Raw genomic sequence first — 65287 nt, forward strand, 5'->3', positions numbered from 1 at the left:
ATCCCAACACTGGAGGTGGAGAAAAGTGGGTCCTTGGGGCTCACTGGCCAGCCAGCCTAGCTCACTGGACAAGTTCTAGGCCAATGAGAAACTTTCCAAACAAAAAAAAAATAACACAGTTATGGTGGACTGCACTGCAGGAACACTGATCTTCATACACACACACACACACACACACAGAGAGAGAGAGAGAGAGAGAGAGAGAGAGAGAGAGAGAGAGAGAGAGAGAGAGAGAGAGCGCTATGTCTGGGCCCTGCCCTATGCTGTATTCCCCATGGCAATTTGGCCTCTTAGCTTAAGTACACAGTACATTAGGTTAGTTGGCAGAAAAGACCTCTCAGTCCTTATGATCTGGATTTGGCATCCCCAAAGCCATCCCAAAAGCCATGTCGTTAGCTACTTATCTTCCTCCTCCCCTTCAAGCTCCCCTCCCCCTTTCTGCCATTGCATTACACTAATAAGTCCCAAGGAGATGTTGCTGTGCCCGGAGCTGCCCTTCCCATTGGCAGACTAGAAACCCTTAGAGCCTCTGGCACACTTGGCTCTGCTAAGTACGGCCCTGACTTGGAGTTTCCATGGTGATAGCACCTGTAGTCCCAGCTTTGGCTTGTTGCCAGAGCAGATAACAATCAGACCCCATTCGGCTGCACCTGCAACTGGAGGGGACAGAGATGATAAGTGGGAGGGAACTCTCTTATTCTTCTCTCCACCGGTCAGCCAGGAGTCCCTCAGGGGTCCACCCCACATGCCTAGACAACTTGCTGTGACCTTCTAGGACTGCCTTCCACCTGCTGTGGGACCCTAAACCAATCCTAACCACTCTGAGCCTTTGTAAACCGAACATGGTACCAAGTTGGTTATGAAGGATTCAAATGCCTGTACCTGGGATATGGCTGGTCTGGTGTTGTCATAGTGATGAAGAAGTTGCCATGCATGATGATGCATGGCATCCTCCACTTCTACCCACCTGTTCTACCCAGCTGAATTATAATATAGACGTGTAGGGCTACGAAATGAGCTGAATCAGTGACGTTTGTGCCATGTAAACACAGGACCTGAGTTCAAGCCCAGATCCCATGTAAAAAGAGGTGGCCACTGTGGCATGTTGCTGTGATCCCAATTCAAGGAAGGTGGAGACAGGTAGATCCCTGCTGCTAACCGACAGGACAGCCTAGCTTACTTAGTGAGTTCTAGGCCAGTGAGAGACACTGCCTCAAAACAAACATGGCCAAGGACACAGACAACTCAGCAGGTTACCTGATCCCTGAGACTCAGGTGGCAAAAATAATTCCCAAAAGTTGTCCTATGACCTCCAGACCTGTGGCATGGCATTGACGTATACACACACATACACCACATATATACCCCCCCCACATACACACCACACACACACATACACTACACACACACATACACCCCCTCACATACACACCACACACACATATACACTACACACACACATATACACTTCACACACACATACCCCCCCACATACATACCACACACACACATACACTACACACACACATACACCCCCTCGCATACACACCACACACACACATACACTACACACACACATACACCCCCTCGCATACACACCACACATACACTACACACACACATACACCCCCTCGCATACACACCACACATACACTACACACACACACACACACATACACCCCCCTCACACACACTATACACACACAGAGTTTCATGAACCTAAAGACCTGAATGAACCCTGTCTGTTCCTCTGGCCACATCTGAGCCCCAGAGCTCTCTAGCTAGACCTAGTGTCCCCTACTCTGACCACTCTGTCTCCAGATGAGCAGAGTGAGGTCTGCGGGTCTCACATTGCCTGTCAGCCTCTAACGTAGTAGGGCACAAAAGCACTGAGTCCCTTGACTTGTTTATGTGACCTCAGCCCCATGTCTCCCTAGGACTTTGGACTGAGAACTTAATCTCATGTGACAGGTGCCTGGGGCTGTTTTGCCTGGTGATTTACTGAGACGAAGTGGGTCCTCTGTCAGACCCGGAGCAGGCCCACACAGTACCAGGTTCTGGAGATAGCTAGATCTGGGTAGGGACAGCCATTTAGAGTCCTAACTCCCATCAGTTCTGAGCTGCTTTTTCTTTAGATGTGTCTGTATTCTGATGCAATAGATTTAACAAGAGTTACTGTTTACAGGAAAGGAGACTCCTGGAGATGGCACTGAGGGTCCTGTGCTTACTAAACACTGTACTGCTGAGCCACACCCCAGCCCCTCACTAGGGGATTCTAGGCAGGGACTCTACCACTGAGCCACACACCAGCCCCTCACTGGAGGATTCTAGGCAGGGGCTCTACCACGGAGCCACACCCCAGCCCCTCACTGGGGGATTATAGGCAGGGGCTCTACCACTGAGTCACACCCCAGCCCCTCACTGGGAGATTCTGGGCAGAGGCTCTACCACTGAGCCACACCCCAGCCCCTCACTGGGGGATTCTAGGCAGGGGCTCTACCACTGAGCCACACTCCAGCCCCTCACTGGGGGACTCTAGGCAGGTGATCTACCACTGAGCTACATCCGCCCCTCATTCACACATTCACACACACACACAAACACCCCAAGTGTTGCTATTGTCTCCATTTTTGACTGCACTGCTTAGCTACGTTAGATACACCACACTTTTGTGAACCGATCACCACCATCCATGTCTTAAATGTTCCCATCCTTCCATACTGAAACTTTGCCCCATTCAACATGAACTCTCCATTTCTTTCCTTAGCCTGGTTCCCAGCACTCCGCTCTGTGTTCTAGGTCCTTCTCAAAGATGGAATATTCTGGCACTCATTTTTTTTTTCTTTTTTCTTTTCTTTTCTTTTTTCTTTCTGTTTGAGTCAGATCCCTGGCTGTCCTGTGGCTCACTGTATAAATGTAGGAAGCTGCTGTTAGCGGTGGTATAATTCGCCATTCCAAGATGGCGCGGACATCATGTCCTTCCCACTAGTAAACAATTAACTGCGCAGGTACAAAGGCAGAAAGTGCACCAAAGTCACTGCCCATCCCGGGGCGTAATATGGGGTGATGAGTGAACAGCCAATTAGAAGTGAATACGTCACTCTAGGGTGTATTTAAGCTGTGCCTCTTCCTGTCTTTGGCCCTTCCGCGTTTTCCACTTCTGCTGTTACAAGTAAAGCCTCATTTGTAGTAATACCTGAATTCTGCCTCTCGTGTTTCTCTTCCACGGGTGAAAAGGGGACACGGGAGGCGCACGGAACATATAAATATTCTCATCTAACCTTGAATCATAGAGATCTGCCTGCCTCCGCCTCCGCCTCCGCCTCAGCCTCCGCCAAGTGCTAAGATGAAAGACATGCATCACCATGCCTGGCCTTCCACCCTGTTAGAGACAGGATCTCCTTTGCCACTGCATATGCCAAGCTAGCTGGTCCACAGGTTTCCAGGGATTCTCCTGTCTCTGCCTCTCTACCACAGGGGCTCTGATTACAGATGCATGCATGCTACTACACTCAGCTCTATGTGGGCTGTGGGAATTTGAACTTGGGTCCTCATGTCTACAAACCGAGCACTTTACTGATGGGGCCATTTCTTCTACGTGTAGCTTTTTTGAAAGTTTTTTTTTTCCTTTTTTTTTTTTAATTAAAAAAATAAATTTTCTCTTTATTTTTATGTGTATGGGTGTTTTGTCTGCACCATGTGTATTCAGTATTCTCTGAAGCCAGGAGAAGGTTCTCACCTTTCTAATGCTGCCACCTTCTAACACAGGGCCTCGTGTTGTGGTGACCCACACACACACCATAAAATTATGTTGTTGCTACTTCATAACTGTAATTTTGCTGTGGTTATGAATCATAATGTACACATCTAGTATGCAGGATATCTGATATGCAGCCCCTGTGAAAAGGTCATTCAACCCTCCACATATTAAGAACCACTGCCTTAGAACTTGCAGATGGTTCCAAGCTGCCCTGTCGATGCTGGGAATTGAACCTCGGTCCTTTGCAAGAGCAGCAATTGCTCTTAACCTATGAGCCCCCTCTGTAGTCCCCAGCATGGAGCCTTTTGGCAACAGCAGGAAATTAAATCAGCTCTTGATCATAGGCTACATCGCGAGAGGCCACCCTACAAAGCCAACTTGCCCTAGGATTCCATGAAAATATGGGAACTTGCCCAAAGTCACATAGTAGGTCCTCACAGGGGCTGGAAAGGTAGAGTGTGAAGAGCCTTCTCTTCCATAATCTTTTCCCAGTTCAGCAGTGGGGATTGGAGGCAAGAGTCACTGATAGAGCCCATGCTTTGATAGAGCAAAGAACCACCCCACCCAGGTCACCTCTGCCAGGTCACCAGTCAGCTGCCAAGGTAGGGTCACCGTCCGCTGCATTCTTTTCTACCCAGACCATAACCTTTCCTGGAAAGAAGGGAATTCCTGGTCTGGGTGATGGCTTGCTGGGTAGAACACTTGCCGTGCAAGCATAAGGACCTGGGTAGAGATTCTTAGAACCCACAGATAGCCAGCTGTGGAAGAGCACATCTCAGCACTTCTCCCGTGTTCGGGGAGGCAGACACAGGGGAATCCCTGAAAACCCACAGGCCAGCTAGAATATGCAGAACATCAGCAAATAGTAGAAGACCTTGTCTCCCCAAAAAAAGTAGAAGGCAAAGAGTGACACCTGAGGCTGTCCTCTGACCTCCACACATGTGCCATGGTACATGTACCACAGACACACAGTACACAGCACACACACACAGCACACAGCACACACCACAACATACATACGGATAGAAAAGAGATATTTCAAATGAAACTCTCTCACTACCACCAAGTACGGCCATGCCAGCCAGGTTGTCAGAGGAGGGACATGTCACCCAGATGGCTTATTAAGCTGCAATCTAAGTGCCAGGCCCCATACAATAAGCATTCCTCCCATAGCCCTTGGGATAGGAATCTTACTATCAGCAACCCCGTTCCACACCAAAAGAAACTAGCTTCTCTGGAGAGGACATGGCTTGCCAAAGCTACTGCTATAGTCCCAAGTGTGTTACTTTTACCCCAAAGGCTAGTGTGTTACAGCCCTAGTTATCAAGTTGGCATTACTGGGAGGTAGTGGAAATTTCTAGAAGGAAGGGTGACTGCTGCGAGGTCTCAGATCATTGAAGATTTTGAAGCCCAGCATGCTGTATGCACATAATTCAAGTACTCAGAAGACTGGAGCAGAGGAGCTCAAGTTTGAGGCCAGCTTGGGCTACAGGGTGAGTTTAAGACTATCTTGGACTACATAGCATGACTATGTCTAAATAGGAAGGAAGGAAGGAAGGAAGGAAGGAAGGAAGGAAGGAAGGAAGGAAGGAAGGAAGGAAGACAGGAAAACAGGAAGGAAGACAGGAAGACAGGAAGGAAGGAAGGAAGGAAGGAAGGAAGGAAGGAAGGGCTGTTGAGACTTTGGCCCTGCCTCTTCCTTTTTCCGTTCACTTTCTGCTTCCTATGAAGTGAGCAGTGTGCCCCACCCAGCCTCCCACAGTGACATTCTGCTTCCCCATAGGTTCAAAAACAACAACATCTATTCGCTATGGGCCATGTCTACAACTGTGGCCAAGATAAACCATTCCTCGTAGTAAGCTGGTTATCTTGGCTTCTTTCTTACAGCAACAGAGGGCTGGCTGGCACAGCCACATGGCTCCACGTACTCCGTTACTGTAAAACAGCATGGCCAGACACTGCCACCTAGCACAAGACCGACCATCCAGCAAATCCCCCACGGGAAGCTGTGATATGGACAAAGAATGTGATTTGAAGAAAACCCAAATATGTCTCACTAATCTAAAGAAGTTAAGATGCAGGGGGATTTTCTTTCTCATATGTCTGGTTGAAAAGCAGAGATCCACATGAGGAAAAAAGGTCTTTGTAAACTCTCCAAATTTTGTTCTAAACCCAGGGCTATAAATTGTCCATTAACGGCAACACCAATCAGCCAGACATGGGTACCAAGAGAGCCAGAAGACTTTATCACCTTCCCATAGTTATGCCATCTTTGAAGCCTGAACTACTTGCTCCTCTGTCTCCATACTATAAGATTTATTACTCGTTCACAAAATGCCATTGTGGAGAGAGTCCCAAGCCACTGCTTTCAGAGAATTACTTTTCTGAGAGACTAGCCCTTCTTCTACGTAAAGTACCCTATAAGGGTTTTAATTATTTTTGTGTAGCCCTGACCAACGTGCCTCAGAATATCTGAGGAAGAGGGATTTATGTTGACTCACAGTTTCAAAAGGTTTCATCCATGACAGCCGCTAGAGTGTGGTGGGACAATCCAGCCCATGTCTTGATCGACAGGAAAGACAGAAAAGGAAATACTGCTTCTGCAGAGGACCTGAGTTCAGTTCCCAGCACCCAATGTCAGGCAGCTCACAACTGCCTGTGACCCCTATTCCAGGGGATCTGGTGTTCTCTTCTGGCCTCTTTAGACACTACACTCAACACACACACACATATGCACATACACACATACACGCACACAATTTTAAAAATATAAAAATACAGGTAACTGCAGGAGTCTCTATGACCACCAGGGCTAGCAGGATAACTGTCTATGGGAAGCAGGAAGGTGGCTCACTCCAACACAGCTCAGTAGTGGGTGCTGGTTTGGTTCAAGCTTCGGGAGTCTAACCTCAAGTAGTTTATTTTAGGCATAATTAAGAATGACACAATTTCCTTTAATCCCAGCACTTGGGAGGCAGAGGCAGGCGAATTTCTGAGCTGGAAGCCAGCCTGGTCTACAGCGTGAGTTCCAGGACAGCCAGGGCTACACAGAGAAACCCTGTCTCAAAAAACAAACAAACAAAGAATAGCACAATTTGGTGAAATTTTTCCTGGTGATAATTAACTCAATTAAGGTAAGTCAAGATTTTACATGACTACATCGAAACTCTTTGTAAAGTACACGTGACACTTTCTTATATAGTTGGGTTTTATAGACTGACTGAGAAAAACTGACAATAGGGTCTGGAGGAGGGTCTGTATGTCCTCTGCTACCCAGATAGCTCAGAGGTCACCAGACTATGAATCACATTCCCTCCTTGCCTTCTGGGCAGGTAACAGATAACATCCCTTCCTTTGCAGGAAAAACCCTGAGTGTTTGACATTCCTGGTTCTCCTGGTCTGTGAGCACAGAGACCTTTCTGCCACTATAGGGAAGAAGACAATCTGTTCTTTTCATCAGTATCCCTCAATCTTTTCTCAACATCACTCTCCCAAGGAACTTTCTAGATTTTTAAAATTTTAACTACCCAAATAGATTAAATACACAGGAATGAGTCTAGTGTGGTGTTGTTCATCTGTAATTCCAGTATTCAGTGAGGCAGGAGAACTGTGGATTCAAGGCTATTGCACTAACTTTTCCTGAGAGACATCAACAAACATAATAGTGTGCCCAGAGCAGACTAAGAGGACTCCACCCTAGTCTAGCCTGGTGAACTAGGGAGTCATTTAGGGGACTCATATGAGCATGGGTGACTCAAAGGTGGTTGTGTCATCAAAAGCCCACCAGCATTGGTGACAACCCATGAAAGTAGATTCTCTTCCTTCTTTCCTCCTCAACTTCCCTCTGTCTCCTTCTGCTCTTCCTCGTCATATTAACCAGGGTTCTATAAAGGAACAGAATTGGTAGGGTGGATGGATAGACAGAGAAAGAGAGAGAGGGGGAAATGATAGATGATGGATAGATAGTAGATAGATAATAGAAAGAGAAATAAATGATGGATGATAGATAGATAGATAGATAGATAGATAGATAGATAGATAGATAGATAGATAGATAGATAGACAGACAGACAGACAGATTTGTTAGAGTTGCTTACAGGCTGTGGTCTGAGTAGTCCAACAATGCCTATCTCCTGATGGAAAGGTCAGGATCTGGTAGTTGTTCAGTCCAAGAGACTGGATGTCCAATCTGGTGCTGGAGTCCTGGGGAAGTCTTCAGAGCTGCTGAACTTTAATCTGCATTGGGATCCCGAAGAAGTAGATTCTTACACCAGTAAAGAAATGTAGCAGCAAGATAGGTGGACTTGCCAGCAGGAGTGAGAACAAGCAGGCAAAAGGCAAAAGCTTTCTTTTTCTGTGTCCTTTATGTGGGGATGCCACCAAAAAGCATGGCCCAGATTCAGGATGGGTCTTCCTACCTCAAATGATCTATCTAATCAAGAAAATCCTTCACGGGTGTGCTTAGCAACTTGGGTTTGCATTGATTCCAGTCAAGTTATCAGCCATAACACTTGCTGTCCTCTTTCTCTCCCCCCCCCCTTATTCTTACATCCTTCCTCCTCTTCTTCTTCTTCCTCCTCCTCCTCCCCCTCCTTCTTTTTTTTCTCCAGCAACAGTGCAGATTGCTTGGGACAGCTTGTGAGGACATCCTTGACAAACCAGGTTGAATTTGTGACTATTAGTCACTAGTCAGGACTGGTGGTACACACCTATAATCCCAGAACCTGAGGGGCTGGGGCGGAGGATTACAAATTCAACCTGGGAACTTCAGTGTAAGACTTTGTTTCAAGTAAACAAGCAAACAAACAAAAAGACTGGAACTATTCAAAGTGCTAGGGATTGAACTAGCATGATAGGCAGGGGCTCTACCACTGAGCCACACCCCAGCCCCTCACTGGGGGATTCTAGGCAGGGGCTCTACCACTGAGCCACACCCCAGCCCCTCACTGGGGGATTCTAGGCAGGGGCTCTAACACTGAGCCACACCCCAGACCCTCACTGGGGGATTCTAGGCAGGGGCTCTAACACTGAGCCACACCCCAGACCCTCACTGGGGGATTCTAGGCAGGGGCTCTACCACTGAGCCACACCCCAGACCCTCACTGGGGGATTCTAGGCAGGGGCTCTAACACTGAGTCACACCCCAACCCCTCACTGGGGGATTCTAGGCAGGGACTCTACCACTGAGCCACACCCCAGTCCCTCACTGGGGGATTCTAGGCAAGGTTCTACCATTGAACCATGCTCTAGTGCCCCTGCATCCTCTTACTTCAACCTCCCATGTTGCTGGGATGAGGGACCCATATCATCAGTCCCTGCTACAGAGTAGAGTCCAACTCCTGGAGAGCAGCCCCTCCTTCCTCTACCCCAAGACTTCCTCTTGACTATGGGCTTGGCTGGCAGGGAGTGAAGCCTCATTGAGAGTGGACAGAGCCTCTTCCATCCTCACCGTATGGGACCAAGCTGATCCTCTTTGGCCAAGAGAAGAAGGCTCACATCAGAAGTTAGCAGATTCCTTAATTAGAGCCAGACGGTTCCCAGCTGTACCCCTCCACCCCCAACCTGGGTGGCCTCCCCCTAGAAGAGGAGCCGACATTGTTGTGTTTATGCTTATGAGGCAGATCTGCTGGAAGAGAGCATGCTAAATGAGATTACATCTTATACATGTTTAATGTACTGTTCCCGCCATTTAAAATGCAGCTCTATTAAAAATAGCAGGGAGGGGGCAACTGACTCACGGAGCTGGGTGTGGGGAGAATAGATCAGCAGTGAAATGAATAATATATTAACAGAAGAATGCTGTTGCCTTTCATATTAATCGTATAAATCACAGGATTCTTGAGCTGTCAGCAGAAGTTAAGGAGGAGGAGAAAACCGACTTCTGATTTCACAGCTGGGGAAAGACGGAGGCCGGTGAAGTACGGGCGCCAGATGCATGGTGATCACACTGGTTACAAGATGGGTGTTCTGGGCATGATAATGAGGCTGCCAAGGGCCTGGGACTTCCCCCAGGGCAGTGCTGTTACTGCAGGAGGGCAGCAGCTCAGCCCCTGCCTGTATCCCTCACTAATGCTAACTGCTTACTGTGAGCGTAAGAAAGATGAATGGAACGCGGTCCCTGCTGCAGGCCAAGGAGACAGACGTTAACACAGATGGTTCCAGCAATGTGCAAGCAGGCAGAACAGAGGCCTTCCCAAGAAACGCAGGTGGGCATCCCCAAATGTCAAGTGTCCTCTATCCCCGCTGAGTAATCTTTTTTTTTTTTTTTTTTTTTTTTTTTTTTTTTTTTTATCATATTGTGTTTCATGGCTTTTGAGATGGAGAAAAAGGTGTGGTTGATTTTTTTTTTTTTTTTTTTTTTTTTTTGTAACCCCAGCACTTGGGTGAAGAGGCTAGAGGACCAGGATTTCAAGGCCATCCTCAGCTACACAGTGGGTTTGGGATCGCCCAACGCTATTTGAGACCCTGTCTCAAAAAGAAGTCCCCCCTCAATATGGGACTGGAGAGGTGTATCAGCAGTTAAGAGCACTGGCTGATCTTCCAAAAGACCAGGGTTCAATTCCTAGCACCCACCCACATGGCAGCTCACAACTGTCTGTAACTCCAGTTCCAGGGGATCTGGAACCTTCACCCAGATATAAATGTAGGTAAAATAACAATACACATAAAATAAGAATAAACACACAGAGAAACCCTGTCTCAAAAAAAATTCTTTAAAAAGCATGTGCACGTGAGTACACACACACACACACACACACACACACACACACACGAAGCAATATAAAAGGTCTGGAAAGTTGTCTCCATGGTTAAGAGCTCATCCAGAAGCCTCATGTTACCCAAGTTTGGTTCCCAGCATCCATAATGGATGGCTCATAACTGCCAGTAACTCTAGCTCCAAGGGACCTGACCCCATGGCTGGTCATTCATCCCCAGGCATCTTCCCGTGTCTGCCTCCCCATCGCAGGGATTGCAAGCATGTACCACCACACACAGACTTTCTATGTGGTTTCTAGGAATCAAATTTGGCAGTATAGGAAGTGAGGTAATCTTTCCTCTGTGTTTACCCACAATCCCCTCCATCATGGTCAGGTCTGGGTATGGATGAGGCTGGGCATGTCCAAAGGTGAATGGGCTCTGGTAATGGGTGAGGCTGAGTCTGCTGTTTTATACAGCAGCCATTTTACCCACTGAACCATCTCTTTAGTGCAAGGTCTTCAATGATGGGTATCTACTTGAGTCAAGTCTCAAGTTCAAGCCCACTTCCCAGATAGACCTACCGATGGGGGATTATCAGTGACACTTTTTAAATTGCATTTATATGTGTGTGTGTGTGTGTGTGTGTGTGTGTGTGTGTGTGTGTGTGTACTGGTGTGCACATGCCATGTCAGAGTTCAACTCATAGAAGCTGGCTCTCTCTCCCTTTACCATGTGGGTCCCAAGTATGGAAGCAGGCTTAATAGCAGGCACCTCTACCCACTGCACCATCTTGTCAGCCCATTAGTCACATTTATAAATGAATATTTGAGCTCTGATCGAATCTACCTCTTTATTATCCATCTCATCAGCCTACGGCCATTCAAGGAAACAGGCACACTCTCAACAGGGCTCAGAGGAAGCAGAGAAGCCTCAGTGCAGGCAAGGTCACACCGCTAATAAACACCTGGGCTGCCTCTAAGATGCAAACTGGCCTGGCAGTATAGGAAGTGATGTAATTTTTCCTCTGTGTTTACCCACAATCCCCTTCTCCATGGTCAGGTCTGGATATGGATGAGGCTGGGCATGTGCAAAGGTGAATGGGCTCTGGTAATGGGTGAGGCTGAGTCTGCTGTTTTGCCTACCCAAATCCAGGGCACACAGATCAATAGACAAGAAACTACCTTTCACCTTTGAGATATTTTTGCCTCCTTTTCTGATGCCTTCAGGTTTGAAGAAAGACAGAAAGCCCAGACAATGACCATACAACCATTCTGACATCTCCTAGATGTCCCTGTCTCATGGGACAAATTGTGCTAATAAAGCCTTGCTTTGTGGGGGCTGCTGAGATGGCTTAGCAGTTAAGAGCACTTGATGCTCTTGCAGAGGATCCATGTGCTGAGTGACACTATTCCCAGGGATATGTTAAAGCATTTCTCAACCAGATAGAAACTGATGTCAAACCAAAGTAAGAATACTACCAAAGTCCAACTTACTGAACCAGTACATTTTGTTGGGGTTGGTTATAGAAATATGGGTGAGAAGTTACTTACAGGAGCAGAAATGACTCAAGGACAGCTGCATCGCCAACAGTAACCCCAGCATAGATGACAGTGCACAGATCAGGGAAATCTAGAGCTCACTGCCCAACATGCAGGCAGCTCCATAGGTTAAAGTATGTCTCCTTCAGACAGCACAGTTGGCCTCAGTCTCTCCTTGACAGCTCGTCTGAGAGTGTCCATTCAGCAGTTCTTACTGCTTAAAAATACTCGAGGAGGGAGGGTTTTAGTGAATCTGGTCAGTTTCAGGAACTTCCTGAAACTACTGAGTTGTTTACTCCTAAGCTTAACAAGCTACTCTACAATATGGTAGGCCTCCCCCTTTAACATCCTGTATCTTAAAGCAGCTTTCCATCCAAAATGGAAGGTCTTGACCTGGGAAGAAACACTCTATAACACCACATTGGTTCCCAGCACCCACATGTTGGGGTATTCTGTAACTCCAGCTTTGGGGAGACTCTAATGCCTTCTGCTGGTCTCCCCAAGAACTTGTGTACATCCGTACATGCTCACACATACAAAATATAAAAACTAAATTAAAAAATTTTAAAGCAAAATGAATTAATTGGTTTTGGGAAGCTGAAGAAGATGACTCAACAATTAAAAGCATTTGCTATGAAAACATGAGGCTCAGAATATAGAGCTCCAGAAACTCAACTAAAAACCAGATAAGTGTGGTGACATACCCATAATTCTAGTCTTAAGAGTCAAGCAATGGAATCCCCAGAGCAAGACACCCAGCAAGACTAGCCATATCAGAGCACTAAGTTTGATTGAGAGACCCTGCCTCATTGAATAAAAGTGAAAGAGAAATAGAGTATGATTCACCCACATGCACACTCACACATGCACGCACACACTCTCTCACACACACACACATGCACACACATGCACGCACACACTCTCTCTCACACACACACACATGCACACACATGCACAACGTGTGCACACACACACACATGCCCACCCAGATGCAAAACTGGAAGAAGGGAAGAAAAAAAGGAGTTGCTTTGGGGGCTCAGGCTGTAACTGAATTCTCTAGCACTTGGCTAGCTTGCATGAAGAATCCCTAAGTTTTGTTCCCAGCTGTGTAAAACCAAGTGTGGGTTTCTTGTCTATAATCCCAGCACTCGGGAGATGAAGCCGGCAGAAGTATCGGGAGTTCAAAGTCATCCTTAGTTACTAAGTTCAAGGCTAGCAAAGGTTCCATGAGACCCTGTTTCAAAACCAAAAATGCAAGGGCTGGTATGACAGCTCAGCAGGTAAAAGTGATTGCCACAAAGCCCTGGCAACCTGACACTTCAATCCCTGGGGCCCACATAGTGAAAGGAGAGAACCGAGCCCTGAAAGCTGCCGTCGGATGGCCTCACACATGTGGTGACATGTACGGGTGTTCAGGCGCGTGCAGGATGTTTTACAGTGAAGGCATTGCTATGGGTTAGTGTGTTCAGGGCCAGCACTACCAGCGGTCCACAGCAATGACCATCCAGGACAAGCAGCCTCAGCTTCCCCTTCTATAGAGAACCTACACAGAGTTCAGCCTGTGGGGAGCACTGGTCACATCACATGTGGGTTACTGTGACTGTTGTATCCAAGCTGGATCTCTCTCCTGGCAGAGACCATATTCCAGCCTGGAACTCTGCCTGGCAGGCCATCCCCTACAAAGATACAAAGGGTTGAGAGGAAAACCATCTCCATGACAACCATGATACCTCCTCCCAGATGGGTTATGAGGGTCACTGGCTTCCCATTTCCAGACCACAAGCTGGCAACTGAAACCCACAGGCTGGAAAAACTAGGGTGAACACAAGAGTGGCTTCTGACAGCAGGCAGATCACAAGCTCCCTAGGTCCCCGGGCTGCAGCCTGCGCCAGAGCAAGCTGGGAGAAAGTAGGGCAAAGCACCCGCCTTTGCAGCAAGCCCTGCCTCCCTCCCACACTGCTTCTTCCTAAAGCAGAAAGGGATCGGATGTTCCTGAAAACACCAGACCATGAGTGGGCCACGGGCCTCATGTGGGAACAGTTCAAAACCTTGGCTTGACCACCTATGTTCACCAAGCGATGGGAGCTGAAAGTAGACAAGGGGATTCCAGAAATCCATGGGGTATGCATCTGAGCCAGAAAGAGAAGGACCCTGACCTGACTACTTTCTGTGGCAAAAAAAAAAAAAAACAAAAAACAAAAAAAAAAAAAAAAAAAAAAAAAAAAAACAAACCTTTCTGCAAAACCTTTCTGCAAGGCTAGAGATAGAATCAAGGGCCTATTATGCTAGCTAGAGTCATGCCCTTATCCTCTCATTGGGGGATTCTAGGCAGGGGCTCTACCACTGAGCCACACCCCAGCTCCTCATTGGGGGATTCTAGGCAGGGGCTCTACCACTGAGCCACACCCCAGACCCTCACTGGGGGATTCTAGGCAGGGGCTCTAACACTGAGCCACACCCCAGACCCTCACTGGGGGATTCTAGGCAGGGGCTCTAACACTGAGCCACACCCCAGACCCTCACTGGGGGATTCTAGGCAGGGGCTCTACCACTGAGCCACACCCCAGACCCTCACTGGGGGATTCTAGGCAGGGGCTCTACCACTGAGCCACACCCCAGACCCTCACTGGGGGATTCTAGGCAGGGGCTCTACCACTGAGCCACACCCCAGACCCTCACTGGGGGATTCTAGGCAGGTGTTCTACCACTGAGCCACACCCCAGCCCCTCACTGGGGGATTCTAGGCAGGAGCTCTGCTGCTGAACTGAACCCAGTCTCTTTTCTGTGGCTTTTTTGCTTACTTGAATGATTGTGTCTGCTGGTTACACTGACCACCATCGACCTGTTAAGTATGAAGCAGACCTAGTATGAATGGTTCTGACTCGTGTGGTAGATTGAATGAGAATATCCCTCATGGCCACTTGAGCCCTTGGTTCCAGCTTGATGGCACTGTTTGGAGAGGTTTGGGAAGTGCAGCTTTGCTGGAGGAAGTAAGTGTGTCACTGGGGCCGAGCTTGGAGAAGGTGAAACCTCGCCCTACTTGCAGGTTGCTCTCTCTGCTTTGTGCTTAGGGTTCAAGGTGTGAACTCTCAGCTACATATTCTAGCCACCATGCCTGTCCGATGCCTCCATTCTGCCGATATGGACTCTATCTGGAACCATAAGCCAAAATAAACCCTTTCTCCCAAAAGTCATCTTGGTCATGCTGGTTATCACCGCAATAAAAAGCAAATTGATACAGAAGCTGGTACCAGGATCATGAGGTATTGCTGTGAAAGACCTGACTGTGTTTGGGGTAGGATTATAGATATCTTTGGAACTTTGGGGGTGGATGTAAACAAAGTAACCCTTTCCTCCCCAAGGTGCTTTATCACAGCAATAGAAAGCAAACTAAACATTCCATATAGGAAAACATAGGACAACCAGGACTCAGAAAGGAAACCAAGCCAGTCATGGGAGCACAGATCTGTAATCACAGCTACTCAAAAGGCTGAGGCAGGAGGATAACAAGTTCAAGGCCGGCCTGGGCTACAGAATGAATTCAAAGCCTGCCTAATATGATTCTATCCCACACAAAAAGTAAAAGATTACTTGGGTTATAACTTAGCTGTGGAACACTTGCCTAAATCTCCGTGTCTAATTAACCCTTCAATCTTAAGAACACTTTCTGGCCGACACATGAATGCTGAAATGTATCCATCTATTTTCGGTTGCTTCAGTGGAATGTTACAGATTGCGTAATTTATAAAGATTATTAGGGTTTGGATATGAAGTGTCCTCCCCAAAAGCTTTTTGTATTGAAGCCTGGTCCCCTGCTGGTGGATCCAATCTTTGTGGCATGACTGGATCCTGAGAGTTCTGGTTTCACCACTAGATTAACCCCTTGATTGGCTCCTCCTCTAATGGCATTATTAGGAAGTAGAAATAAGGAGGCTGTAGGCCGAGTGGTGGTGGCACGTGCCTTTAATCCCAGGACTCTGCGAACAGGGAGATCTCTGAGTTCCAGGGAAGCCTGGTCTACAGGACAGCCAGGGCTACACAGAAAAATCCTGTCTCTTCAGAAAAGGGGAGGGGGAAGAGGGATGAGGCTTAGCCAGAGGAAGAAGTCACTGGGTGATGGGGTGGAGGTTATGTCTTTGAAGGGTATCTTATCCCGGCTCCTTCTGTTAGTTGATGCCTGTATGTGTGTGTACATTCATGTGTGGCCAGATATGCATATGTGTATGCATATGTGTGGAGGTCAGAGGGCAACCTCTCGCGAAACTCATCAGGCTCTGTCCATCTTTCTGTCTGTTGTGAGACAGGTCTCTCAGTGTCCTGGAACAACCAAGTAGACTAGGCTGGGTGAGTAGCCAGCTCCAGGAATCCACTGTCTTTGCCCCCAAAGTACAGGTATTACAAACACACAACTATGCCTAACTCTTTGGCTTTCGGGATCCAACTCGGGAGCTTTATCCGTACAAAGCAAGTACTTTACTGACCCCAGACCCTTGGTTGCCACTTAAAATTCCCATCTGGTTTCTTTTCTAGTATTTCACAATGAGTGACATTTCATCTGAGTTGGTGGCCCTGCAACCCTAGCACTCAGGAGGCTGAGGAGAGTAAGTTCAGGGTAAGTCAGGGATACATAGTAAAACCCTGTATCCAGACAGAATGATGGATGGATGGGTGGGTGGATGGATAGATAGACAGACTTACTGAAATAAACATTAAAGACGGAAATGAAATAGAAATGGATATAGATGTAAATGCAGGCTGCAAGTGTGTTGTGTGTATGTTGTGTATTTATGTTGTGTGTGCATGCGTTGTGTATTTTCATGTGTGCTGTATGTGTTGTATATTTGTGTTGTGATGTGTGTGTTGTGTATTTGCATGTGTGTTGTATATGTTGTGTACTTGTGTGTGTGGTGTGTATTTGTGTTGTGGTGTGTGTGTTGTATATTTGTGTGTCTGTGGTGTCTGTGTGTGTTGTGTATTTGTGTGTATGTTGTCTATTTGTGGGTGTGTGATATGGGTGTGGTGTGTATTTGCATGTGTGTAGTGTGTGCATGTGTTGTGTGTGTGTGTGTGTGTGTGTGAGAGAGAGAGAGAGAGAGAGAGAGAGAGAGAGAGAGAGAGAGAGGCTAACAATCAGAAGAACTGGAGTGTGAACATGGCATCTCTGATGAAAAAGAAGTCTGGGTCCCCACACTCACTCACCCTGCCCATCTTATCATGTCCACACGCTCTGAAAACTCTTGTTCTGGGTAGCAGCCTCTGTGGGAGACTGGAAGCCCTGTGAATATTTGTACTCTGAAAATTATTTGTAGCTATCTTTGGATCTTTTTTTTTTTTAAACTGTCCTATTTTCTTTTATCCCAATTTACACCAAATGTGCCCCATGGGTATGGACAGGACAGTAAACAGATACAATAGCACCCAACAGCCTACCTGGTGTCAAAACTCCAGGGACAGAAAAATTACTGAAGGCATCAAGAGAGATTGCCAACAGGGTATTGTCCCCAAGGCAAGCAGTATCCCAGTTTGGGGCAGGACAGAGAGCTTGCAGTCTGGATTCTGACTGTACTATGTTCTGCCTTGCTGGCCTGCGGCATTAGCTCCATAAACACACAGCTGCAAGCCCTTGTCCAAGTCTGCCTGGGATCCAGGGATGTTCACATGTTGACATCCTACATGGTGTTAGGAGGCATCATCGCAGAACAGCAATCACTATGAAAGGACCTTGTGTGTTTGCATGACTATCCAGGACTTCTGCAAATATATTACACAACAACACCTGCCTTCTATGGGGAGTAATAGTTATTTTTGCAAGGTATTAGTTACTTCTGCAATGCTATGACAAAAAAATACCTCATGAAAATATCTTAAGAAAAAAAAGGGTTTTTTTTTTCACTCACAGTGCCTATTTTAGTCAGAGTTCTCATAAAGACACAGAACTGATAGAATGAGAGGGGGGGGAGATATTAGAATGGCTTATAGGCTATATGTAGTCTGGGTGGTCCTAAGGGCTATCTCCCAATGGGAAGGGCAAGAATTCAGTAGATGCTCAATCCACAGGACTGGATGTCTCAGCAGCTCCCATCTTTTGTAGGAGTCCCAGTAGACTCCTAGAGAGCTGCTGGTCCTCAGTCTATGAATCCTGAAGAAGTAGGCTCTAACACCAGCAAAGGATCACCTCAGCAGCCGGCTCAATGAACTTGCCAGTGAGAGTAGGGGCAAGCAGGCAATAACTTTCTTCTATCATGTCCTTTTATGTGGGGCTGCCACTGGAAGGAGTTGTTGGGAGCCGACTTTTAGCAGAAAGTGGCTATCAGCTTTGCAGCCATCTTGAGCCATATACCCTGACATGAGACTTGGATTACAATAGCCTACAACAGCTGAGCACACTCTGATAACATCTTGCTTTAGATACCCAGGACTTTCCTTGGGTGTGTGAGATTAAAGGTGTGTGAGATTAAAGGTGTGTGACTTAAAAATGTGACTTAGAGATCAGATTTAGAGACAAGACCTAAGGGCATGACTTAAAGTCGAGACTTAGAGGCATGGCTTAGAAGTGAGACATATAAAAGGCGAAAGGCAGACAGGAGAGTAGAGAACAATACTGTAACAGAGTATTTATTTGGAGTAACAGAGATTCAGACACTAGGAGTAGGAGTAGACATTAGACACTCGGAAGAGAACAGAAGGAGTACAACTAGGAACTAGGAGGAGTACAGCTAGGAAGTAGAAACTAGGAACTCAAGACTTAAGACTTGGATTAGGAAGAGAGACTAAAGAATAAATGGGATTGGAACACATTCTGTCTGGTCTCCATTCTTCGAGTCCGTCCTCACTCTCTCTCTTGCTGAACCCCGACCCGCTGACCTGAGCGGCAGCTTGGGCCGGGATACAGTGGCCGCCAAGCGTGGAGTGGAGAGGGCCTCAACATTTTTGGCGCCCTAACATGGGACTAGTGCGGGTCACAACATTTTAGGCCACCCAAAGTGGGGCAGCCTAGGCCCCAACATTTTTGGCTCCAGAACGTGGGGCTAGTGCAGTTCTCAACAAGGAGTGGCCCAGATTTACTGTGGGTCTTCCTGCTTCAAATACTCCGATAATAAAAGCCCTCAACTGCGAGCCTGGCAGCTTGGGTTTTAACTGATTCCAGATGTGATCAAGTTGGCAGCCAAGATGAGCTATCACCATGTCAGAGGGGGTCAGTCCACCATAGCAAGGAAGGCATTGGGAGCACCACAGTTCATACTGACAGAAGCAGGTGGTAGACATGGTTCATGGCAGGATGGGCCAGGAAGCAAAGGTGGGGTCAGTGGCATCTGGTAGTTTTTTTCGTTTCCTCTTTATTGTGTCTGCTCTCCAGGACTATAGGACAGTGATGCCCTGTACAAGTTTCATTTTGGCAGTCATGATAAAAAAAAAAAATACCTTAGGGACAAAGGGGTTTATATCAGCTCACAGTTTCCATCACTGCAAAAAAAGGTCACAGAGGCAGGCGTTTGAGACACCAGGTCACATCACATCCACAGTCAAGAGCGGAGAGAAAATGAATGCATCAACACATAGCTCTTGGCTCTTTCCCTAAGTTCACACAGTCCAGGACCCAAACCAGGGAACGGAGCTGTGTACATCCAGGCTCGGTCCTCCCACATCAGTTAACATAACCAAAACATGCCCCTCCCCCACGCTGACTGAGCCCCGATTCCCACGTGATAGAAGAGAATGCACTTCTGAAAGCTCTCCTCTGACATTCAACAGGCACACACAGGAACACGTGCGCACACACGCACATGCACACCACTCAATCAACGAATAAATAAAATATAATTTTTTAGTTTAAAGAATATGGTGCTGGAAGGAGAGCTCAGCATTAAAGGGCACTTGCTGCTCTTTGCAGAGAACCCAGGTTTGGTTCCTAGCACCTGCATCAGGAAGCTCATAGCCATGTGTCACTCCAGTTCCAGGACAAGACGTTCTCTTCTGGCCTCTGTGAGCACCGGCACACATATGGTACACACACACACATATACGTGGGGCCAGCGCACATTGATACACGTAAATTTAACTTAAAAAAAAAAATGATTGGAAGCATGCCTCTCTTTAAAACAAAACAAAAGACACAAATGTGGGTGGTCAGATGACTGGGAGAGAGAAATAGAATGCTCTAGGCCTCAGCTGAGAGAACCTTTTCTCCACGGTGGACTCGAAGGAGTGAGGAGGGAAGCGGGGATTCCAGCCTGGCCTCATACCAAAGGAGACGCCGGCAACCTCCGCCTGCCGCTGTCAGGCCCATTAAAGATCTAATTTCTGTTCACCTATAACTTTATTAGGCTCGTCCAAGCTATTCATCAAAGAAGCCTGTCTGGAAAAGGGTGTATCATGGCTTTTATTAAAATGTCCTCTCCGGGGCAACTGCATTAGGTTTTATGGTCCCGCACACAAATCTGTCTTGACAACGGGAGACTTCTTTCCATCACTCCATCGAAAGAAGTTACAGATAGGATGCCTGGGTTCCAGATATCTGAGATGCTGTATCCCCAAGTACGAGCCTTAGTGTCTTCTTGTTGTTTTTGATGTTTTAGGTTTATTTTTTAAACTATGTGTATGTGAGAGGTATCTATACACGTAAGTGCAGGTGTCTGCAGAGGCCAGTAGAAGACAGCAGATTCCCCTGGAGCTAAAGTTAAAGGTGATTGTGAGTTTCCTAACATGGGTTTTGAACTCGGGTCCTCAGGAAGAACAATACATACTCTTAATCACCAAGACATCTCCCAACTTTAGAGTCTTAACCAGGTTTTTACCTCAACTCCAGAAGGTTAAAAAAAAAAAAATCTATCCTATAGAACAGCTAACTGACTCTCAGAGACTGTCCTAGTTTTCTTTCTGTTGCTGTGATAAAATACCCTGACAAAAAGCAACTTAGGAAGGCAGAGTTTTGCTCCACTTACAGTTCCAAGTTATAGTTCATTGTTACAGGAAAGTTATAGCGGCAGGAGTTTGGGACAGCTGGTCATATCACATCCATAGTCAAGAGAAATGAATGTGCCCATGCTGCCTGTTTGCTTACTGCTGCTCAGCTAGTGCTATTCACCCTTATGTAGTTCAGGTGCCAACCTAGGGAATGGTGCCACCCACAATGGACTAGATCTTCTGACATCAATTAACAGTTAAGACAATCCCCAGCAAGCCAACCTGATCTAGTTTAGGCCTTTCTCTTGGATCATTCTAAACCATGGCAACTGACTTTTAAAAAAAAATGTGTATGTGTGCACACATGCACGAATGCCTTCAAGGATAGAAAGCCAGACTCCCAAGAGCTGGAGTTAGAGGCAGTTGTGAGCCAATTCACATGAACTGAACTGGGCACTGACCATGGATCCTCTATAGAAGCAGCACAATGTCTTAAGAGCTGAGCCATCTCTCCAGCCCCGCATGTTGACATTTAAGACCAACCATCCCAACGAGGTTCTTACCTCAGTTCTGAGAGTTTAGGTATAGGTTCTCATTCCATAAAACTTCCAACTGAGTCTCAGAAGTTACCACCTTCCCAAATTTGTAGCTGCTTTCCCCTTCAGCCATGCACTAGGACCAGTGTATATATGTTTTAGAAATTGGTCTTTAGACAAAGCCTGGAGATTCAGGATAACCCAGGCTGCTGGAAGATTATGACAGGTGGACCTAGGGACACAGGATTTGGCAGGTTGTGAAAGACATTGAGGGAAACAGATGCAAGCACCTGGCCTGGGTGACAGTTACTCACCAATTCAGGGGCACACAGAAAGGCCTGTCAGTCTGCTTGCCACAGAGATAGTAATTCTACCCACTAAGCTCATTTCAGGTCCAAACAGCAAGGGAAGCCCCACCTGTCCAACAGTTCAAGAGGTGCATTCCACCCAGCTGTCTTGGGCTTCACAATTGTCTGCCTGTCCCAGGGTTCATTTCCAAAGACTTGGTTATTGTTAATGAAAATTACGGCATTGCTAAAGAAACGATAAGGAACCCACAAACATCTGGAGATGGAGCAGCTTCCTGCCTTGAGGCCTGGTGTACAGAGTGAATCAAATCTCATATTTAATAACACTGGATGCCAGACATGGTAGTGCAAGCTTGTAATCCTAGTGCCTGAGAGGTAAAGGCAAGTGTTCAAGGCTGCCTTCAACTACACAGTGAGTTCAAGACCAGCCTAGGCTACAGAAGACCTTTTCTTAGAACAAAAGCCAGGCTGAGGAGTTGTTCTGCTGTTAAAGCTTGTTCTGCTCCTGCAGAGGACCTGAGTTTGGTTCCCTGCACCCACTTCAGACAGTTCATGACCATCTTTCAAGTCCATCTCTAGGGACATCCAATCCCTCTGGTCTACATGAGAACATGCACTGAGGTGCACATAACCATACACAAACACATATACATATAATTAAAAATAAAAATAAGTAAATCTTGGGGCCAGAGCAATAGCTCAGTGGTTAAAAGCCCAGGATTCTCTTCCAGAGGACCTAGGTTAGTTCCCAGAACTCACATGGAGACTTGCTCACAACTGTCTATAACTCCAGTTCCAGGGGTTTGAAAAGCCTTTTCTGGCTTCTGTGGGCACCAGACATGTGCATGATCCACTGACATACATGAAGGCAAAACATCATACACAATTTTAAAAATAAAAGCTAAGGGGTGTCTGTGTGTGTGTGTGTGTGTGTGTGTGTGTGTGTGTGTGTGTGTGTGATGTCAACGTGTGCATCTATGTGTTCACATATGTGGAGACCCAAGGTTGTTGTCCAGAATCATCCTCTATCAAGTGATCATCTTATTCATTGAGGCAAGGTCTCTCAATCAAACCCAGAACTTATCAATATGGCTAGTCTCTAGTCTCTCTAGCCAGCTTGCTCTGGGGATCCTCTGTCTTCACCTTCTGAGCCTGGAACTACAACCCACCTGACATTTACATGGGCCCTGGGGATCTGAACTCAGGTACACATGCTTGTGGGACAAGTGTTTTTAACTGTGAGACATCTTCCCAGCCCCTCCACCTTATTTTTTGAGATACTCTCTGAACCTCAAGCTCACTGACTTGTGCAGACCTGACATCTGACTTTTCTTCCCTTCCTTGACAGAGCCTTTTGTCCCTGGAATAGCGCTTCTCAGACCTATGCTTGCTTGATCATTCTTCATGAAGTTAGTTCTCCCAAAAAGGAGCTCTTGGAATCCCTCTCGCTTAGGTGACAGGTGAGGTATGTCACACACACACGCACACACACATATATATGTATATACATATATACATATATATGCTAATAGCTTCTCTTCTCCCTTTGGCATTCTGAGTATAAGGATTGAGGGTTTGGGATTTTTGTTTTTTGTTTTTTTCATCAAAAAGGCCACACAGAATGAGCTCATCTTTTTACTCTGGAGCCAAACTGCCAGCTCACCTGTTACGAAGCCCACACCTCAGTGACGGGCCTTCAGATCTCTTTGTCCCCAGGCTGAGGATGAGTTGGCTGTGAGTCAGGCATAAGGCTGAGCCGGCACTACTGTCCTGAGTTGCACCCTGTCTTCCTGAGCCGTGTGTGAGGGAATAAGCTAAGAACATCCTTCATTTGTTGAACAGGCATGTTCTGAATGCCTGCTGGAGGCCAGGCACCAGGCTGAGACCTCTTGTAGACACCATCTGTGATGGTTAACATTACTGTCAACTTAATACAACCTACAGTCACCTGGGAAGAGTCTCAGTGAGGGGCTATCGAGTTCAGATTTTCAGACTGGCCTGTGGACATAACTCTGGGGATTGTCTTAATTGAGTTAATTGATTTGGGAAGACTCGGCCTACCATGGACAGAACCACTCCCTGCTTTGGGAAAGGGGTGCTCTGAACTGTATGAGAGACGAGAAATTGGGCTGAACACATGCTAACATTCACATCCCTCTGGTCCTGACTGTGAATGTCAGCCAATGTCATGTGACCAGCTGTCTGAAGTCTTTTCCTTGATTTTCCCACAGTGATGGAGTGTAATCTGGAATCCGAAGCCATACTAAACCAGACCTCCCTTCTTCCCCTAAATTGCTTTTGGTTAGAGTATTTTATCATAGCCACAGAAATGAAACTAGGAAAACATATTACATAATTCCCCTGCCAACGCTGGGAGGGTGACACCCACGTGTTCAGCCTGTAGACATGGAATCTGGGGCTCCAGGAGATTTCAATCCCTTGTCAGTTTACCCAGCTGCTACATAAGAACAAGTCTTTGAGCCTGGCAGTGGTGGTGCACGCCTTTAATCCCAGCACTCAGGAGGCAGAGGCAGGGAGATCTCTGAGTTTGGGACCAGCCTGATCTGTAGAGTGAATTCTAGGAAGCCAGAGCTACACAAAGAAACCCTGTCTCAGGAAAAAAACAAAACAAAACAAAAATTGAATTCACTTTCTACCTCCAGTACATTTCAGTGTCTCCCAGGACGTCCTAGGCTCAGAGGGTTACTCCAGACAGAGGGAATGGCTGAAATCTTGAGTGAGGAGCTAAAGACCCTCCCTTCCCCACCTTCCATGAAGGGACTCCACTGGCTTGACCTTGTGAAGGTTCCCTGCAGGTAAGCACAGCTGGTCTGATCTCTAGATAGGCAGCTTTCCATGACATCCAAAGCCCAGGATAACTGCATTTGGAGATCCTTAATCCCATCTGTACAGACCCTGTTTCTCAGAAAGGCTAATTTTTTTTTTAAACCATTTACGCATTTTTTTATTTGTTTATTGGCAGCGGTGGTGGCAGAGGGGGTTTCATGCCACACAGCCAGGTGGCAGTCACAGACCAACTTGCAGAAGTCCCTGTAGGTTTGGAAGACTGACTGGGCCCTCCAGCTTGGCAGTAGACACCTTCACCCAGAGCCATCTTCCTGGCGCTGAATTTCTTTATTGTTGTTGTTGTTGTTTTGGTTTTTTTCTTTTTGTTTTTGTTTTTTTGTTTTTTGTTTTTTTGTTTTTTTCGAGACAGGGTTTCTCTGTATAGCCCTGGATGTCCTGGAACTCACTCTGTAGACCAGGCTGGCCTCAAACTCAAAAATCTGCCTGCCTCTGCCTCCCAAGTGCTGGGATTAAAGGCGTGTGCCACCACTGCACAGAGTTCCAAATTCTAATAGACCTGAATTAACAGATCTCTGAGAACCAGGCACCTTGCTGGGCCCTAGAACTACAACTGTCAATCACTCCCTGGAGGCCATTTCTCTTGCTAAGAATCATGTAAAATGTGGAGGGAAAGTTCAAGGGACACATGTATGTTGTGACCCACCTCCACCCTGCAGCCAGAGGCTCTGGTCTTGCCAAGCACTGCCTATTCTAGAACATAATCCACTTGTGCTATAGTACGTCCTACCTGTTCTGGATCGGGTTCCACCTCCCTTGGAGCCAGGCCCTGGCTTCCACAGCCTGTGTGCTCAGAGGGCTGTCATATTGATGAAAATACCAGGCAGCCATCTGCAGGGTTCTTCCTCTCTCGGGCTTCTCTGGAGCCTGAAATAAACGAGAAAGAGATGTTCCTGGCAGGGTCTGCTGAGGAGTTTCACGGCAGGAATAAAAATTGGCTGCAGTAGCAGAGAAATCCTGGAAGGGAGAAGGCTTCCTAGGCTAACACACCTCTAGGAAAGAGCCTGTGGGTGTGAGATTGGGGAGGAGGTAAGCCCGCTGCCCCCCACGTCTGCATGTGCCTTCTGCAAGCATGCGTATGGGAGCATACATGCCAACGCAGGTGTGTGCACCTGCCTGCCCCGGGCAAGTGTGAGCCTGAGTCTGAGGAGCCCAGCAGACACCCCATCCTACGTTTTCCCCTACTGTTCACAGCCTGATCTATCACCTTCAAGCCCACCTAACATCTGGAGTCACCTTGTGCTGATATATTTCTACCAAACTGGGCTGGGCACCCATCCAGGGCCTGGGAGAGAAGCCCAGTTCACCCTGGCTCCCTGGGGATTCTTTGGAAGCTAACATGGCTCCAAGCCCACCTGGCAGCCTGTTCTGGCTTCCCCCGGTCTTCTCCATCTGCCCTGTGATGTGGCATGACCCCAAGCCAGCCGGCCCCTCCTCAGCCAGATGCTACATCCACAGAGTAACAGCCCCAAATCAGCTGATGGGTGGCTTTTCCCAGGCTCTGTCACAGCCTTGACTATAGTCAAACTGAAAGGAGAAAGCCTTGACTCTAGATGTCCTTCAGCCAATCCTACCTGCTGCTTCCTGACCCTTCTTACATCAGAATCTGGCCTCAACTGAGGCTCCTTTATCCAGCAAAACTTTGCTTGGTGGCTCAAGTGACACCAGCTCTCAGGAGTTAGAGGCAAAAGGATCAGAAATTTCAGGTCATCCCTTGCTACAGGAACTCTGTCTCAAAATAACAAAATGGATGGCTATCAAGGACTTGATAGTCTCTTCTTGACTCCCACCTCACATCAGATGGGATCTCCCAGGTCCAGCTCTGGGTACTTTATCTCACACCCCAAAGGGCAGAAAAATCTCTGGACCGCTTGAGAAACATAAGCCCAAGAGCCCCACCAGGATCTGCCTGGGAAACTCAAGCCTTAACCAAACTGGCGAGAATCCAGGAATTTACAAGCTGAGACATGCAGATCTGAAACCCCTGGTCTCACATGGAAGAAAAACCTAGACCAAAAAAGTACTGCCCTTGCCTGAGACAAGCCACAAGTCAATGAATTTGTTGTTTTTATGGTCTCAAGTCTGAGTTGTGAATTTTTTTGGTCCTCCTGCCCCCACTTCCTGAGTACTGGGATGGTTGGTATAGTCCACCCCCTCTGTTTATTGGTTGCTAAGGAGCTAACCCAGGGCTTCATGCATACTAGGTAAGCACCTTACTGACTAAGCCACATCCCAGGCTTCCCATTCTGAGTCAATGGTTCTGGAAAACCAGAGTCTTTAAAAGCTGAGGTCTTCATTTCATCCCATAAGACCAACAGAGAAGCCGGGCAGTGGTGGCTCACACCTTTAATCCCAGCATTTGGGAGGTAGAGGCAGGCGGATTTCTGAGTTCGAGGCCAGCCTGGTCTACAGAGTGAGTTCCAGAACAGCCAGGGCTACACAGAGAAATCCTGTCTCAAAAAAAAAAAAAAAAAAAAAAAAAAAAAAAAAGAAAAGAAAAGAAAAAAAGAGTATCTGGTTCCTTCATTGGAAGAATCAATTATGTTTGAAACAACTTGGGTTAGGGTATGTGCTCTCTCAGCTGTGTATCCTATGGAGTGTAAATACAGATCAAGCTGCAATATACTGTAGGGAGAGAGGGCACCAGATGGCAGAGCCATAGCAAGCATTAAGGAAGTAAAAGCAAAATATCCTATTAATAAGTTTTACATTGAAGGTTAGCAAGATGGCTCAGTAGGCAAAGGTGCTTGCTGCCAAACCTGATGACCTGAGTTCAATCCCTGAGTTCAAATCCAGGTCCTACCGGATGGAGAAAGAGAACCTACATTCTCAAGTTGTCCTCTGACCTACTTGCAGGCACCGTGGCACATGCACATGTGCTCACACACACCATTAATTTAATTAATTAATATAAAAGATCAAATTATAGCCAGGCTTGATGATATAATTCTGTAATGTCAGCACTCAGACAATGGGTAGACAGTGAACTTAAAAGGTCTGAAGATTTCAGGGGCTTATAGCTGTTTGAACTTCTTCCTGAGTAATGGGGAACCACAGAAGATAGCTGAACAGAGCAACAGCAGGGCCAGGCAGCCATACTTGGAAGGACTCCTCAGGCAGCTTCAGAGAGAACTGTTTTGATTCACAGAGAACCTACAGCTCACATATGGCAAGTACCTGGTCTGTGGGGGACAGAATCAGTACACATGCTGGTTATAGGTGAGGTGGCTCCAGGTTGGGGTGGGGAGGGGACAATGAACCAGCAGAAGCCAGAGAAAGATCTAAGACACTGAAGTTATGGGGTGTGGCTCAGTGGTGGTAGAGCACCCGCCTAGAATCCCCCAGTGAGGGGCTGGGGACAGAGAAGCAATGGCTATATCTAGGACTGGGGGTGTCTCTGAAGCGGTGATTCTCTAACAGGGGTTTACCTACATGGTCATTCTCAATGTCTCAACAGGAGGGGACACACAATCTCACACACACACATACACACACACATACACACACATACACACACATACATACACACACACACACACACACACACACACACGGATATGCACAATTCTTTTTAGGAAATTGGGAAGGGCAGGCCAGTGTAGATGAGTTTTGGTGCCCAGTATTACCATTCTGTTCCCCATAATACTGGAGATGAAACTCAGGGCTTCACACATGTCAAGTTCTTTACCACTGACCTACAAAGCTGGTTTGCTTGCTTGCTTTCTCTCTTTTTCTCTTTCTTTTCTCTCTTTCATTCTCTCCTTTCTTTCTTTTTTTTTTTTTCCCCGAGATGTTCAACTCTGTAGCTCAGGCTGGACCTGACCTCGTTCTGTAGTCAACAACAATTCAATTTGTAGTCTTCCTGTCTCAGCCTCACAAATAGCTGGAATTACAGGCCTGTTCTTGTTGTCTGTCTGTCTGTCTGTCTGTCTGTCTGTCTACTGTGGGGGAGGGGTGCACTTGTGGAGGTCTGAAGCCAACTTTCAAGAGTTAGTTCTCTCCTTCCACTATTGGGTTCCAGGGATTGAACTTGGGTCACCAGGCCTGGCAGTAAGCACCTTTACCCACTGAGCCATCCCACTGGCCCTTATTCATCACCAGTGATTAGCCTCAAAAGCATGTGCAAAAAGACAGGCTCAGAGAAGTGAAATGACTGTCCTAGCTCTGCAAAGCGTGCCTTGTTCCCTAGGCCACCGCCCACCTGGCTCCATCACCCTCCCTCCTCCCTGCCCCTCCCTGCTTCCTCCCTGCCTGCCCTCCCATCCTTCTGTTTTGTCTTTAATGAGCCGGAATCTTTGATAATAGCGGTGGGCCTTTTATGAACTAAACAAACTAAAACTGAGGGTTTTTTTCCCCTTCTCACAAAAGACCTCATTGAATAAGCAATGGGCTTTTCTGCAACTATTTTTAAAGATGGAGCTGCAGGCGAGGCAGTGTGGAAAGTCACGGAGAGCCAGTCCGCTCCTGAAGGTCACCCAGAACTCAGGGATAAGAAGCAGTGTTGGTGGCCACACTGTGGATTCCATGTACTGGGTCGTGTACACAGCCATTGCCACCATCACTTGGTCACTTGGAACAGCCATGGCAGTAGCGTCCCTCCATCTTCTATAGTGTTCCCAGTCTTGTCCCTTGGACCCCAACATTTTGTGATACATAGACAATGGTCTCCTTGTCTCCCCTGTCCCCCAAGACATTGCACTTAACTTCATAGGGCACCAAACTGGGGCTACCATTCCCACAAGCAAAGCTTTCTGGTTCAATCTGACATCTCATCCTTAGCTACTTTTTATTTGCCTTTGTGGGAGTATGTGCATGTGACTGCAGTGCTCACAGGGGCCAGAAGAGGGCACTGCATCCCTGGATCTGGAGTAGAGGAGGCCCTAGATGTGGGTCCTCTACCAGAACAGCAAGTGCTCTTAGCAGCAAAGCCATCTCCTTATCCCCTTATTTTCAACTATGTCTTAGACCTCATCTTTAGGGAAACTAAGGCCCAGAGAGGTCCACATGGCTATGTTTAGCCAAGATACCTGCCATCAAACCTGAGGATTCTCTGCTTCATTGTTCCTCTGGCTCTCAACATTGCTTGCTAGCCCACTATAAATAACTCGAAGGTTCTAGAACCTTGAAGACCTTTCTGGGTCATGCTGGTGGCTAAGTTTTTACTCAGAACTCGGTGAAGCATTCTTACTTCAGTTGCCTCAGTTCCCTGATCTGTAGATTGGGTTGATGATAACAATAGTGGCGTTAGCGTTTCCTGGTTCCTCAGCTCATAGCTCAAAGAGTAACTAAAGGGAGTTGATGGTCATATGTCGCGGCCCGAGCAAAATGTTGAGGCCCGGGCTGCCCCGCATTTGGTGGCCACTGTATCCCGGCCCAAGCTGCCGCTCCAGTCCGCGGGTCAGGGTTCAGCAAGAGAGAGAGAGTGAGGATGGACTCGAAGAATGGAGACCAGACAGAGTGTGTTTCAGTCCTGTTTATTCTTCAGTCTCTCTTCTTAGTCCAAGTCCCAAGTCTTGAGTTCCTAGTTCCTAGTTCCTAGTGCCTCCAAGTTCCAAGTTACTTCTTCCAAGTTCTCTCCCAAGTGCCTGCTTCTCTGTCTCCTCTGTCTGATTCTCTGATCTCTGTCTGATTCTCTCTCTCTCCTGTCTGATTCTCTGTTCTGTCTTCTGTCTGCCTCTTGCCTTTATATGTCTCACTTCTAAGCCATGCCTTTTGGTCACACCTTTAATCATGCCCTTAGGTCTTGTCTCTAAATCTGATCTCTACACTTCTAAGTCACACTCTTAAATTACACACCTTTAATCTCACACACCTTTAATCTCACACACCCAAGGTATCTAAACCAAGATTATCAGAGTGTGCTCAGCTGTTGTAGGCTATTGTAATCCAAGTCTCATGTCAGGGTATATGGCTCAAGATGGCTGCAAAGCTGATAACCGCTTTCTGCTAAAAGTCGGCCCCCAACAGTCACAGGGCTCAGATGGTTGTGAGCTCAGGCAGCCTGCTGGCCTTAGTTACATGGTTGTTAAGAGCACATTTTTTATTATAACATTTATTTATTTGTGTATGTGCTGGGGCACACATGAGCCACAGCACCCCTGTGAATGGCCGGGGACAGCTTGTAGTAGATCTCTCCTTCCACCATGTGAGGTTGGACTCAGGTCACCAGACTCGGTGACAAGTGCCTTTACCTGCTGAGCCATCTCACTGGCTCTTGAACCTGGATTTAAAAGAAAAAAAAAATTGTGTAGGCTAGCGTATGTATCAGTGCCGGTGTGCTGAGTGTGCTGACGTGCAAGCAGGTTAGGGTCTATGACTTCCTCTGTCCCTTTCCACCTTAGTCTTAACATAATTTTTATTATACTTTGGTTTTGTTTTCATTTACTCCGTGTGGGATGGAGGGACAGCTCATGATTAAGAGCACTGACTGCTCTTCCGGAGGTCCTGAGTTCAATTCCCAGCAACCACGTGGTGGCTCACAACCATCTGTAATGGGATCCGATGCCCTCTTCTGGAGTGTCTGTGGACACCAACAGTGTGCTCACATATATTAAATAAACAAATAGATCTTAATTTACTCCGTGTGTGTGTGTGTGTGTGTGTGTGTGTGTGTGTGTGTGTGTAAATATGCATGTCATGGTACACTTGTGACAGCCTGTGGGAGTCAGTTCTCTCCTTATACCATGTGGGTCCAGAACTCAGGTTGTCTGATAGCAAGCGCCTTTATCCAGTTAAGCTATCCAGCCTGCCCCACATTATCCTTCTTTTATCTCTCACCGAACCTGCAGCTGAAGCTTGCAGTCATGGCTAGGCAGATTGGAAAGAGAGCCTCTACCCGCTAGGGTTTTGCACGGGTCCTGGGGATCTGAACACTGGTTCTCAACAGAGCCGTCTTCCCAGCCCTTGAATCTGCTATTTCCACTGCAAAGTCCAGAAGCCTCTATTCCTCTTTTGGAGCCTTGATGCCCCCTGGTGGTCACCGAAGACCCTGCAACTCACCAACTCTTCCACTGTCGCTTCCTCCTGACTCCTCAGGGGGGCCTCAGGCAGGGGGGCTTTATGATGCCCTGAGGAGCAGCAGAGGGGAAGCCCTTCATGAGGGTTGAATCTCAACCGTGCCATCCCCAGCTCTGTGGCTTCAGTGAAATACATAGGTAAGCTAAATCATACATACATACATACATACTAATGAACAATTTATGTCTTTTAATGCAATTCCTGTGTCTCACGCAGAGTGAGGGGCAACTATGTTGAGTGCCCTCTGTGTCATTGGATCAGATAATCCCTCTTTCCTGGCATGTATCTAGAATGTGAAAGGACTCCCCTGGGAGGAAGGAAGATGTTCTAGAGAGACCCTGTGTCCACCCCACCCCCCCATTCAGTTATTAAACTCTTGAAACACTGGACTCCCAAGACTTGGAACTTCCCACTGGGAATCTAGTGCTAGGGAAAGGACAAGCTGAGGCTGGGTGCCAGGCAAGGCTTGTCTCTCATGAAGAGACTTCACACAGTCAGACCACCTAGCAGGAGAACCTTAAACTGAGAGGATGACCGAGCAGGGATGGGCGTGGCCACACCTTAGCCTCGGCTGCTTAGCTATCCATACCTCTATTAAAACTAAACTTCGTCAGGCTTCAGTTCTGACTCTTCCGGGAATGGCACTCATGTCTTTGTTTCAAGAAGTTGTTTATAACCATCTGGAAACCCTTCCTTTGTTTCAAAAAGGTTCTTTGCCTACCTATGAGTACCTGCTGTGGTTACTTTGTTCTGAACTTCCATTAAGTTCTACTCTGGTAACCCCACCTATTCTCCCCATTTGAAAACCCCCTGGAGCTAGAGAGATGCCTCATTGGTTAAGAACTCTGACTGCTCTTCCAGAGGGCCTGAGTTCAATTCCCAGCAACCACATGGTGGCTCACGACCATCTGTAATGGGGTTTGATGCCTGCTTCTGGTGTGTCTGAAGACAGCTACAGTGTACTTGTAGAGTGAAAAATTATAAAGGCCATTTTATGAAATATGTGTAGATTTTTCGCCTTACAGAACACGGAACTGAAAATAAGATTTCAGGCCTTCACATTCTAGGTGAAGGACACTTGCTGGATTACATTCCTCAAGCCTCGCCCAAGGCAGGAAGACACATTCCTGACCACAGATAAAAGATGCAGCCACCTAGGTGGGGCTATAGCAGGAAGAAGCAAAGATAGTTAATCTGAAATAGTTGGTAAATGGCAGGATAGGACACAATGGCATGGTAAAAACTACATTTTTGAGAAGAATGAGTGTGCAGAGTGATTTCACATGACTCTAGATCATTTGGGCTAGATTCCTCTGAAATGTTCCACTGTTCTTGGTTACTCCTCCCTTGGTCTTCCCAGTGCCATGTTCAAAATTTGTAAAACAACCAATCACGTGTAACCGCGAGAAAATGCAACCATTCATGTGTAAGCGCGCGAAAATGCCTTCCTCCCCCAACCCCATGCTATAAAAGACCCTTTAACCCACCACTGGGGCCAAAACCCTGCTCTTGGAGCTAAAGAGCTTGTCGTTTTGACCGCCGGCTAACTTCCCTAATAAAGCCTCTGCTGATTGCATCCAGGTATGGTTTCTTGTGATCTTTGGGTGGTCGCGATTTCCGGAGGCTTGAGGAAGGATCTCCCAAGTATGAGGGTCTTCATACTCACATACATGAAATAAATAAATCTTTTTTAATAAGAAAGGAAGGAAGGAAGAAGTATAGAGTGAAAAATTATAAAAATCATTTTATAAAATATATACAGGCCGGGCGGTGGTGGCGCACGCCTTTAATCCCAGCACTTGGGAGGCAGAGGCAGGCAGATTTCTGAGTTTGAGGCCAGCCTGGTCTACAGAGTGGGTTCCAGGACAGCCAGGGCTACACAGAGAAACCCTGTCTCAAAAAAGAAAAAAAAAAGAAAGAAAAATATATACAGGTTTTTCTTTAGGCTTTTCTTTAAAGGACATAGAAAGTTTTCTCTGAAACAAGCTAAAAATGTAGACTGGCCAGTTTCAGAAACTGGAAGAGAGGAATGCAAGTCATCTAGGTGGGGCTGAGAAACTAGTAACCACGACGACAGGGCAGCAACTGAGAAATAGTTGAGCAAGTGACATGGCAAGACCACATTTTTGAGAAGAATGAGTATACAGAGTGTTTTGCACATGACCCTGACTCACTTAGGTTGGGTTCCTCTGGAATTCTCCGCTATTTTTATGTTATATTTCCTTAGCAACCCCTCACCCCCTCCTCACTCCCCTGGTTTGTGGTTTTCCCCCTTTAAAAACCCCCTCAGCCAGCCGGTTTTTGTCAATTCAGCTCCTGTGTGGGCAAACAAATTGACTGTTGGCTGGCCAACTCTCCCTAATAAAGCCTCTGCTGATTGCATCCAGGTACAGTGTCTTGAGAGTTTTTGGGTGATTGTGACTTCCCGAGACTTGAGTGAGGATCTCCCGAGTTTGGGGGTCTTCAGAAGGAAGGAAGGAAGGAAGGAAGGAAGGAAGGAAGGAAGGAAGGAAGAGAGAGAGAGAAAGAAAGAAAGAAAGAAAGAAAGAAAGAAAGAAAGAAAGAAAGAAACTTCTTGCTTCTTGAACCCAGACTTAGGGGAAGGCAGCCCACGTACATGAATTTTTAAAAGCTTGCTTTAAGTAATTTGGCCCTATGATTTGGGTGGGTAATCTTTTCCCTCCCATCTTGAGACTCATTGGATTCATATAAAGGATGCAGTCCAAGTGGTCTAACAATGGCTGCCTCACACTAGAGAAGCAGAGAAACCTGTCTCAACAGTGCCAGTCTGGGGCTAAAGGCCTGGCCCAGTGGTATTCAGCCTTCCTCATGCTATGACCCTTTAATACGGCTTCTCATAGTGTGGTGACCCCCAACCATAAAATTATTTTGTTGCCGCTGCATAACTGTAATTTGCTACTATTTTGAATCATAATGTAAATTAAATATCTAATATGCAAGCTATCTGATATGGGACCTCTGGGAAAGGGTCATTTGAGTCCCCCAGAGAAAGGGGTCCCGACCCATAGGTTGAGAACCACTGGAGAATTCCTGGGAGCTGTTGGTCTTCAGTCCATGTCGGAATCCAGAAGAAGTTGGTTTTGATACCAGTGAAGGATGGGTTCTCCCGCTGCAAATAATCTGGTCAAGGAAATCCCTCCCATGAGTGCCCAGCAGCTTGGGGTATAGTTGATTCCAGGGGTAGTTAAGTTGACAGTGGGGATGATCCACCACACAGTCAGGAGAATGGTTGCTTGCTGGCTTGTTCTCAAGTTCAAGGTCCCCAATTCTTCCTAGCCCAGGTCTACCTTAGGGTTGTGGGGGAACCTCCCACAGTGTCCTGGGCCTTCCCATATTGATTAACAATTATGATAGTTGCATGCAGTTACGCCCAGAGGCCAATCTGATCCAGGCAATTCCCTCACCCCCCAAATGAAACTCCCTCAGATAAAGGCTGGGCTGTGTCAAGTTGACAGCTGATTATCACCAGGAGAGGCTACTTGGCTTTGCTCATGGTTGCACCCTCAATGTGGAAATCAGGAGCATTTCTCGAGTGGCTGAGAGGTAGGCTCTAACACCAAATGATTTGTTCTGTACAGAGCTACACCTTAGGTCTCTCAAGACCCAGATTTATGAGGTTTTTGCTTTTAATTTTTTTTCCATTTTCATGTGTGTTCATATATGTATTTTTTACATGCATGTGGCCAACCACACATGTGGAGGCCTACAGCCAAAGTCCAGAATCATCCTAGCTAACATGACTAGTCTCACTAACCATCTTGCAGGGCTGACAGGCGTGTTCCACCATGCCTGGATTATGAGGTTCTGTGGGTCATACATGCCAGGCAAACACAGTCAATTGTGCCACCTCAAACTCACTTGGGATGACAGCAACTGAATTACTCCAAAACACACGAGTTCAAAAGCTAGTCTTAGCTGGAAGAAGGCCATTGGGAAGTGATGTCATCTGTAGGAAGAGGAAGTCAGTGGGTGGCCCTTGGGTTTTTGGGGCAAGGAGGCATTCCATGTCTTTCTCATTTGCTTTCTAGAAATAAAAAAGCCATTCACCCTGCCATGCATTTCCCACCGTGGGTATTTGGCACCCCACCAGAGACCCAAAGCAAGACTGCACACCCAGTCTTGGACTGGAGTCTTCAAAACTCAAAGAAACCTTTACTCAATGTTGGATCCTGGGAATTTAGATTAGTACTGAAGGTTTGGGCAGTTGTTGGAGATTTGAAGGAAATGAACTGACCGGTAGTTTGGGAAACACCGTGGCTGCAGTTAACCCAGGCTATCTATGAAGGAAGTTCATACCCTGCACGCTGGCCTTCTGTGACTTCTTGAAAAGGCTTGTAGCACCCCCTGGTGTCCATTACTGGATTTGCTGGAATTCCATAGAGGAGTCAGGGTGAGATGTTTGGTAAGTAGAAGATTCCAGCTCAGAGGATATAGGTTTGGGGTAGACTGGAATCTAGTTCTGGACACAGAAGATGTGAGGAGTCAAAGAGCAAGCCAAACATAGATAGGCTCACCATGGTCTCAGGGTATAGTCTGGGCTGGACACAATATTGGGAGTCATGTCTATGAAAGTGTGTGTTTTATATCAACTTGGTACAAGGTAGAATCATCTAAGAAGAGGGAGCCACCTTGGAACAAAACGCCTCCCTAAGATTTGGCTGAAGACATGTCTATAGGATATTTTCTTAGTGATTGATAATAGAAGGGCCAGCCCATTGTGGGTGGGGCCATCCCTGGGCCGGTGGCCCTGTGTTTTATAAGAAAGCACGGTAAGCAAGCTACGAGGAGCAAGCCAGTAAACAGCATCCCTCCGTGGTCTCAGCATCAGCTCCAGCCTCCAGGTTCCCACCTTGTGTGAGTTTCCGCCAGCACTGTTTTTGACGCTGAACTGTGATGTGGGACTACGAGCAAAACAAACCCTTTCCTCCCCACGTTGCTTCTGGCCACCGTATTTCATCACAGCAATAAGCAAACCCTGACTAAGGCAGAAAGTTAACCACACCGGTCCAGTGGGCTTTCTGCGGAGGACATCTTCCAGAACAGAAAATGCAGAATAAAGATGGAAACTTGGGGTTCCAGAAGAAGAGCAAGACGGAAGTCAGAATATCTCTGACCTTGTAGGCATCTGGGGTACAGACAGGGAGGCAGAAGATCCGCCATGGCCAGGCTGTCTCACAGAGGCATGAGTAGAGCTGCCTCCTCCCCATCTGGGTTGCACCTCTTGCTTTTCCTGGAACTGGGGTCCTATACTCTACTGTTGTGCATAGGTGTCTGTATTCGTGTGTGTTTGTGGAGGCCAGAAGATGTCAGGAGTCCTTGATCTATTGCTCTCTGCCTTATTCTTTTGAGCAATGTCTCTCACTGAACCTGAAGTTGGGCTGGCTACCTCCTGTTTCCATCCTCCTGTTTCCACCCAGGGCACTTGGGTTACAGGCATGTGTGCAGCTATGCCTGGCCTCCTGCGAAGGTGAGACCTTAAACGGTTCTGTGCTAGAAGGGACTGGACATTGTAGAAGCTGACTACCATATTGTCTCTCTCACCCGTGTGAGTGTGGGCAAACATGCATGTGTAACGTTCTGTTAAGTCTTCAGGCAGGTATGGCAGCTGTGGGGGGGTGCACTGGGGATCTGTGCACCTCTTCACTCCTGGCCATGGCCAAGGCCTGGCAAAGAAAAATGCCAGATGAGACACATGACCAAGTGGACACTGCCACCTGCTGGAAACAGTAGGCAGTGTTTGGGGGTCTGGCATTTGCTGCCTTTATCTTTTGAGAATCCCACTGGCCTTTCTGTCCAACAGTAGAAAACAGGGTCCTCCACCACACCCGATGGTCCCCAGGTATCTGAGTAATAGCCCAGAGAGCTGCTGGTTTTCAAAAGAATAAAAACATAGTATTGCAACGGAAAATAATTCTGTTAAAATTCTAGTGTTTGTACAGATGTGTGTGCACATGTCCATCTATGTGAGTACTTGTGCACATGCGTGTGGAAGCTAAAGACTACACTCAGGTGTCGCTCTCTGCTCACTCTCAACTTTGTGTGTGTGTGGTTTTTTTTTTTTTTTTTTTTTTTTTGGGTTTGGTTTTTTTTTTTTTTTTTTGGTTTTTTTGGTTTTTTTGGTTTTTTTTTTTTTTTTTTTTGTGGTGGTGGTGGTTTGTTGTCTGTTTTTTGAGACAGGGTTCTTCTGAGCAGCCCTGGCTGTCCTAAAACTCCCTCTGCAAACCAGGCTGTCCTGGAATTCAGAGATCTGTCCGCCTCTGCCTCCTGAGTACTAGGATTAAAGGTGTGTGTCATCTCCACCCAGCCTACCTTGTGTTTCTTGAGACACCATCTCTTACTGGCCTAGAGACTGCTGATTCAGCTAGTGTAGCTGGCTAATGAGTGAGTCCCAAGGATCCTACTTCTGCCTCCACAGCAATGGGGTCACAAACACCTGCCACAAGGGAGGAAAGACCCTCTCTGAAAGTGGGCCAATTCCATGGAGCCATGAACCAAATTTTAAGAAGAAAAAGTGATCAGCTACTGACCTGCCACCTCATATTCCTGTTGCCATGTCTTCCCTTCTCCGAAGGACGGTCTGCCTTAGAACACCACACCCGGGTCACCCCACCTCCAGTGGGTCTCACTCAGTCCCTTTGCTGCCTCTAAACACTTATAAAGTTTGACACACAGCAGGGAAAGATACTCTGCCACACAGAGTGTGCTTGATGAAGCTTTTATTCAGGAACAATGGCAGTATGTCATGGGAATGAACGGTACAAGAGACAATACTATTTCAGCAGGATGTCCAAGGGCCAACAGTTACAGTGACAAGAGAGCTACCTTCACAGACTTTTTCGTCATTATCCAGCAGGTGCAGGCTGCCCTGGTACGCTGGGTACCTGGGTAAGCCTGGAAGCTTACATCCACACCAAAGTACTATGATTCCTTCCTTCCTTGCCTGCCTGCCTTCCTTCCTTCCTTCCTTCCTTCCTTCCTTCCTTCCTTCCTTCCTTCCTTCCTTTGAGACAGGAACTCCTATGTGGCTCTGGATGTCCAGGAACTCACTATGTAGACCAGGCCAACTGTGAACTCTGATCTGATATCTACCTGCCTTTGCCTCCCAGGTGCTGGGATTAGAGGTGTATGCCACCACGTCAGGCTTCTCCTTACCATCTTTCAAGGCATCCCCTGCTTCCTGCTTTTTTCTTCTGCTACCTTGGGAGTAACTGAGTGGGTAAGGTGTCACACCACACACAGAGAGAGAAAGGGAGAGGGAGAGAGCGTGCAGACATCAAGACTCACTAGTATACGGCTGCTATCCCAAGTCCTCACTAACTCAACCTTCCTATTTGCTCTAGTGACTTTTCCCTCGGTGGACTTTGATCTTACAGGTTTAAATGAAATAGGGTCCACTTACAAAGCATTCTAAACTCACAGGGTGTTCATTCTGCCCCCATCCCCCACCCAGCTTCCAACAAGCAGGCGGGGAACAGAATGGCCTGGTCATGGAACATGACGAAGGACAGAGGGTGAGGCGGGGCTCGGGCCACCACCTTTGAGGTCTAGTTCAAGGCCATCTCAGCAACAAGCCTTCCAGATACACAGCAAATCATCTGAGGTACTCTGTCACATCCATTCGTGCCCTTCCTTGCTGTGAGCGTGTGCATCTGAACGTGTTGTCTTTCACTATCCATCCTTAACCATCTGTGACCTCCTTCCTCGTTCCTTCTGGCTTGGGCAGAACTGCATTACCAGAGGCCTCATGAATCCCCAGTAAGCAATGGGCAAGGGGCAGCCAGACCCACTTGGGAGAGTCTTAACACAACACACCAAAGATCAGAATCCTGCTTGGTAGAGGGGGGAGGGTGACTAGGAACACCTTACAGCACTGACTAGACTGTACGGATGAATAGATGACAGCAGGGAGATGACATAGAGGGCGGATGACGTCAGCTGGGCGGACTGTACAGATCAGTGACCAGTCTGGGCAAATGGTCACACCTGTGTAAACCCCTCCTGCTCAGTAGCATAGGCCACCCTGCCCAAAGCTCCCAATGGGTGATCGGTGAATACTGAGAGGCAAGGGATGGGTTCACACATTGTAGGTTTTCACAGGTTTGTAGAGGGGTGGAAGCAGCCCGTGGTTCTCGCGGACGATTTCCATGTACTCAGACGGGCTGTCTAGAAAGAGAGACCCGCAGCACACCTGGCAGCAACACTTGATCCCAGTGGTCGCTGGGCTCTTTTAAGACATGGGGGGGAAAAGTCAAAATCAGCCACCTATGGTGAATAAAACCCCAAGGGTCGATTGCCACCCCCTGGGACCCTCCCCACCAGCAGGCTCAAACTGGAGAGTTCAGAGGAAAGGAGAGGAGTCGGATGGGTTACCAGCTAACTCAGCAATCCTACCAGTCTATCCGTGTCTCTTCTGTGCATCACTCCAAACCATAGGGTTTAGCAGGGCCCCCTCCAAGCATCCTGGTCCGCCTACCATACCCTCTCCTAGATAAGGCTCAGTGGTCTAGCCTCTATCCTACAGAGCACCTACCTCCACTATGCCCTTCTGGTTAGTAGCGCTCCGCACAGTCATGTACATGATAAAAACCAGCAACACGGTGATTAGCGTGGCACACGGGAAAGCAAAGGCAAAAGGCTGGAAACCTGGGAGTGAGAGAGGGAGGTGAGAGGGAGGTTACAGGACTGGGTAGCTGGCGGTTCATGAATAAAGGCAGGTACTGTCAAGCTTAAGGACCTGAGTTCGATCCCAGGAGTGAACACGGTAATAACAAGAGATAACTGGCTTACTGAAATTGTCCCCTGGCTTCCACATGTGTGTCCTGGCACACACAATAGCCAGGCGTTGGTGACACACACCTTTAATCCCAGCACTCAGGAGGCAGAGGTAGGCAGATCTCTGTGAGTTCAGGGCCAGCCTGGTCTATAGAACCAGTTCCAGGACAGCCAGGGCTACACACAGAGAAACCCTCTCTTGAAAAGACAAACAAAAGGAAAAAAAAAACTGCACACAACAAATAATGAGTGGTTAAAAAAACAACAACAACTGATATTGAGTGTGTGTGTGTGTGTGTGTGTGTGTGTGTGTGTGTGCGTGCGTGCATTGCATGTATTTATGAGTATGTGGATGTATTATGTGTGCAGCCATGCAGGTGCACAGATGTGTGTGCAGACACGTGTTTGAGGTGTGTATGCATATGAAACTCAGAGCAACTTCTAGTGCTGTTCCTTGGGTTCCTTTGACTTTTTGTTTGAAAGGGATCAAGCCGGTCAGGCTGGTCAGCTCCAAGGATCCGCCTGTTTCTACTTCCTAGATTTACCTGGCTTTTTACATGGACTATGAGGATAGCCTCATGTTTGCAAGGCAAGCACCTCACTGACTGAGCTGTCCCTTCAGCCCCAAATCCTGGCTCTAAGGAAGCAAGCAGGACAGAGAACACAGCCAAACCCTGCTGGAGAAAATTTTCTCTTCTGTACACAGTAAACAGGTCCACAGGAAAATCCAGGACTCAATGAAAAAGAGGCAAACTGAGGCTGAGGAGACGGCCCTGTGCTTGACCACTTGTTGTACAAGCCTGAAGACCAGAATCCAGACCCCTGGATGAACACAGTGGCTTACCTGTAATTCCAGCCATGGAAGGTGGAAAAAGGATCTCAGAGCCAACTGATACAGACACTAGCCATATTTGGTAAGCTCTGGGTTTGATTGAGAGAGCCTGCCTCGTTGAATGAGATGGAAGGGTGATCAAGAATGATTCTTCTTAGATTTCCTTTTTTTATAAATATTTAAGTGTGGGGGGGGGCATGATAGCACAATGTCCATGGAGGCCAGAAGAGTACATTGGATCCCCTGGAGCTGAAATTACAGAGGTTATAAGATCCCCGTGTGGATGCTGGGAACACAACTCAGGTCCTCGGGTGCAGGAGAAGAACGTGCTTCTAACTTCTGAGCCACCTCTCCAGTGGGACAGTGATTCTTTTTATTTTTTTTTTATGGATGTGATTGTTTTGCCTGTATGTACACACGTGTCTGGTGCCTGTGGAGGTCAGACAAGGGTGTCTCCTGGAAATGGAGTTACAGATGTTTGTGAGCTACCATGTGGGTGCTGGGAACTGAACCTGAGTCCTCTACAAGAGCAACAAGTGCTCTTAACTGATGAGCCATCTCTCCAGCCCCCCAGAGGAGGATCCTTAATATAAAACTCAGGGATCTACCTGGGCCTTTAACACACACACACACACACACACACACACACACGAAGGAAAATAAATAAAATGAAATGTGAGAACCGTTAAAAACATACTCAAGGGGACTGGAGAGATGGTTCAGGAGTTAAGAGCACCAACTGCTCTTCTAGAGGTCCTGAGTTCAATTCCCAGCAACCACACGGTGGCTCACAACCACCTGTAATGGGATCCTATGGCCTCTTCTGGTGTGTCTGAAGACAGTCACGGTGTACTCACATACATAAAATAAATAAATCTCAAAGAAAACTTGGGACAAGCCTCCTTCAGTACCTGTGGCTCCTCCCAGCTCTCCCAGCATCCCTTAGTGCCAGTGATTCCTCCCAGCACTTCTAGCCCCGCCTTCTACCCTAAACCTTTCTTTCCCAAGGGCTTCTGCTTCTCTTACCCCAGCCTAATCCCTATATAACAGCCGTTTTGGCTACACCTGTCTCTTGGTCTCTTGACCCAGGCCACCTCTCTTGGTCACCTGCTCCTTTCTTGTTGTCTCTCCCTCCTTCTATCTCCTTCACGGTCGGGATTAGCCTGCTGCCCATGTTCAGCCCAGAGTCCTGCCTCTGCCGGCTTTCTCTCTTGTATCTATAGTAAAAATCTTACCCCTACTTTCTCTTTATTATTTTTGCTTTCATTCAATAGTATCTTCTTCAGGGCAGGTAAATTCCCCACCCCCGCTGTGTGGACCAGCGTCAGTGACTAGTTAGTAAGAGTGAATCTGTGTCTGCAAAGTCTACACCATGAATGTGGGAAGAATCCCTGTGACGGTTAGTTATTGTGTCAACTGGACTGTATTGTAAGGTGTGCAAAGCACATCTCTCTGGGTGTTTCCATAGATGATTAGCTCCTGAGTGCTCTGGTTAATCTCCTGATAGTCGTAAGTGTGTGGGAAACGGTGCGAGGGAGGGGCTCTGAAAATGTGATGGATAACCTGGGAAAACAGTTTCAGTTGAAGTATGATCTACATCAGGCTGGCCCACAGCATGACTGTGTCTTGATTCTTAATTTTTTTAAAAAATTATTTATTTTATGTGTGTGAGTACACTGTGACTGTCTTCAGACACACACCAGAAGAGGGCATCAGATCCCATTACAGATGGTTGTGAGGCACCATGTGGTTGCTGGGAATTGAACTCAGGACCTCTGGAAGAGCAGTCAGTGCTCTTAACTGCTGAGCCATCTCTCCAGCTCCCAAGTTGCTTTTCATCAGGATTTTATCACAGCAACAGAGATGGAAGTAGGCTGTGATGTCACCAAGGACATGAGAACTGTCTTTTGTTCTGGCACCTTCTTGTATCTCCTTTGCCTACTTCCTGTCAGCCATGATGTAAGCTACCTTTTTCTCTGATTCCCATCCACTGTGAAGCTCCTTGGTCACCCACTCCCACCCATGTTTTGCCCATGTTCATGGAGCTGAGCAGATTATGGGATAAACTCTCAGAATCCTTCCTCTCAAAACAATGCCAGTTGTTTGGTCAGAAATTTGGTTGACAATGATGTAGAAATAATTAGTATAGCCCCCTTCTAACCAGTGCTGTGTCTCTGCCTCAGCTTCCTACCACATGGTGGTTCTGGCCTCACCCACAAAGGCTCTTCCTAAAGAAAGTATGGTGGGGTGGAGAGAGGTCAGTAGTCGTGGGTTCAAATTCTGCCTCTGACCAAGCTATGTGATGCTCATGCTGACCTGAGGCTACCAAGGGAAGGTGAATAGGGATATGAATGCGCTGACTCTGCAGGTGACTGCTTTTCCTACAACAGCTTGAGGCTGCTTCCTGAGAAAAGGTGGGATGAATGAGTGAGTGAGTGTGAGCAGATGTACCCCCTGTGCACGCATGTTGTGGAGGTCAGAGGTTAACATCAGGAGTCTTATCAGATTGCTCTGTATACCCCCCCCCAACCTTGTTTTTTGGTGTGTTTGCTTGTTTGGACTTACTTTTTAATTGCATTTATTTATTATTTATTTATCTACTTATTGTTGGTGTGTGTGTGTGTGTGTGTGTGTGTGTGTGTACATGTGTATGTAGGTCAGAGAACAATTTTATAGAGTTAGTTTTCTCTTTCTCACTGTGTCCCTCCTGGGGATAGAATTCAGATTGTCAGGCTTAATGGCAAGCACCTTTACCCACTGAGCCATCTTGTCAGCCCATTTTGGGGGAGTTGTTCATTTAAGACAAGGTTCCACTTGGTAGTCCTGGCTGGTCTGGAACTTCAGCATAAACAAAGCTCTGCCTGCCTCTGCCTCCAAAACACTGAAATTGTAGGTATGCCCCCCAACACCCAGCTTTTACCTCATTTTCTTTAGACAGGGTTTCTTACTGAGCTCACCAATTTGGCTAGACTGGCATGCTGGGGAACCCTAGGAATCCTCTAGTCTCCACATTCATGCCTCTAGTACCTCTTTTAATTTTTTTTTTTTATGTGTATGGTTGTTTTCCCTGTGCAATATGTCCATGCAGTGCCTGCAGAATCCAGAAGAAAACATCAGATCTCCTGGAACTGGAGTCCCAGATAGCTGTGAGCTGCCACGTGGGTGCCAGGAATTGAATTGTTGGTAGAGTGTTAAGGATTACATTGGCAGAGTTTGTTGGTGGTACTGGAGTGGGTAGAGTATTTTAGTGGAGGTAATGAAGTCATAGAGTGTAGGGGGTGTTATCGATGGCATTTGGTGGTAGCACTGGTGTTGGTGAAGTATTGGTGGTGGGTCATGCAATGGTGGCACACACTTTTAATCCCAGCTCTCAGGAGGCAGAGGCAGGCAGACCTCTGTGAGTTTGAGGCCAGCCTGGTCTATAGAGTGAGTTCTGGACAGTCTCCACAGTGAGACCCTGTCTCAAGCCACCACCCCCCAAAAGTGTTGGTGGTGGTATTAATGGAATCTGGTGGTGGTATAAAAGTCAGTAGAGTGTTAGGGCACCATCACAGTTTGCTAGTGGTGCCTAGATTGGCAGAGTGTTAAGGATGATCCTGATGGTGTTTAGTGCTGGTGCTAAAGTTGACAGAGTGCCGGAGACAGTACTAGTGGAGTTGGTGGTGGGGCTGAAGTGGTAGAGTCCCACTAATGGTATTGATGGAGTTTGCTGTTGGTACTAAGGTGGGCAAAGTGTTCAGAATAATCATGGCGGAGTTGGTGCTGAGAGGTGGAGTGTTGACTGTTGGAATCTGGTGGTGGTTGGCAGAGTGTGGATGATGGTGGCCTTAGCATTTGGTCATTGAAATGTGAATTGTTCCTTTACCCAGGAGAACAACTTACAACCTTAGTGCTGATAGGGTTGGTCTTGATAACCTTGGTAGGATCAGCTGGTCACCAGAAGTGATGGCAGGGTTTTGATACCTGCATGGCACTGCACAGAAGGCAATGTGTCACTTACTGGAGGGCCACACCTGAATCCTGTGGTACTGGTGAGCCTTGCTGATAGCATTCTCAGCACGGAAGATGAAGCAGTAGTCCCCGGGGTCCTGGAAGAGGTGGGTCAGGTTAAAAGATGTCCGGGTCACCAGCACAGGGTGGCACTCTCTGTCCTCCAGTGGGAGACACTGCGGTTTGAGGCCCCAGCACACATGCAGAGGTGGGCTACAAAAGAACAGATTCACATTTTTAGAAACACATGGTAAGGAGCAGGAACCCAGACTAAGCCCAGGGAAGCTGGGTACTAGCCTGCCCTGTTCTGTGCGACAGTTCAGAGTCCATCTATCACTTTAGTGGGACTTAGAATCACCATGGAAACAAACCTCAGAGCATGTCTGTGCCAGGGATTTTAGGCTAGGTTAATTAAGGTGGGAAGACCCACCCTGACTGTAGGGAGCACCATTCAGTGTGTTGTAGTCCTGGATTAAGAAAAAAGCAAAAGCAAGCAGAGAATCCACATCCATCACTCTGCTTTCTGACTGGACGTCATGTGACCAGCCATTTAAAAATCCTTCTGCTATGCCTCCCTCTTGTAAATATTAATCTCAGTTGGGGGTTTCTATCCTGCCTTAGGTCATTCAGTTCCCTGATAAAACAAATACAACTTTTCTATTTATAATAAACCCTATTATAACTAGAGCTGGGCAGATATCTTCCTAAGATGTTATAATCTATCTTCCTATCCACAGTCCCAAGTTCTAACTCACCATGTTCTGTCTGGGCAGCTCTTAACTCCAATCGGCCAGCCCTCATGGCCATGTTTTCATGACTCAGCTAACCCATGGTGGCAACTCCTCCTTCCACCTTCTTCTCTTCTTTTGTGGTCCTGCCTCAGGCCCCAAGCCTGGGAACCGAAAGCCACCTATCTTTCTTCTGCCCATCATTATTCAACCAATAGTTTTAAATTAAGGAACAAGTCCACATAGCATTACTTGAAGTATGTGTGGATTCTCTTGTCCCTGGGGACAACCAGGCCTTGGGGGCCAGTATTTAGCATTACAATACATAGCAAAAGAACAAACCCCAACAATTCCCCCCTTTTTTTTTTGTCTATATAAAAAAGGCTCTTTCTTTTCTTCTTTCCCTTTCTTTTCTTTTTTCTTCTTTTTGAGACAGGATTTATCAGTATAGCCCTGGCTGTCCTGGAACTCCCTCTGTAGACAGGCTGGCCTTGAACTCAGAAATCCGCCTACCTCTGCCTCCCAAGTGATGGGATTAAAGGCGTGCACCACCACTGCCCGGCGGCTCTTTCTCTTATAATAATAAACAACATACAATAGGAACAATTATGAAGTTATAAAAATTATTAAGAGATGCATTTTAAAAGTCCAGTTTAGCCAGGCAGTGGTGGCACGCCTTTAATCCCAGCACTTGGGAGGCAGAGGCAGGTGGATTTCTGAGTTTGAGGCCAGCATGGTCTACAGAGTGAGTTCCAAGACAGCCAGGGCTACACAGAGAAACCCTGTCTCAAAAAAAAAAAAAAAAAAAAAAAAAAAAAGTCCAGTTTATTTGTATTCAGCAACTCAGGTTTTTTTATTTCTATCCTATCTTGGTGAGTTTGGGGTTCTGCATTTAAATCAATTTCTTCTTAAGTCCTAAACAACTTAAGCTTCATTGTGAGACTATAACTCCATCTGAGACCCGAGGAAGAATAAATATTACCTGAGAATGCAGGAACACAGTTTCCAAAATTATAGAAATGACAGAGACAGCTGACTGCCTGGACAGTCCCCAAAACCGTCTCTATAACTTTGGAGCATCTGTTCTTCAACCTACTGAATATCTGACAGACCTTTTGTGACTCAGGAATTATGAAGGACTAGCTTACCCTGTCTTGACAAAGCTTGGCAGTCGATTTCCCTGCGTTCGTCTGTCCTTTTTGGACAACATATTGTCTGCAGATAAATTTAGGGCATTTTTTTTTTCCCCAGTGGCTAGCTTGCCACAATGCCCAGTGGCTAGCTTGCCACAACTGAAGCAACTCCATATGGAGGTTATTGATGTTCATCATCTTCTTTGAAACAGAATGGGGCACTGTCAGGAGCTGTCTCAGTCAAAAGATCCTTTAATAATGAAATAATTGTAAATGCTATATTTGGTGGCTCTTTGAGGTTTTTGAACAGCATCTATCATAGCATATCTGAACAAGCAAATGTTACTGTCTTCAGCTACTTAGTATCTATGTAACTAAGGATGTATATTTCTGTGATAATCCAGATTAGTATCTAACATGACCATGAGTAATTTGCAATACTTAATTATCCTAAACCATTTGTAATAGCAGCTATTAAAAGGGATGGGACTAAACCTTGTATTATTAAACCTTGTATTATTAAATGCATAGGCATAATATCTATGTAAGTGTTGAAACATACATACAGAATAGTACCATCTTCCCTCCAGGCTCTTTAAGGGACAGAGCAGGCTCTATGGCATCATTGGTAGTGTAGAGAAGCCACAGAACACCCATAAAATACTCTGGGGGTTCACTCACCTCCCGAAGAAGTTCAGATTCATTGTCAGCTTTTGGAATGTCTGCATGAGGGTGGGCCCGGAAATCTGGATGCCTTGAAGTGACTCTGTAAGGAAAGAGGAACCCATTAGATCCAGTGGCAGAGGATTGACACAAGGTACACAGCCCCTTAGGCTGCATGGCCACCTCTGTGTCCTTGCCTCTGTTCATGGTGCTGGCTCAGAGGGTGGCAACTGGAGAAGCAAGCAAGAGCCAATTCTCTCACCCACTGGCACTATGCCACTGACTATGCCACAAGAAAAGCACCAGCCATCACCAAAGGCAAGGAAATCCTCACAAGGCCTGGAGAGACACCTCATCTAGTATCCTAATTAATTAACTCTGTCAACTTGACACATCCTAGAGTCAAGTTGATAAGAGAGTCTCAATTGAGGAATTGCCTGGATTCAGATTGGCCTGTGAACATGTCAGTGATGGATTATCTTGATTCCTAATTGATGTGGGAAGACCCAGCCCACTGTGGGCGGTACCATTCTCTAGACAGGCAGTCCTGGGCTGTATAGGAAGGCTAGCTGAGCATGAGGTGGCAAGTGAGCTGACACAAAGCAGTCTCCTATTGTTCCTGCTGTACTTCCCTGACACGATTCCCTGGTTGCAGGCAACGTGTTGTGGACTAGCAAGCAGTTCTGCCTTCAGGTTCCAGCCTTGAGTTCTTGCCCTGACTTCTCTCAGGGAGAGAGCCTAAGACAGAGAAAACTTTTCCTCCCCTGCGTGGCTTTTGGTGAGTGTTTTTATCTCAGCCACAGAGATCAAAATAGAACAGTTGGTAAAGACTAGACCAAAATTCCACCCTCAGCACCTTGTAAAGTACCAGGTACGGTGACACCTGCTTGAAATCCCAGAGCTGGGAAAATAGAGATGTGTGCATCCCTGAGAGTCACTGGCTAGCCAGACAAGCTCACTAGGTGAGTTCCAGGCCAGTAAGAAACACTTGTTTCAAAAGAATGTTGTTGAACCAGGTCAGGTGGCTCCTCCCTTTTGTCCTAGCACTTGGAGACAGAGGCAGGGGGATCTCTGTGAGTTCCAGGCCAGTCAGGACTACACTGTCAAAAACAATTATTAATTTTTAAACGGTAGATTGGCATCTAAAAACTCAATGTTTTCCCCCCTGACCTCCACATGCAAATGCACACGTGTGCATACCCACCTGTACACATGTGTTAAGTATGGGTTCAGGTGCATGTGAGCCTGAACCCAGACCCTCACCCCCACATACACACACATACAAAGGTAGGTAGAGAGAGGCTTCCCACCCTCTATTTAGTCAGCTTTGACCTGAACTTTATTGACTGGGGAACAAGGAACATCAAGGACTAGCTCCCCTGTGGCAGGTGTCAGATCAAGCTCAGGCTCTGGGGGCAGGGTAGCCTGAACTCAAATGCCAGAGAGTGGCTGCCTGTGGCCTTTGGCAGACTCTCTGAAGCAGACATGAGAACATCCCTTAAAGAGTAGCCCGATGCTAGCCTGGCATCACCTGGATCTGGAAGGAATGTTGTTTAGGACTCCTCGGGTATAGCCAATCAGACAGGAGACCTACCCCGCAGATTTAAAGATGCTGAGAAGTCGCCGGTCTTCTGTATGATGCCCTTCGTGGTGTCTGGCTCTATCTGCTCCCATTCTGCCACCACCCTGACTTTCACCGTGAAGGTTCCAGGGCTCGAATAGTTGTAATACACCACAGAGTTGTCAGTTATCAACAAGGTCCTATGAGATGACACAGAGAAGGGACAGAGACATCCCTGTTTCCCCTTTCGGCAATTTGGAAGTCACTCCAACAAGGCATCATGGAAACGCCTGTAATGACTTGGGAAGCTGAGGCAGGAGGATTTCAAGTTCAAGACCAGTCTGAGCTATACAGACAAGCTCGGTCTCAAAAATCAAAACAAAGATTCATAGCTCTTAAATTTGAATTTGTTGGTTCTAGCTTTCTATGTTTCTGTTTGTTTGATTTTGTCTTTTGAGGGGGAGTCTTATGAGCCTGGGACTTGCTCTGTAGTCCAGGATGACCACATGACCACGTTCTGATCTTCCCACCCACACCTCTAGAATGACAGACTTGTGCCATCATACTAGGCTTGCATTCTTTCTCAGGGTTGGAAAGATCTCTCAGTGGTTAAAAACATACACTGCTCCTATAGAGGACCGTGTTCAGTTGGTTCCCATAACCCATGTTGGGCAGTTCACAACCACTTATAACTCCAACCCTGGGGCATCTGTCACCCTCCTCTGGCTTCCATGGGCACCTGGCACACATATGCACATATCCATACGGAGACATGTACACACATTCACATGATTAAAAAGAATAAAAAACAAACCTTGAAAAAAAAAAACAAAAGAAAAAGAAAAAAAAACAAGGCGGGGCAGTGGTGGTACACACCTTTAATCCCAGGACTCAGGAGGCAGAGGAAGGCAGATGAATCTCTGAGTTTGAGGCCAGCCTGGTCTACAGAACAAGTTCCAAGACAGCCAGGGCTACAAAGAGAAGCCCTGTGTTGAAAAACGGGGAGGGGAAGGAGAAGAACAATTAAAACTACAAATTTGAGAGAAAAAGAAAACAAAACAAAACTACAAATTTGAAGTTAGTAAAATGGCTCAGTGGATAAAGGTACTTGGTACCAAGCCTAATATCCTGATTTGATTGGTCCCCAGGGTTCTTGTGGTGCAAAGAGAAATTGCCCTCTGACCTTGGCACACTGAGAGAGACAGAGAGAAGGAATTTTTTTTTTTTTTTAGAAGAGTAAATAGCTGGTCATGGTGGCCCACACCTCTAATCCTCCAGAGGTGCCTGGTCTGTTTAATGAGTTCTAGGGCAGTTCAGGTTACCTACGGAGACACTGCAGGGGGCTGGGGGGAGGGGCAGGAAGGAAGGGAGAAGGGGAAAAAGGGAGAGAGAAGGGGGCGGGGCGGGGAATAAATGCATACCCGTCTCCAAAGTCCCATCGGTAGAAGAAGGAAGCCGACTTGAAGAAGTCACTCGGGTCATGGAGAAGAAAGGACAGCCTAAGACTTTTCTTGGTGATGTACGAGTTCGGCCAAGACAGGGAGGTGTTTTGGGTAACGACTATGTTTCCCACAAGGGACTCTGCGAAAGACCAAGGGAGAGTGAGTTCACCAAGGTACAAGGTAGAAAGAGCCTGAGTTCACCTTGAGCTGGTGCAGACCAGCCTCTCCCTGGCTCAGCCTCCTCGTGCCGTCAGAATCGTGTGCAGTGGGGGACCCACCACTGAGATGTCCTAGTCGCCCCCTGCTGGCGGTGACTCGCAGCAGGTGTTAGTTCTCAACCAGTGCCTGCGCCCCCACCTCCCTTTCACAGGGATACCCGCCAGGAAGAAACACACAGGCTGTCGCAGGACAGGATGCCCACACTTGTAATTCTAGTACCTGGGAGGCTGGGGCAGGAGGATCAAGAGTCCAAGGCCCTTCTTGGCTCCACAATGAGTTAGAGGTTAGCCTGGGGTAACAAGGGACCTCATCTCAAAGCAAACAAATTTGCTTCAGAATTAAACGCATACAGACATTTTTGTTATTGGGCTCTAAGCAATAGGGCCTAACGATTACTTAATAAGCTGTAACCAGACACTGAAAGGCGTAAGGAGAGAAGTTAGAGGATGCAGGAGGAGCTGGGATGTAGCTCAGTAGGGAAGCAGTTGCCTAACACTCAGGATGTCCATCCCCAACACCAAAGGTGGAAGGGAAAAAGGTTGGGGTAGAGCTTGGAACTCAATGGTTCAGAGCACGTTCTACTCTGTAGCTGTAGCTTTGAGGTATCTGGTGCCCTCTTCTGGACTCCATGGCAACTGCACCCATTTACACTAGCAGAGTATACGGGTTACATAATTCTGTGTTTGCTTTTCTTTCTATATCATTTTGCAAGCATGCGCATTTTCGCTCAGGGCATTATAAACTCACTGTAAGGGTCCTGATTAACAATTCCATGAACTGGAGCTATTGAGATGGCTCTTACCATCTCAATAGGTAAAGTCACCTACCATCAAGGCTGACGATATGAGTTCAATCCCCAGGTCCTACATAGTAGAAAGAGAAAATCAACTCCTGCAAGTTGTCCTCTGACCTCCACATGGACACCACGGCACAGGTACCCATGTGCATGTACACCCTCACTAAATAAATAAATAAAAAGTAAATGTAGTAAAAGAAATTTAAATAGTTCCATAAATTAGCTGTGTGTCATAGGATATGCCTGTATTTGTAGCACTGAGGAGGCTGAGGCAAGAGGACCTTCTTGAGTTCAAAGCCACCCTGGGCTCTACAGAAAGACTTCCTCCCACCCCTAACTCCCCCAAAAAAGGAACATAGATTGCTAGGCGCAGTGTCACACAGCTTTAATCCCAGCACACGGGAGGCAGAAGCAGGTGGATCTCTGTGAGTTCAAGACCAGCCTGGTCTACAAAGTGAATTTCAGGACAGCCAGGGATACATAGGGAAACCCTGTCTTGAAAAACAAAAAGGATACAAATTAGTGTCTTTAGTGCCCTAACAGTTGTGTGTTTGATTTATTTGTATCTTTGGGTTGTTTGCTATTGTCATCTTGTGTATAAATCATTGCCTAAATGAAGGCTTACTTCCTGAATGCAAATTCACTTCCACTGTAAACCCCAGGTGGCTGCAAGATCTGAACTCTGGTCCTCTGCAAGAGCCACAAGTGCCCTTAACTACTGAGCAGTTTCTCCTTATTTTACTTTATTTTTTTTATATGTATGAGTGTTTTTGCCTGTGTGTGTGCCTGCTGCCTTAGGAGGTCAGAATCACCTGGGGCTAGAGTACAGGCAGTTGTGAGCTGCCATGTAGGTGCAGGAAATTGAATCAGGGTTGTCTTGGAGAACAGCCAGTGCTCTTAACCACTGAGCCAACTCTCCAGCCCTTCGTCATTTTCAACAAAACGTTTTGATTACATTTATCTATTTATTTAGTGTGTGTATGTGTCTGTCTGTCTGTCTGTCTGTCTGCACTCATGTTGTGATGTGTGTGTTGAAGTCAGAGAATACCTGGCAGGAGTGGATCCTCTCCATCACGTGGGTCCTGGGGATCGAACTCAGGCTGTCAGGCTTTGCAGCAAGCACCTTCACCTGCTGAGCCATCTTGCCAACCCGATTTTCTAATTCTTTTTAACTTAACGAACAAACAAGAAAGAATCTATGCCTGCAATTCGCATCTCTTTGATGACTGTCAGCTATCAAGGCTGGATATTTTTCTCTGCACAAAGAGCTTGGTAACAGAGGAAATGGCTCAGTTGGTGAAGTGCTTTTCATGTCTTGAAAGCATGAGAACCTGAATTTGATCCCAAGAACCCAGATTTTTTTTTTTTTAAAGGTACATTATGATGGTGGATAACATTTGTAATCTCTATGCTGGGGCTTACTGGCCAGCCAGCTTAGTCTAATTAGTGAGCTCCAGGCCAGTGAGAGGTCCTGTCAAGAAAAAAAAAAAAAATGTGGATGCTGCCTGAAGAACCCCAGAGGCTATCTTCTGGTATAGAAGCACATTGGTAAGTATGTGCATATGTGCACATGTGCACACACACACAAGAACATGTACACACATACATACAAGCACAAGATTTGAAGGCAGGCCTGGTGTTACAGCTCAGCTGGAAGCATATGCCTTCCCCCCTTACCCACCCAACTCCCCCACCCCCACCCCCAGTGTTTGAGGCCCTCCCTGGGTTGCACACATGAAAGAGCTTGAAAGCAAACAGGTAAACAAGAAAGGCCCTCAGAGATCCTCACCTTTAATGGGGAGGACTAGAGTACTCCTGGCTAATGGCTTGCACATCCAGCAGTCGAGAGCAGTGACCCAGACAGAGACTGGGAAGTCCCCAGGCACGCTGCCCAACACACGGATGGTCGAGGTTAGATTCTTCTCAGTCTTGGCAGTGAGTGTCAGAGGTGTGTGGATCCAGTGGAAACGGTAGAGGTGGTTATCTGCAGGCAGGAGCAGGCTGCCATTGTCCTTGACCATCAGGCTGGCTGAGATGGTCACTTCGGTGCCCACGGTAGCAGGGCCATCAGTAGTAAGACTAAGATTATAGAGACCTAGGAGACACATGCGGGCCAGGGTTCAGGAAGGTGACAGGAATCCTTCCAATATCTTTCCAATCATCAATTAAGCATTCTGTCTCTGTCACCACAGCTGCAAATGTTTAACAAGGATGTGGGGTTACTGGTCAATCTTCAGCAAGCACAGAGTATTTCTGTTTGCTCAGAGCTCCTTTTGCTCTCTCTTCACTTGTCAAGATATAAAGAGCTTGCTTGGGCTGGAGGGCAGGGCTGGGGTGGGGACTGGGGCCATAGCTTAGCAGGTAGAGTGCTTGCCTGGAGTGAATGGAGCTCTGGGTTTCATCCATTTTATTCCACAAACCAGGGTGGCACACACCTGTAATCCTAGCACTCAGAAGATAGAAATGGGAAGTCCAGTAGTTCAAGGCCATCCTCAGCCACACAGTGAATTTTATAGGTTAGCCTGTGCTATACAAGCCTAATTTTTGTGTTGTTTTGTTTTTAAATAAAATAACAAAAGAAAGAAAGAAAAAAAGAAAGAAAAATAATAATACAGCCAGCAGTCCCAAGCTTCAGCAACGGGCCTCTGGCTTTCTCTTTCTAGGCACACGCGCCTCGTTGACATCTTCACTCTATCCCATTTCAAGGGGTCCCATGTGCAATCGTCTGAATTTCTGCCCCATCCTGGCCCTGACTAAGCACACCCCACCTCTTGTTGCCCAGACAGACTTCCAGCAGGTGATCTAATAGGGTGGGGTCTAGATACACATCTGGGAAACTTCCACCGGGAAGCCAGCCACTTTAACTTCTTGCAGTTTCAGGAGGAGCACAGTGGTAAGCGCTTTTAATTCCAAGACTGGCTGAGGTAGCTGGGTCTCTGAGAGTTTGTGGGCAGCTTGGTTTACATAATGAGTTCTAGGCTAGCCAGGGCTACATAGTGAGACCCTGTCTTTAAAAAAAAAAAAAAAAAATTGAAACAATTTCCACTTCCCAGAATGCTTTGGTCCTCTGACGTCAGAGCCTTGGTATATGGTGGCTCAGTGGCGGCACTTGCTGCCAAGCCTGACTCCCTGAGTTTGATCCCTGGGTACGCAAACACTCTACTGTAAACAAATCTAACAAGAAAAGGAAAGCCTTTTCCACCTCATGATGCATAGTAAGACTTTCAGGAAGCTCTCCTGTGCCTTGATCCCTCAGTGATGACAGGCTGGGGACACCACTGTCACTGACCCACCAGCAACAAAATGAAGATTTCTCCTTCTTGCCCACCGTACTTGTCATTCCCAGAAAACAAAGGTCATATGCGTCTCTATTGTGTACAGACAAGTGCTTAATATGTAATGAGGAGCTGGGGACACAGCTCAGTGGGTGAGAGTGGTTGCTGCAGAGGCATGAGAACCTGAGTTCAAGTCCTCAGACCCACTTTAAAAGCCAGGCATGGCCAGTCAGTGGTGGCACAGGCCTTTACTCTCACTCAGCACTCAGGAGGCAGAGGTAAAGGCAGACAGATCGCTTGAGTTCAAGGCCAGCCTGGTCTACAGAGTGAGTTCTAGGACACCAGGATAACCAGGGCTACATAGAGAAACCCTATCTTAAAAAACCAAAACCAAGCCGGGCAGTGGTGGCGCATGCCTTTAATCCCAGCACTTGGGAGGCAGAGGCAGGTGAATTTCTGAGTTCGAGGCCAGCCTGGTCTACAGAGTGAGTGCCAGGACAGCCAGGGCTACACAGAGAAACCCTGTCTCGAAACAAAGAGGCCAGGCATGGTGATGTACACTTGTCCTTGTACTTGGGTGGCAGGGACAGGAGGCTCTCTGGAGCTGGCTGACCTGTCTGTCTAATGGTCTCAGCAAGCTCCATTCTGTATTGTTTAAATTAGACTAAAACCAAGAAACAGGTCTCAAGTTCACATAAGCAAAATCCCAAGTGTTTAATCCCAATCATATGTTTTTATTGGTCACTATGAGGCAGTGCCTGAGGTGGAGAGAATCTGAGGAAGAGATCCGAGGTCAGCCTCTCACCTGCATGCATGAGCACCGTGGAGCATACCTGTGAACACACACACACACACACACACACACACACACACACACACTGAATGGCAACTGTTTGGTGGTACTTCTGAGCCACGTGACTCCTGGAGTGGAAGATGTAGCATAAGGTCCCCCTGGCACTGTCGCAGAAGACTGCTCATTAAGGGGTTACTGACTGAACCCCTTCTGTGTGCCCCACACCCACGGGTACTGAGGTTACCCATAACTGAAGGATATGATCCCTCTCTGAGAGGGTTCACAGGGTACCGGCTGGAGTCTTCAGCAAAACCAGGAGAGGAATCCATCTGCAAATATGTCCCCTGCCCTCGTTTACCTCACAATCCCCATTGGGGACTTGGGCTTCAGTATTTTCTGTTCCTCGGCCCCGTGACCCTATTACGAATCCTTTCCTTCAAATTTATTTAAGTTATAAAGCTGTTTGAGACAAGATGCTAAAGGCACAGGCCACTGCCTCCGCCCAGAATGCCATGGGGTTGAGGGGTAATATTGTCAACATGGTGGGACTGGGTTTAGTTTTGATTTTGAGACAAGATCTCTATGTAGTCCTGACTGTCCTGGAACAACTGGTGTAGACGGAGCTGGTCTTGAACTCACAGAGATGCAGTTATATCAGTTGCCATGACTCCTGCTGCCATGTCCTCCTTCCCTGACTGTACTTTTGAATTGTGAGCTGAAACAAACCCTTCCTTCCTTAATCGGCTTTTGTCAGGTATTTTACACTTATCTATTTACCGTGTGTGTGTGTGTGTGTGTGTGTGTGTGTGTGTGTGTGTGTGTGTGTGTGGGCGCGCTCGCGGGGGTGTGGGGGAGCGTGCGGGAGCGCCGCGCACGAGTCTGTACACATGCATGTGTGTGCATGTAGCAGGGGGTCAGGTTTTTCCATCTAATATATGGGTTCCAGGAATCAAATTCTCACATCTTCAGCCTAGGCAGTAAAAGCCTTTTGTCATAGCATATAACACCCAGACAAGTATGTAACACAAAAGGCACTGGGTGCTATTGTTATTCTCCGGGGCTATTATCCCTCCCTTTTGTGGGCAGGCAGCGTCTTCCTTTTCTCGAGGGCTCTCGAATCTTCTCCCACCCCCCACCTTCCCTCCTCCCACTCGAGTTGAGGAGGAACAAGGACCAGAGCGAGGCTCTAAGGTGGCAGAGACTAAGCCGCATGTTAATTGCCATCCTGCATCTGCAGTGAGATCGGGCTGACGCAGATCTGTTGCCATGGAAACGGAACTGCTGGCTGGAGAAGAAGGAAGGCCCCTGCTGACGATGTCGTTGAAAATGGTTGCCAAGCTCCTAAGAACTCCCACCCCCCTGCCTGGAGGAGACCACAATGGTTTTAAAAAACAGAAGCTGGGCTAGAGAGATAGCTTGGTGGTTAAGAGCCCTTGTAGTCCTTTCAAAGGCTATGTTCCTGGCGACTACTATGGACAGCTGACACCTGTCTGTGACTCCAGGTCCTGGGGATCCAATGCTCTCCTCCAGCTTTTCCAGGCATGCACACACATGTGAACATTACATCCACATAGGTGTGCATCCACACAAATAGAACAAATTTAAAAATTAAAAATAAATTAAAAAGAGAAGCTGCACCAGGCATGATGGGGTGATGTTTTTAATGTGCTTGAGAGAGAGCTATGCAGAACTCTGTTGAGTTCAAGGCTAGCTTGGTCTGCATAAACAAATTCCATGCCAGTTGGGGCCTATAATCCCACAACTATGGAGGTAGAAGCTGGAGGATTAGAAGTTCAAGGTCATCCTTGGCTGTATGTGTTTGAGAATAGTCTCTGAGGTTACATGAGACCCTGTCGTTTTAAAAAGGGGGAGATCTGGATCCCTTTCAAGGTGACACTACCCTTCTTCCTCTGGGCCTTTGGGAAGTGTCCAGGACATCCAGGCTAAAGTGGACAGTGAAGATGACTGCCACGTGAGACTGAAGGAACCAGGCCCAGTGTATCCCCTGCTACTGTGCTCATCTGAGCTCAGCTCTCCTGTTTGGGAGCCTAGATGAACATACAGCCTAGGAATACAGAGCACAACCACCCAGCAAGGGCTTGGGGGCACCCCAAATACCCTCAAGTGACTTAGAACTACATGTGCCAACAACAGAGACAACTGCCTCAAAAGCATGGCCTCAGTTTCCCTACATGGTTTCTGGGCTCCATTGTTTTCCCATGATACATGTAGAACATTCTAGAAAATGATTACTGTGGCCTTTTTATATAGCATGTGTAGGCAGCCAAAAAACATTTGCCAAACACACCTGTGATGGTCTAAATAACTCAAAAATCAACCTGCCTCTGCCCCCTAAGTGCTGGGATTAAAGAGGTGTTATGAGGAGAATAAGGAGTTCAAGGCCATCCTTAGCTACATAGTGAGTTCTAGGCCATCCTAGACTACATAAGACCCCCATCTCAAAAACAAACAAACAAACAAAAACCAAAATGCTACTGGATTGGTGACATATGTTTATAACCCCAGCACTGGGAAACTGAAGCCAGAGGGTACACATTAGAGATCTGCCTGTGCAATTCATGAAGACCTTGTCACATAATTAATATAGTGTGACATGGTGGCACATGCCTTAATCCCAAGGACAGGAAGCCTGAGGTAGGTAGATCTCTGGATTCAAAGCCAGGATGGTCTACAGAGTGAGCTCCAGGTTAGCCAGGGCTACACAGGGAAACCCTGCTAAAATAACAAACAAACAAACAAATAAATAAATGGTTGTGTATTTCTTATCATTTAAATCACATAACTTCTAGGCACATAAAACCTAATAGAGCAGGGTGTCCATTTCTAGATGAGTTCCAGGACAGCCAGGGCTATACAAAGAAATGCTGCCTCGAAATATAAATAAATAAATAAATAAATAAATAAATAAACATTTGTGTATTTCTTGTAATTGAAATCACATAACTTCTAGGCATATACAACCTAATAGACCAGGGTGTCCATTTCTAGATGAATTTTATGTTAGATTTCTAGGAGAGGGTGTGGGGGGGCTGGGGGTGGGGGTGGGGTAGTGGGCTGCAGGTGATTTAAAAATTGCAAAATTCCCACAAAATCCTCTAATTCATTCTAAAAACGCAGTTTTTTTTTTTTATTATTTAATTTACTTCGTGGCTCTGCTGTTCTTACAAATCTACGCCAGGTTTCCCCCAACCCCCCACTCTTTTAATGGGCGGCTGTGCTGTGAAGAATGACATTTTTTTTTTTTTTTTTTTTTTTTTTTTGCAGCTGCTCACAACCCACCGGTCTCAGACAATTCTCGAATCTGGGTGGTTTGTTATTCCTAAAATGGGGTAGGAATGTTGCTGTTGGTCTTTTCATCATGAAGAGATGGGTCCCTGGTGAGCCTTGGTAAAACCTGTCGGCTCAAGATCCATTTTAAAAAAATTAATAATCATTCCCAGGGAAGAAATGGCAGACTGGCTCTGTGGACTAGTACCCGTGCCAACCCTTAACCAACGCAATCATGGTGGAAATCTCTAGAAAACGGTGACATCTTATAGCAAAAGCCCTACCCCATGCAGGCAAGGGGGCGGTTCCCCCTCGGGATGGCTGAGGCACAATGGCCCCTCTCAGCCCACCGGGGCCCCCACGCTCCCTATTCCTCCCCTAGTGAGTACCATCCGGACGGATGCACTTCCCAGGGCAGAGTGATGGAGACAGACATCGAGGGGAAGCAGGGAGACACCCCAAGTGCCTGGGTGACTTCTGGGCAGAGGGGCAGAACGGACCGAGTCATCTCGGCAGCTTAGGTTTTGGGCAGTACTGGACAGCTCCAGGCGGGCTCTGACTTACCTGCGGCCACCCTCACCGGACCCAAGGGCAGGAGGCAGGCGAACCAGAAGACGAGGACGAGGTCGGACCAGACGTCGGTGGCCTTGGCCATGGCGCAGCCTGGATACCGAGGGGCGCCGGGCGGATGCTCAGGGAGCTGGGCTGGAGCTCCGCAGTGGCGGCTCCGTCTGGTTGTGCGTGGAGACGTAACGCTCGCCTGTCCCCGCCTGCAGCCACCTCCGCCCACACAGCCCTCCCCGAGAGTCCCTCCCCTCTAGGGATCACAGAGGCCATCCTTGTTTCACCAGGTGCGCATGCTCCCTCCCACCATCGTGCTTTTGTACGTCCCAGAGCCATGTTTTCCAGCCCGAGACAATGTCTCTTCTCTGAACCTTTAGCTCACCAAGTTGGTTAGACCGACGATCAAGGAGTCCCTGGAATGTGCCTACCTCCATTCCTTCCCAGAGTCAGGGCCTCAGATGCTCACCATGCCGCCTGATTTTTACATAGGTGCTGGTGATCCGAACTCAGGTCCTCATGCTTGAGCAAAAGACAACCCACTAAGCCTTCTCCCTAGCCCTTAATCTTTTTCGCTGTCCTAAATTTTCACTACTTGGTAGACATTTTGTACTTACAGAACATCTCCATTCAAACCAGCCACGGTTCCTTGGGGATATATACACAAACTTAGTTTGTTGACTAATTTTGGTTGTTTAGCTCTTTAGATATGCAGGTTTCCCACTCCCGCTGCATATCTAAAGCTGGCCCAGAACTCACTTTGTAGTTGTATAATTTTCTTTTTAGGAGGTCGACCAGATACCTCCCTTCTCCTAAGGCCCAGCCAAAGTTTTCCCTTGCATAGAATTGGTCCTCCCCTCCCCTCCCCTCCCCTCCCCTCCCCTCCCCTCCCCTCCCCTCCCCTCCCCTCCCCTCCCCTCCCCTCCCCTCCCCTCCCTTTCCCTCCTCTCTCCCACCCCTGCTTCTGTTAAGCTTCTACAATCTATACACGGTAGTACTACTTCCCTCCCAGGGCCACAAGCCCACAGACAATTAAGGCAGAGTTGCCTACAGCTAGCTGAGAAGAGGAAGTAGTTGAGAGAACAAAGGAGAGTCCAGTGACCTTTCCTATTCTTCTAAGAGAGAATCTCCACAGCAAATAGGTCTTAAAGGTCACCAGCAGGTAGTTGCAGCTTCTCTGATAAAGAAGCTAAGATCACAGGACCCGGGGACAGATGATAGGTTACGGCTAATAGAACCCCGTTCATTTTAGCAGTGACCTGTTTGGGCTAATTTAATTTTTCTACATAGCAGACAGCCCATGCTTATCTATCTACCTGTCTCTGTACATGTGTGTACGTATATGTGTGTAGTTGAATGCATGCTCTAGCGTATGTATAGAGGTCAGAAGATGACCTGCAGGAGGAGTGTCTCTCCTTCTACCACTTGGGTGCACCAGATCAAAGCCGGGTCCTTACGTTGGGCAGCAAGCCTGCCAACCCATCTTGTTGACACCCCTCACCGATCTTTTTGCTCATTATGATCTTTTGAAAGCAGGTTATTCCGTCTGCTGGTGCTAGCCAGGTGGTATAATTGCATACCTTTTGGTTGCAGATGGCAACCTATGAAGCCTCAGGGTTCATATTCTTACTGAGGCAAGATAGAGAGGCAGGGACAAGACAGTCTTGGCAACACAAGAAGGGGAAAGAAGAATCTTAGGGGAGAACAAAGAATTCCTACATATCTGTATATAGATCATGTATATTTATATGAATACACACATGCACATTAATACAAATTTAAGATTTTTTTTAAAGCCGGGCGGTGGTGGCGCACGCCTTTAATCCCAGCACTTGGGAGGCAGAGGCAGGCGGATTTCTGAGTTCGAGGCTAGCCTGGTCTACAGAGTGAGTTCCAGGACAGCCAGTGCTACACAGAGAAACCCTGTCTCGAAAAAAAAAAAAAAAAAAAAAAAAAAAAAAAAAAAAAAAAAAAAAAAAAAAAAACCAAAAAAAAAAAGATTTTTTTTTTTAAAAAGTTTCATTTATCTTATGTATATGAGTATTCTGTCGCTGTCTTCAGACTCACCAGAAGAGGGCATCAGATCCCATAACAGATGGTTGTGAGCCACCACATGGTTGTGCGCCTGAGTGCAGGCATACACAGAAGCCAGAAGAGGGTATTGAGTCCCTTGGAAGAGGAGTTACAGGCAGTTGCTTCTCTAGCTCATATTATTGATCTTTTGAGACCAGAACCACTCAAATGTAGATATGGTTAATGCTAAGAAAATTAACTACTGACTCTCCCCAAGGAGTCTAGACACACACGTTATATTCTACTTTGTATGGCTCTCCCTTAAGAAACACATACTCCCACACAGATACATATTTTTTTTTCTTCTAACCTCTCTTTCCCTTTAGGATTAAGTCTACATTAAAATATCTTTAACAAGGGGCTGGGGAGATGGCTCAGTGGTTAAGAGCATTGACTACTCTTCCAAAAGACCTAGGTTCAATTCCCAGCACCCACATGGCAGCTAACAACTATCTGTAACTCCAGTTCCAAGGGATCTGACACCCTCATACAGATAAAAACACCAATGTACATTAAAAAAAAAAAAATCTTTAACAAAATCTCCAACTCAGAGCAGCAAAACCGTACAGTGGGTAAAGGGTCCCCATGGCTAAGGCTGACAACCAAGCTCCATCTCTGGGACCCATATGGTAGAAGGAAAGAACAGACTCCAACAGGTCGTAGAGCCTTGCTGTGGCATCTTACCAGTCTGAATAACTTGTTTGTTTGCTTGGTTGTTTTTTTTTAACCAACTGGTTGTGATGGCCACACCCCTTTAACTCTAGGACTCCACTCAGGAGACAGAGGCAGGCAGACATCTAAGTTCGAGGCTAGCTTGGTCTAGAGGGTGAGTTCGAGGACAATCAGGGCCACACAGTGAGATTCTGCCTCAAAAACAAAACCAAAATCTCCAAATCTACTACATCATAAACTGGCTGATATTGACATTCTTCTTCTTGTAGAACCCTTAAATGCCTGTTCAACCTGAACCTGAGTCTAGGTCCCTAAAATTCTAGGGATACTCCTGAAGTTCCTGAAGGGGGCATTTCGGAGCTGCATATTTTTCTTCTCACAAATGACATAACTCTAGCCTGTCAGGTCCTAGGAAATCAAGTCACCTTGTTGAAACCCACCAGAAACTTTGAGAGGACAAGATGCTGGAATATTGATTTAAAATAGTGGAAAGTTCATCACACAGAGGAGGGGGAAAGATTAAAAACAAAACAACTCATGGTTCAGCTTCAACCTGCAAGCAAGGTTGTGGATCAGGGATCCAAGCAGAGAAGGGAGGATGTTGTCTTAGTGGTTTTCAAAACGTCAGGCTCAGACTGGATGTGGTGCCATGTCTGTTATTCTAGCACGGACAAAGCTGAGGCAGGAGGATTGAGAACAAAAGGCCATCCCTAGGCCATGTACTGGATACCCTCTGAATCAGAAAGTGGGGACTGTAGTGCTGGAGTTGTACTCCCCCCCCCCCCCCCAGCAGGACTGAGAGACCTTGGTTGCCACAGCAAGGTCAAGTGACGGGATCTAGGTGGAGTTACCCACCTTGGCTGCCCAGAACACAGCAGAACTGCCCGGGGCTTGCCTTGAGACATCTCCGGCCGTGACCTGGAATGGACTATGGATTATCCCACCCATCTGAAACCAGGAGGGGTTGTGGGTTGGGTCTTCCCCTTTAAATTGAGAGCTGAACATTAAAGCTTTGGGCCTTGATCAGAGAACTTTGTCTAGGCCTCGTCTCTTCCCGCCCTCCTTCCCCTTTCATTCCCAGCCCCCCTTTCAGGTGAATCCAGTTGACTTGTGGCCGCGGGCAGCTACAGATTGGCGCGCCATCGTGGGACTTGAAAACGGGGGACCAGCTGAGGAAACACTGTCTTAGGTGGGGCCCCACGGAAAAAAGGTAATAAAAGAATGTATCCCGCGCACTTAGGAAGTAGCAAACAGTATTGAATCTAGCGCTAGGTAAGTTTGGGAGGCCATGTTTGCAGGAAGTGCGTTGTAAGGGATACGGTATAGGTCTAGGTCAAATAGGTGTTGACCTGATGCCTACTTTGCCTAGGGGTGACAGTGAATTCGTGATAGGAGACGGGCATCTGCCCGCAGCCTTCAAGAGCTGCCTCAGACGAGAAAGAGCAGGGTTAGAAGAAATTGGAAAACTAAAAAAGCAGCCACAGCTACATCTCCTAAAGAAAGGGATAAAGTGTTAGATCTTAAACTTCAGAGAGAGAACGGGTTTTGAAAAGCAGTTGTTCTCTCTCTGAGTTATGCCAGCAAAAAGAATGGAAAGGCTGTTTCGGAGCTCTCCTAGGAACAAGAGAAAATTCAGGAGACGTTTTAGACTAAGAGAAACTAAGAGAAATCCTTAGTTCTGCTTTCTTTGTTTATTGTCTTGTCCTTGGTGCACCAATGTCCATGTGTGTCTCATTGTGTTTTCTGTCCACATGTCTCTCGTTGTATGAATGATTGGTCGTCTATGTTTTATGTTCTATGCTTAATGTTTAAAAGATCATTAAAATTGCTTGATTCAACACTTGGTCTAGTTTAACTTGGTTTTCAAAGGCAGTTTTAATATGCAGAGCAGCGGCTGATAAGTTTACTTAACACCTGTAGCTAAAAGTTTGGGAGCTGAGCTGAGCTGGAAAGGCTGCTTTTAAAGGGACAGGCAGGTTTCTTGGATTAAATAAGGAAGTTAAGAGTTGTTTGTCGTGGAAAAAATCTCAGTGATAAGGTGCTTTTATTTTAGAATTGTGGCTAGAAAAGCGAGAAATTTTGTTTGGTTTAAATATATAAGATGTGTTGTTACTTCATTTTTGTTTGTAATTGGTTTTAAGGTACAAATATGTTCATGTCTTGGTTATAAATCATTGGCCTAAAGTTATTGGGTTTGATTAAAAGTTTACAACTTTGGTAACAAAAAGTTGGCTTAAAACTGGTAACACAGGGTTAGTCATTCAAAAACCAGATGTATAAAAGATATAAAAGCAATGTCTATTTAGTGAGATATTAAAGACTGCACTATCGTGCATTCATATATAAGAACTGCAGCCAAACTTTGTAAGGTAAAAGCAATCCACTTGGTGTTGATTTTAGAGAAAATAGATTGCTTACATTGTTAAAAATTGGTTTTGTTTCCAAAAATTATGGTCATATGCTAATATTGCAAAAGAAACTTAAAAATGTGGTTAACTGCCAACATTCCTTTGGCTGCAGCTGACAGGAATCGTGAGCTTGAAATTTTTTTGACTTGGTTATGTTTATAGTAGAAAGGCTATAGCAGGTAGAGTTAAATAAAAGAGTTAAAAAACAATTGTGGCACAATATGGGTCTACTGACCCCTTCACACAAGCTTTATTGGATACTGTGGTAGAAGCAAATTTAATGCTCAAATATTGGAAAACTATATGTAAGGCTACTTTGTTAGGAGATTACTTGCTTTGGAGCTCAAAATGGCGTGATACCAGTAAGAAAACTGCCATGATGATTGCCCAGGCAGGCAATGCAGATTGGGATCTTAACATGCTTCTAAGAGAA

General features: G+C 46.8%; 1 protein-coding gene across 1 annotated transcript; it reads right to left on the bottom strand.

The window, feature by feature from the left end:
* Positions 1 to 38347: 38347 nt before the first annotated feature.
* Tmem130 (transmembrane protein 130) lies at positions 38348 to 59891 on the bottom strand. Its single transcript, XM_076923640.1, has 8 exons — positions 59705 to 59891; positions 53574 to 53879; positions 50749 to 50908; positions 49361 to 49527; positions 47785 to 47869; positions 45253 to 45455; positions 40179 to 40291; positions 38348 to 39872 (listed from the first exon to the last, which is right to left on the bottom strand). The coding sequence occupies exons 1-8, from the start codon at positions 59793 to 59795 to the stop codon at positions 39723 to 39725; spliced, it is 1275 nt and encodes a 424-aa protein (XP_076779755.1). The 5' UTR covers positions 59796 to 59891; the 3' UTR covers positions 38348 to 39722.
* Positions 59892 to 65287: the final 5396 nt, after the last annotated feature.

Source organism: Arvicanthis niloticus, chromosome 24 (genome assembly GCF_011762505.2).
Source record: "Arvicanthis niloticus isolate mArvNil1 chromosome 24, mArvNil1.pat.X, whole genome shotgun sequence".
Classification (NCBI taxonomy): domain Eukaryota; kingdom Metazoa; phylum Chordata; class Mammalia; order Rodentia; family Muridae; genus Arvicanthis; species Arvicanthis niloticus.

Coding starts and splice junctions, on each gene's coding strand:
- Tmem130 (XM_076923640.1), bottom strand. CDS start 59,795: ATGGCCAAGGCCACCGACGTCTGGTCCGACCTCGTCCTCGTCTTCTGG. Junction 49,528..50,748: donor CGATGGGACTTTGGAGACGG/GTATGCATTTAT, acceptor GTCATCTCATAG/GACCTTGTTGATAACTGACA. Junction 45,456..47,784: donor AATCTGAACTTCTTCGGGAG/GTGAGTGAACCC, acceptor GTTCTTTTGTAG/CCCACCTCTGCATGTGTGCT.